Raw genomic sequence first — 60,948 nt, forward strand, 5'->3', positions numbered from 1 at the left:
TGAATTATTATCATCATCATTATAATATTATAAATTATTATTATTATTATTATTAAATAAATTTATTATTGTTGTTGTTATTAGATACACATTGGATCACATGTCGGACACTTCCCAAGCATCTAGGACTGTGTGATGTTTCAGCTATCTGTGAATTATCATCATCATCATCATCATCATCATCATCATCATATTATAAATTATTATTATTATTAAATAAATTTATTGTTGTTATTATTATTAGATACACATCGGATCACACGTCGGACACTTCCCAAGCGTCTAGGACTGTGTGATGTTTCGGCTATCGGTGTATTATTATCATCACCATTATAATATTATAAATTATTATTATTATTATTAAATAAATTTATTATTTTTGTTGTTGTTGTTATTAGATACACATTGGATCACACGTCGGACACTTCCCAAGCATCTAGGACTGTGTGATGTTCCGGCTATCTGTGAATTATTATTATTATTATTATTATTATTATTATTATTATTAGATACACAACAAGATTATTAGATACACAACAAGATTAGCAAACAAGATCACTATGCTGGCTTGTTGTATTGGATCACACGTCGGACATTTCCCAAGCGTCTAGGACTGTGTGATGTTTCGGCTATCTGTGAATTATTTTTATATTATTATTATTATTATTATTATTATTATTATTATTATCATCATCATCACCATCATCATAATATTATACATTATAATTATTAAATAAATTTATTATTATTGTTATTATCATTATTAGATACACATTGGATCACACGTCGGACACTTCCCAAGCATCTAGGACTATGTGATGCATCGGCTATCGGTGAATTATTATTATTATTATTATTATTATTATTATTATTAGATACACAACAAGATTAGTACACAGCAAACAAGATCACTATGCTGGCTTGTTGTATTGGATCACATGTCTAGGACTGTGTGATGTTTCGGCTAGCTGTGAATTATTTTTATATTATTATTATCATCATCATGATCATAATATTGTAAATTATAATTATTAAATAAATTTATTATTATTGTTATTATCATTATTAGATACGCATTGGATCACTCGTCGGACACTTCCCAAGCATCTAGGACTGTGTGATGCATCAGCTATCAGTGAATTATTATTATCATCAGTATTTGTATTGTCGAAGGCTTTCATAGCTGGAATCACTGGTTGTTGTAGGTTTTTTCGGGCTGGATGGCCATGGTCTAGAGGCATTCTCTCCTGACGTTTCGCCTGCATCTATGGCAAGCATCCTCAGAGGTAGTAAGGTCTGTTGGAACTAGGGTTGTACGGCCATGGTCTAGAGGCATTCCCTCCTGACGTTTCGCCTGCATCTATGGCAAGCATCCTCAGAGGTAGTGAGGTCTGTTGGAACTGGGGTTGTTTGTCCATGGTCTAGAGGCATTCTCTCCTGACGTTTCGCCTGCATCTATGGCAAGCATCCTCAGAGGTAGTGAGGTCTGTTGGAACTAGGGCTGTATGGCCACGGTCTAGAGGCATTCTCTCCTGACGTTTCGCCTGCATCTATGGCAAGCATCCTCAGAGCTAGTGAGGTCTGTTGGAACTAGGGTTGTACGGCCATGTTCTAGAGGCATTCTCTCCTGAAGTTTCGCCTGCATCTATGGCAAGCATCCTCAGAGCTAGTGTGGTCTGTTGGAACTAGTGCTGTATGGCCATGGTCTAGAGGCATTCTCTCCTGACATTTCGCCTGCATCTATGGCAAGCATCCTCAGAGGTAGTGAGGTCTGTTGGAACTAGTGCTGTACGGCCATGGTCTAGAGGCATTCTCTCCTGACGTTTCGCCTGCATCTATGGCAAGCATCCTCAGAGGTAGTGAGGTCTGTTGGAACTAGGGCTGTACGGCCATGGTCTAGAGGCATTCTCTCCTGACGTTTCGCCTGCATCTATGGCAAGCAACCTCAACACCTCTGAGGATGCTTGCCACAGATGCAGGCGAAACGTCAGGAGAGAATGCCTCTAGACCATGGCCATACAGCCCGAAAAAACCTACAACAACCAATCATCAGTATTATTATTTTATGACCTCTCTCCCATAGCCATCCCCATCTTTCAATGTGGCTTAGTGTCTATGTGCCATAATGACACAAAAGGAGGCAGGTGCCGGATGTGGGAAGACGATGGGACACGGCGGTGGGACCGCACCGCAACCAGAGCCCTCTCCAAAGCCTTCCTCCTCTTCTTCCTCCCCCACATTATACAATTAAGCAGCAGTCTGTCTCTCCGTCTGACGCATAGGTTTCCCCACCGCAAGCAGCTCTGGATCCTTTGGCATCACCACTGCGCTTCACTGCCACACTGAGGATGGGAAGCGCAGAGGAAGGCGCCAAGGCGGCAGTGGCAGAGGCAGAGGATTCCCTCGCAGCATGCATCATGCGCACCCCAAAGTCCCCCTCTTTCCCCATCCATCTCTCCCTCCATCCTTTCCCCCTGGATCCCTGCATCCCTCTCACCTTGCTCATGGCGACTGCCGGGGTTGGTACCCAAGGGATGCTCTGAGAAAGATGCTCTGTGGTCTTCTCCTTCTCATATGCGCTCACGCACACACGCTCCACGGCTTCCCTCTCCTTTCTCCAGCTCACTGGCACTGAGAGAGAGAGAGCTCTATCTGTCTCTCTATCCCTATAGCACACTGCTGGACTCAAAAGATGCCCGGCACTTTGAATGGCACTTGCAGGCAGCCAATGGGAGAGATGCAAAGCTTCTGCTGCATTTGCAAATTGGGTTAATACGGTCGGTTTGGCGGTAGTAAACAGATGCTTTTCGGAGCTGGAGGAAGAGATGCCACTTGGTTGGTTTCTTAAGAATATTTCCAACTGGAAATATTGAAAAAAAATTCAGTCCTCCAGGGACAGAATAAATAAATAAGTAAGTAAATAAATAGGTTGTTGTAGGTTTTTTCGGGCTGTATGGCCATGGTCTAGAGGCATTCTCTCCTGACGTTTCGCCTGCATCTATGGCAAGCATCCTCAGAGGTAATGAGTTCGGTTGGAACTAGGAAAAAGGTTTTTTTCCGGGCTGTATGACCATGGTCTAGAGGCATTCTCTCCTGACGTTTCGCCTGCATCTATGGCAAGCATACTCAGAGGTAATGAGTTCGGTTGGAACTAGGAAAAAGGGTTTTTTTCGAGCTGTATGGCCATGGTCTAGAGGCATTCTCTCCTGACGTTTCGCCTGCATCTATGGCAAGCATACTCAGAGGTAATGAGTTCGGTTGGAACTAGGAAAAAGGGTTTTTTTCGAGCTGTATGGCCATGTTCTAGAGGCATTCTCTCCTGACGTTTCTCCTGCATCTATGGCAAGCATCCTCAGAGGTAGTGAGGTCTGTTGGAACTAGGAAAAAGGGTTTTTTCCGGGCTGTATGGCCATGTTCTAGAGGCATTCTCTCCTGACGTTTCGCCTGCATCTATGGCAAGCATCCTCAGAGGTAGTGAGGTCTGTTGGAACTAGGAAAAAGGGTTTTTTCCGGGCTGTATGGCCATGTTCTAGAGGCATTCTCTCCTGACGTTTCTCCTGCATCTATGGCAAGCATCCTCAGAGGTAGTGAGGTCGGTTGGAACTAGGAAAAAGGTTTTTTTCCGGGCTGTATGGCCATGTTCTAGAGGCATTCTCTCCTGACGTTTCGCCTGCATCTATGGCAAGCATCCTCAGAAGTAGTGAGGTCTGTTGGAACTAGGGCTGTTTGGCCATGTTCTAGAGGCATTCTCTCCTGACGTTTCGCCTGCATCTATGGCAAGCATCCTCAGAGGCAGTGAGGTCTGTTGGAACTAGGGCTGTATGGCCATGGTCTAGAGGCATTCTCTCCTGACGTTTCGCCTGCATCTATGGCAAGCATCCTCAGAGGTAGTAAGGTCTGTTGGAAGTAGTGCTGCATGGCCATGGTCTAGAGGCATTCTCTCCTGACGGTTGGTCGGTTGGAACGAGGAAAATGGGTTTTTTTCCGGGCTGTATGACCATGTTCTAGAGGCATTCTCTCCTGACGTTTCGCCTGCATCTATGGCAAGCATCCTCAGAGGTAGTGAGGTCTGTTGGAGGTAGGAAAAAGGTTTTTTTTCCGGGCTGTATGACCATGTTCTAGAGCCGTGATGGTGAACCTATGACACGTGTGTCAGCACTGACACACATGGCTATTTTTCATCATCATCATCATCATCACTTTATTTCTTAATTAGTCGCTCTCCACCAAGGTGCTCCGAGCGACTTACAATTTAAAACAGTTTATACACAATATAAAACATTCAATATAAAAACATTCAACATAAAACATTCAACATAAAAACATTCAGCAGTGACTATGGCAAAATTTGATCCGGTTACTTAAATGCACAGGAGCCCCCGGTGGCGCAGTGGGTTAAAGCACTGAGCTGCTGAGCTTGTTGATCGAAAGGTCGCAGGTTCGATTCTGGGGAGCGGTGTGAGCTTCCGCTGTCAGCCCTAGCTTCTGCCAACCTAGCAGTTCGAAAATATGCAAATGTGAGTAGATCAATAGGTACCGTTCTGGCGGGAAGGTAACAGCGCTCCATGCAGTCATGCCGGCCACATGACGTTGGAGGTGTCTACGGACAACGCTGGCTCTTCGGCTTAGAAATGGAGATGAGCACCACACCCCAGAGTCAGACATGACTGGACTTAATGTCAGGGGACTACCTTTACCTTTTTTTACTTAAATGCACAGCCAAACAGCCAAGTCTTGAGCGCTTTTGCAAAAGGTTGCAACTCCGACATTACTCTAATGTATGGAGGCAATGAGTTCCACAGAATTGGAGCATAGATCGAAAAAGATCTACGCCTTGTAGCTTCCAAATGTGCCTCCCTAGGACCCGGTATGTATAGGAGATTTTCCTGGGTGGATCGAGGTAACCACTGATGGGGAAAAGGAATGAGGCGGTCCCTAAGATATAAAGGTCCTTGGCCATTTTGAGCTCTAAATGTCAGGATCAGAATCTTGTAAGAGATCCAATGTTCTATTGGTAGCCAATGCAGTTGTTGCAGAATCGGTGTGATATGGGATCTTATAGATGATCCTGCTAGCAGCCTGGCTGCCGCATTTTGGACCATCCTAATCTTCTGGGTTGTTGACTTTGGAAGGCCGGCATATAAGGCGTTGCAATAGTCCAACCTCGTGGATTACTGTTGCCAATGCTTCTACCGAAAGGTAGGATGCCAATTTCCTTGCCTGGCGAAGATGAGAAAAGGCCTGCTTCCTTATGGCAGTGACCTGGGCCTCCATCATCAGCAATGAGTCCAACACAACCCCAAGGCTTTGAACAGTGGCAGACGGAACCAGAGCTTCCCCATCAAAATCAGGCAGAGACTGGGTTAATTCTGGTGGCTGGCCGGGCCAGAGTATCTCAGTTTTTGCAGGATTGACTTTTAGTCTGCTCACTCGCAGCCAACTCATCACTGCTTCCAAACACAGCTTAAAGTTCTCAGGAATCACGGTTGTCCCAGGTTCGAGACACAAGAGTAGCTGGGTATCATCTGCATACTGGTAGCACTCTATGTCAAAGCTCCGCACCAGTCCAGCAAGTGGTCGGACGTAGATGTTAAATAACAGGGGCGAGAGGATAGCACCCTGGGGAACTTCACAGCAAAGGCAGGAGCTCTCAGAGCTTTGACCTCACCACTCCACCCTCTGTCTCCGGTCCCGGAGGAATGAACTGAACCATTTGAGGGCTAAACCTCGTACACCAGACAGAACCAATCGATGAATCAGCAAGTCATGGTCCACGGTGTCGAATGCAGCTGTGAGGTCCAAGAGTACCAATAGCGCTGATCTGCCTTTTTGATGACACGCAGACACATGCGACCACATACAGAGAAATACACCTTATAAGAGCCAATCTAATTCCATCCTTAAATTTGTAAAAGGCTCTACAAATTTAACATCCGCATGTTTGAGCATAGTTCACTTCTTCTTCTTCTTCTTCTTCTTAGGCGATCCCTCGTTGGACGAGTAAGATGGTCTTCCATCATGGGTTTCCTTGTGGGTCCGCATGTGGCTGTGGAGCCCTATTCTTGCTCTGCATCTTCTTCCGCAGTGAGGGCATTGGTTTCCAGGTGGAAGGCGGTCCCGGTCGGGGTTGGCTTGATGCGCCTTCCTCCTGGCACGTTTCTCTCTTTCACCCTCCACTCGTGCCTCCTCAAATTCTGCAGCACTGCTGGTCACAGCTGACCTCCAGCTGGAGCGCTCAAGGGCCAGGGCCTCCCAGTTCTCAGTGTCTATGCCAGAGTTTTTAAGGTTGGCTTTGAGCCCATCTTTAAATCTCTTTTCCTGTCCACCAACATTCCGTTTTCCGTTCTTGAGTTCGGAGTAGAGCAACTGCTTTGGGAGACGGTGGTCAGGCATCCGGACAACGTGGCCTGTCCAGCGGAGTTGATGTTGGAGGACCATCGCTTCAATGCTGGTGGTCTTTGCTTCCTCCAGCACGCTGACGTTTGTCCGCTTGTCTTCCCAGGAGATTTGCAGGATTTTCCGGAGGCAGCGCTGATGGAAACGTTCCAGGAGCTGCATGTGACGTCTGTAGACAGTCCACGTCTCACAGGCGTATAACAGGGTTGGGAGGACAATAGCTTTATAGACAAGCACCTTAGTATCCCTACGGATGTCCCGGTCCTCAAACACTCTCTGCTTCATTCGGGAAAATGCTGCACTTGCAGAGCTCAGGCGGTGTTGTATTTCGGCGTCGATGTTGACTTTGGTGGAGAGGTGGCTGCCAAGGTAGCGGAAATGGTCGACATTTTCTAATGTTATACCATTAAGCTGTATCTCTGGCATTGGAGAGGGGACGGCTGGTGACTGCTGGAACAGCACTTTGGTTTTCTCGATGTTCAGTGACAGGCCAAGCTTTGTGTATGCTTCTGCAAAGGTGTTGAGAGTGGCTTGTAGATCTTCTTCTGTATGCGCACAGACGACATTGTCATCAGCATACTGGAGTTCTATAACAGATGTTGTTGTGACCTTGGTTTTGGCTTTCAGTCTGCTGAGGTTAAATAGCTTGCCGTCTGTCCGATAGATGATTTCCACTCCGGTGGGAAGCTTCCCATCAACAAGGTGAAGTATCATGGCGATGAAGATGGAGAATAAAGTTGGGGCAATAACACATCCCTGTTTGACACCCGATTCCACCTTAAATGGGTCACTTTGGGAGCCATTGCTGTCCAAGACTGTTGCCATCATGTCATCGTGGAGGAGCCGCAGGATGTTCACAAATTTGCTTGGGCACCCGATTTTTTGGAGGATGGTCCAGAGAGCACTGCGATTCACTGTGTCGAATGCCTTCATAACTCCGCATGGATTATACATTTTTCTTATTTAAACTATAAATATTGCAAAATTATGTTTGTTTGTTTTTTCAAAGTGACACTCCACCCAAATTATGCTCAGGTTTTTGGCAAATTTTGACACACCAAGCTCAAAAGGTTGCCCATCACTGTTCTAGAGGCATTCTCTCCTGACGTTTCACCTGCATCTATGGCAAGCATCCTCAGAGGTAGTGAGGTCTGTTGGAACTAGGAAAAAGGGTTTATATATCTGTGGAATGACCAGGGTGGGACAAAGGACTCTTGTCTGCTGGAGCTAGGTGTGAATGTTTCAACTGACCACCTTGATTAGCATACAATGGGCTGACTATGGCTGGAGCAAACTTTTCTTGAGATCAACAACAAAACTTTTGTTGTATGCTAATCAAGGTGATTTTTTCTCCCACAGTTACATAAACCTCACTTACCTCGTTTCCAAGAGACCTCACCACCTCTGAGGATGCCTGCCATAGATGTGGGTGAAATGTCAGGAGGGAATGCTTCTGGAACATGGCCATACAGCCTGGAAAACTCACAGCAACCCAGTGATTCCGGCCATGAAAGCCTTTGACAATACATGGAAATATTGTATTTTTTTTTCAGTCTTCTAGTGACTGAAAATGATTAAATAAATAGATAAATAGGAATAAATAATGAAATAAATAATCTATTTATCTATGTATATAATAAAAGTCAGTGTTTGTATGAGGAGGGAGGACAGGAGGTGTAAGTGGCAGCTTTCTGATTGGGTGCCACTGTGGTACAATTTGCATAAGGTTTTTGATTGGCCAACCTCAACATTCTAAGATTCCGATTGGCTGCCACTGTGGTACAATTTGCATATGGTCTCTGATTGGCCAACCTCAACATTCCGAGGTAGCAGAGGGAATAGGAAAGGGGCCTGAAGCTGTCAGGAATGGTTGGAGTTGAAGTCATAGAATCATAGAATCAAAGAGTTGGAAGAGACCTCATGGGCCATCCAGTCCAACCCTCTGCCCAGACTCAGGAATATTGCATTCAAATCTACCCTGACAGATGGCCATCCAGCCTCTGTTTAAAAGCGCTCTGAAACACCTTGTGGCCCCCAACAATGACAGAACAAGACCAAACCTGGCAAACAAACACCCACCCACACTCAACATTCTGGTGCAGTTTAGCGAGGATGGACCATGGATGATGGGACTTGCAGTACTTGAACTTACTACCTTAGAGCACTGTGGCCCACATCAATGACGGATCAGGAGCAAACTTGGTACACAGAGGGATTAACAGAACTCAAAAACCACTGGACGAATTGACACCAAATTTGGACACAAGACACCTCTCAGGCCAACGAGTGACCATCACTCATAAAAGCACAGCAGAAGGAAACCACATATATATACACAGGCACGCACATATACACACATATATGCATATACACACACAAAACATACACAGGATGGATGGAAGGAAGGAAGGAAGGAAGGAAGGAAGGAAGGAAGGGTAGAGAAGGAAGGAAAGAGGGAGAGAAGGGAAAGGAGGAGGGAAGGAGAGAAAGAAGGAAACAAGAAAGGGAGAGAAGGAGGGAGAGAAGGAGGAGGGAAGGATAGAAGGAAGGAAAAAAGGATAGAGAAGGAAGGAGAGAAGGAGGGAGAGAAAGAGAGAAGGGTAGAGAAGGAAGGCGAGAAGGGAAAGGAGGAGGGAAGGAGAGAAAGAAGGAAAGAAAGAAAGGGAGAGAAGGAAGGAGGGAGAGAAGGAGGAGGGAAGGAGAGAAGGAAGGAGAAAAAGGACAGAGAAGGAAGGAGAGAAGGAGGGAGAGAAAGGGAGAAGGAAGGAAAGAAGGGTAGAGAAGGAAGGAAGGAGAGAAGGGAAAGGAAGAGGGAAGGAGAGAAAGAAGGAAAGAAAGAAAGGGAGAGAAGGAAGGAGGGAGAGAAAGAGGAGGGAAGGAGAGAAGGAAGGGAAAAAAGGATAGAGAAGGAAGGAGAGAAAGAGAGGAGAGAAGGAAGGAAAGAAAGAAAGAAGGGTAGAGAAGGAAGGAAGGAGAGAAGGAGGGAGATAATGAAATAAAAAAGTGAAAGAAGGAAGTAAGGAGAGAAGGAACAAAAGAGAGAAAGAGGGAGGAAAGGAAGGAAAGAGACAAGGAAGGATGGAACCAAAGAGCAAAGAAAGCGAGAAAAGAAACAGGTAGAGAAGGAAGGAAGAAGAAGGGAAAGAAAAAGAGGGAAGGAAGGAAAGAGGGAGGGAAGGAAGGAAGGAGAGAAAGAAAAAAGAAAGAAAGAAAGAAAGAAGGAGGGAGGGAGGGAAGGAGGGAAGGAAGGAAGAAAGGAAGGAAGGAAGGAAGGAAGGAAGGAAGAAAAGAGACAAGGAAGGATGGAACCAAAGAGCAAAGGAAGCAAGAAAAGAAACAGGTGGAGAAGGAAGAAAGAAGAAGGGAAAGAAAAAGAAGGATGGAACCAAAGAGCAAAGGAAGCAAGAAAAGAAACAGGTGGAGAAGGAAGAAAGAAGAAGGGAAAGAAAAAGAAGGAAGGAAGGAAAGAGGGAGGGAAGGAGAGAAAGAAAGAAGGAAGAAAAGAAAGAAAGAAAGAAAGAAAGAAAGAAAGAAAGAAAGAAAAAAAGAGGGAGGGAGGGAGGGAGGGAGGGAGGGAGGGAAGGAAGGAAGGAAGGAAGGAAGGAAGGAAGGAAGGAAGGAAGGAAGAAAACAAACAAGGAAGGAAGGAAGGAAGGATGGAACCAAAGAGCAAAGGAAGCAAGAAAAGAAACAGTTAGAGAAGGAAGAAAGAAGAAGGGAAAGAAAAAGAAGGAAGGAAGGAAGGAAAGAAAGAAAGAAAGAAAGAAAGAAAGAAAGAGGGAGGGAGGGAGGGATGGAAGGAAGGAAGAAAAGAGACAAGGAAGGATGGAACCAAAGAGCAAAGGAAGCAAGAAAAGAAACGGGTAGAGAAGGAAGAAAGAAGAAGGGAAAGAAAAAGAGGGAAGGAAGGAGAGAAAGAAAGAGAGAGAGAGAGAGAGAGAGAAAGAGGGAGGGAGGGAAGGTTGGCCACAGCAACGCGTAGAGGGTACAGCTAATAATAATAATAATAATAATAATAATAATAATAATAATAATATAATAGAGATCTCGTTTGCTGTGACATACTGTGCTTTTGTGTTAGTGAAATTATTATTATTATTATTAATAATAATAATAATAATAATAATGTCTCCTTGTTACCATTTTACACCGAAATCACCATGGTTTTGCAGAAGCAAATATTTTTTAAAATGGGGAAAATCACAACCAAGAAAGCAAAACAAAGGTTTGGGGAAATAAACAAATGAATTAAGGAAAATATACTTAACCAGTCTGAACTTTATATTAATTTCCTTCGCCACTTTTAGACCCATTTTAGATCAGGCATGGGCCAACTTGGGCCCCCCAGGCATAAGTGGCTGTTAGGAGTTGTGGGAGTTGAAGTCCAAAACACCTGGAGGACCAACGTGGTCCCGAGCCTGCTTTAGATGTTGCAAAGCGACAGCCTGCGACAGCCTGCGTCAGCTGCCATTGCCGAGAGTTGGCCCATTTCTAGCTGATGAAAGGTTTTCATTTTTTGGGTGGCGTTTTTTTTTCTACCCCTATTTTCTCCTCATGTTTAATTCAAAGTCTGAAGAAGCAGGTGATAAAAAATTCATGCTGGCTGGGAAGAGAGAAGGCGCAGCCAGGAGCAGAAAAACTCCGGTTCCACTAAGGCTTTTCTCTGCAAAACCAGTAGAGGAGTATGGGCTGTCCAGTAAGGCCGCTGGGAATTGCAGTTCAACCATCTCCAGGGGTCGTGAGTTGCCTATCATAGGATCCTAGAGTTGGAAGAGACCCCCAGGGACACCCAGTCCAACCCCCTTCTATTCTTCATGAAAGACACCATCAAAGCCCTCCTGACAGATGGCCATCCAACCTCTGAATCATAGAATCCTAGTTGGAAGAGACCCCAGAGCCACCCAATGTAACCCCCTTCTATTCTTCAGGAAAGACACCATCAAAGCCCTCTATTCTTCATGAAAGACACCATCAAAGCCCTCCTGGCAGATGGCCATCCAACCTCTGAATCATAGAATCCTAGAGTTGGAAGAGACCCCCAGGGACACCCAGTCCAACTCCCTTCTATTATTCAGGAAAGACACCATCAAAGCTCTCCTGGCAGATGGCCATCCAATCTTCAGATCATAGAATCAAAGAGTTGGAAGAGACTCCCAAAGGCCATCCAGACCAACCCCCTTGTTCCAGGCAGGAAGACGACATTAAAGTCCTACTGACAGATGGCCATCCAGCCTCTGAATTATAGACTCCTAGAGTTGGAAGAGACCCTGGGGCCACCCAGTCCTATTCTTCAGGAAAGACACCATCAAAGCCCTCCTGACAGATGGCCATCCAACCTCTGAATCATAGAATCCTAGAGTTGGAAGAGACCCCAGAGCCACCCAGTCTAACCCCCTTCTCTTCTTCAGGAAAGACACCATCAAAGCCCTCCTGACAGATGGCCATCCAACCTCTGAATCATAGAATCCTAGAGTTGGAAACAGGGGTGGCTCAACCCATTACGCAAAGTAAGCATTGATTTTGCCCAGGGGTGCTCTTGAGGCGCTCTTGGGGGAAAATAGACCTTGACATATGCGAGTTGTAGTTACTGGGATGTATAGTTCACCTACAATCAAAGAGCATTCTGAACTCCACCAATGATGGAATTGAACCCAATATGGCACACAGAACTCCCATGACAAACAGAAAATATATATCAGTGACTGAGTGGGGGGAGGCGTCAAAATACTGTTTGGTTACCACTGAAAATTACCTAGGGCCACCTCTGGTTGGAAGAGACCCCCAGGGCCGTCCAGTCCAACCCCTTTCTATTATTCCGGAAAGACACCATCAAAACCCTCCTGACAGACGGCCATCCAACCTCTGAATCATAGAATCGTAGAGTTGGAAGAGACCCCAGGGGCAGTCAGTCCAACCCCTTCTATTATTCACCATCAAAGCCCTCCTTACAGATGGCCATCCAACCTCTGAATCATAGAATCCTAGAGTTGGAAGAGACTCCCAAAGGCCATCCAGACCAACTCCCTTCTTCCAGGCAGGAAGACACCATCAAAGCCCTCCCAACAGATGCCCATCCATCCTTCGAATCATAGAAGCCTGGAGTTGGAAAAGACCCCCAAAGGCCATCCAGACCAACCCCCTTGTTCCAGGCAAGAAGACAACATTAAAGTCTTACTGACAGATGGCCATCCAGCCTCTGAATTATAGACTCCTAGGGTTGGAAGAGACCCCGGGGCCAGCCAGTCCAACCCCTTCTATTATTCAGGAAAGACACCATCAAAGCCCTCCTTACAGATGGCCATCCAACCTCTGAATCATAGAATCCTAGAGTTGGAAGAGACTCCCAAAGGTCATCCAGACCAACCCCCTTGTTCCAGGCAGGAAGACAACATTAAAGTCCTACTGACAGATGGCCATCCAGCCTCTGAATTATAGAATCCTAGAGTTGGAAGAGACCTCCAAAGGCCATCCAGACCAATCCCATTCTTCCAGGCAGGAAGACACCATCAAAGCCCTCTGACAGATGGCCATCCAACCTCTGAATCATAGAATGAGCTGTATGAGCTGTCTAATGAAGCTGCTGGGAATTGCAGCTCTTGGGGTCATTAGCTGCCTATCATAGAATCTGAGAGTTGGAAGAGACCATTCAGTCGAACCCCCTTCTACTATCACAATCAAAGCCCTCCCGACAGATGGCCATCTAGCCTCTACTTAGAAATCTCTAGAGAAGGCAACTCCATTGAGGTGGTCTAGTCTGTAACAGAACCCTGTGGCACCCCATTGGTCACTTCTCTCTGGGATGAACTATTGGAAGCACCCTTTGGATTCAGCCAGTCAACTAATTCCCGTTCCACTTAACAATCTAAATAAATAAAAATGTAATGTTCGTTTGTGGGATTAACAGAACTCAAAAACCACTAAACGAATTGACACCAAATTTGGACACTATACCTCTAACAGACCAACGAGTGACCATCACTCATACCCTCCCAAAAAAAAAAAAAACCAACAGAAAGGACTTAAAAATCCAAAAAAGATAAATGACAAAAAAAACTAAATGACGATACAGAAAAAAGGAAGGAAGGAAGGAAGAGGGAGGGAAGGAAGGGAAGAAAGAAAGAAAGAAAGAAAGAAAGAAAGAAAGAAAGAGGGAGGGAAAGAAGGTAAGAGAGAAGGAAGTATGGAAGCAAAGAGCGAAGGATGGAAGGAAAGAAGTAGAGAAGGAAGAAAGGAAAGGAGGAAAGAAAAAAGGGGAGGAAAGAGGGAGCAAAGGAAGAAGAGAAAGAAGGAGAGAAAGAGGGAGGGAAGGAAAGAAGGAAAGAGAAGGAAAGATGGAAGTAAAAAGCTAAGGAAGGAAGGAAAGAGGCAGAGAAGGAAGAAAGGAGAGAAGGAAAGAAGGAAAGAGAAGGAAAGATGGAAGTAAAAAGCTAAGGAAGGAAGGAAAGAGGCAGAGAAGGAAGAAAGGAGAGAAGGAAAGAAAAAAGGGGAGGAAAGAGGGAGCAAAGGAAGAAGAGAAAGAAGGAGAGAAAGCGAGAGGGAAGGAAAGAAGGAAAGAGAAGGAAAGATGGAAGTAAAAATGCTAAGGATGGAAGGAAAGAGGCAGAGAAGGAAGGAAGGAGAGAAGGAAAGAAAAAAGGGGGAAAGAGGGAGCAAAGGAAGGAGAGAAAGAAGGAGAGAAAGAGAGAGGGAAGGAAAGAAGGAAAGAGAAGGAAAGATGGAAGTAAAAAAGCTAAGGAAGGAAGGAAAGAGGCAGAGAAGGAAGGAAGGAGAGAAGGAAAGAAAAAAAGGAGGAAAGAGGGAGCAAAGGAAGGAGAGAAAGAAGGAGAGAAAGAGGGAGGGAAGGAAAGAAGGAAAGAGAAGGAAAGATCATAGTAAAAAGCTAAGGAAGGAAGGAAAGAGGTACAGAAGGAAGAAAGGAGAGAAAGGAAAGAAAAAAGGGGAGGAAAGAGGGAGCAAAGGAAGAAGAGAAGGAAGGAGAGAAAGAGGGAGGGAAGGAAAGAAGGAAAGAGAAGGAAAGATGGAAGTAAAAAGCTAAGGAAGGAAGGAAGGAAAGAGGCAGAGAAGGAAGAAAGGAGAGAAAGGAAAGGAAAGAAAAAGGGGGAGGGAAGGAAAGAGATAGAGAAGGAAGAAAGGAAAGAAGGAAAGGGAATGAAGGAAGGAAAGAGGGAATGAAAGAAGGAATGAAAGGAGAGAAAGAGGGAGGAAAGGCAACGCGTAGCGGGTACAGCTAGTAGAATCATAAAATCATAAAGTTGGAAGAGACTTCATGGGCCATCCAGTCCAACCCCATTCTGGCAAGAAACAGGAAAATTGCATTCAAAGCACCCCCGACTGATGTCCATCCAGCCTCTGTTTCAAAGCCTCCAAAGAAGGCGCCTCCACCACACTCTGGGGCAGAGAGTTCCACTGCTGAACAGCTCTGCTGAGTCGCTGAACAGTCTGCTCTATAAATGGGGGCCCAATCACAAATGCCTTCTGTCTTGTCAAATTAGGTTCTCAGCTTTGAGACGTCAGAGAGAACTCCTGGACCAAGATCACCGTTCTTCAGGCCTACCTTTTTCTTTGCTGGGTCCATGTTTTCGCCTGGCTTCTCCTTCTGAGCTGGTCTATGTCATGGTCAAGTAAAGGGCCATCTTAGGAACCGACCCAGAGATGGAGCAATGCCTGAATCAAAAGACTGAAGCCGATCCTGATGCTGGGGATAATGATGTCACGAGGCAAAGCACTGTGATGAGATGTGATGTCAAGTCGACATTCCATGGACCCAATGCTTTCCTAACTAGAGTGGATGATTGTCCTCACAAGCCTGTTATGCACCTGCAAAACATGGACTGTCTACAGACGTCACACTCAGCGTTGCCTCCGAAAAATCCTGCAAATCTCTTTGGAATCTGATCTCTTTTTGCGATAGAGTTACAAGCTGGGTAGATGCGGGGAATGCCGTGGATGGGGCGTACCTGGATTTCAGGGAGGCCTTCGACAAGGTCCCCCATGACCTTCTGGCAAGGAAACTAGTCCAATGTGGGCTAGGCAAAACTACGGTGAGGTGGAATAGTAATTGGCTGAATGGACGAACCCAGAGGGTGCTCACCAATGCTTCCTCTTCATCTTGGAAAGAAGTGACGAGTGGAGTGCCACAAGCAGGGTTCCGTCCTAGCCCGGTCCTGTTCAACATCTTTATTAATGACTTAGATGAAGGGTTAGAAGGCAAGATCATCAAGTTTGCAGACGACACCAAATTGGGAGGGAGAACCAATACTCCAGAGGACAGGAGCAGGATTCAAAACGATCTTGACAGATTAGAAAGATGGGCCAAAACTAACAAAATGAAGTTCAACAGTGGCAAATGCAAGATACTCCACTTAGGCAGGAAAAACGAAATGCAAAGATACAGAATAGGGGACGATGCCTGGCTTGAGAGCAGTACGTGTGAAAAAGATCTTGGAGTCCTTGTGGACAACAAGTTAAACATGAGCCAACAATGTGATGTGGCGGCAAAAAAAGCAAATGGGATTTTGGCCTGCATCAATAGGAGCATAGTGTCTAGATCTAGGGAAGTAATGCCACCCCTCTATTCCGCTTTGGTTAGACCACACCTGGAATATTGTGTCCATTTCTGGGCACCACAATTCAAGAGAGATATTGACAAGCTGGAATGTGTCCAGAGGAGGGCGACTAAAATGATCAAAGATCTGGAGAGCAAGCCCTATGAGGAGCGGCTTAAGGAGCTGGGCATGTTTAGCCTGAAGAAGAGAAGGCTGAGAGGGGATATGATAGCCATGTATAAATATGTGAAGACACAGGAAGGAGGGAGCAAGCTTGTTTTCTGCTTCCCTGGAGACTAGCACACGAAACAGTGGCTTCAAACTACAAGAAAGGAGATTCCATCTGAACATGAGGAAGAACTTCCTGACTGCGAGAGCCGTTCAGCAGTGGAACTCTCTGCCCCGGAGTGTGGTGGAGGCTCCTTCTTTGGAAGCTTTTAAACAGAGGCTGGATGGCCATCTGTCAGGGGTGATTTGAATGCAATATTCCTGCTTCTTGGCAGAATGGGGTTGGACTGGATGGCCCATGAGGTCTCTTCCAACTCTTTGATTCTATGACAAAGACCCATCCAGCCATAGATTTGATTCCATGATTCTATGATTCTATGATCTCATCGAATGTCTCCTTTGGTGTGCGGACTTTCAAGGAAAGGAACTTGGTGACTTCTCTGGATTCCACTGGGTCCATTCTCAAACCTCACTCCACTTCAGCACCTGTAACATCACGGCCGTAATCCATTCTGAGTTGCAAATTGGCACATCACCTATCGAGACTTCGATCATGGCTCATGTGCAGTTTCAGCGTCCTGTGATAAATAGAAGTGGGTCAGGGGAAAAATTTTAATGAACACCCCTCGTAGTACAAAGGTTATTTATTTGTCGTGTCAGAGCAACCAGTCCATTATATTACATTTCTAACAGAACAAAGCAAACAAACAGAAAAATACAAAACTTGTCAGTTTGATAGTTGGTTAAATGTCCTTTGACCAGTATCTGGCCACTTGGAGTGCTTCCGGTGTTGCTGCAAGAAGGTCCTCCATTGTGCATGTGGCAGGGCTCAGGTTGCATTGCAGCAGGTGGTCAGTGGTTTGCTCCTCTCCACACTCGCATGTCATGGATTCCACTTTGTGGTCCCATTTCTGAAGGTTGGCTCTGCATCTCGTGGTGCCAGAGCGCAGTCTGTTCAGTGCCTTCCAAGTCGCCCAGTCTTCTGTGTGCCCAGGAAGGAGTCTCTCATTTGGTATCAGCCATTGGTTGAGGTGCTGGGTTTGAGCCTGCCACTTTTGGACTCTCGCTTGCTGAGGTGTTCCAGGAAGTGTCTCTGTAGATCTTAGAAAACTATGTCTAGATTTAAGTCGTTGACATGCTGGCTGATACCCAAACAGGGAATGAGCTGGAGATGTCACTGCCTTGGTCCTTTCACTATTGGCTGCAACTTCCCGGTGGATGTCAGGTGGTGCAATACCGGCTAAGCAGTGTAATTTCTCCAGTGGTGTAGGGCGCAGACACCCCGTGATAATGCGGCATGTCTCATTAAGAGCCATATCCACTGTTTTAATGTGGTGAGATGTGTTCCACACTGGGCATGCGTACTCAGCAGCAGAGTAGCACAGCGCAAGGGCAGATGTCTTCACTGTGTCTGGTTGTGATCCCCAGGTTGTGCCAGTCAGCTTTCGTATGATATTGTTTCTGGCACCCACTTTTTGCTTGATGTTCAGGCAGTGCTTCTTGTAGGTAAGAGCACAGTCCAGAGTGACTCCCAGGTATTTGGGTGCGCTGCAATGCTCCAGTGGGATTCCTTCCCAGGTGATCTTCAGAGCTTGGGATGCTTCTCTGTTCTTGAGATGAAAGTCTCAAGACTTTCATGTCTGTGTTTTAGATGGGTTAGGGATCAGCTGGTTTTCCCTGTAGTAGGCAGTAAGAGCACCTAGAGCTTCGGAGAGCTTCTGCTCAACCATCTCAAAGCTCCCTGCTTGAGCGGTGATGGCACGATCATCAGCATAGATGAAACTCTCTGTCCCTTCTGGCAGTGGCTGATCATTTGTGTAGATGTTGAACATGGATGGAGCAAGCATGCTCCCCTGAGGCAGGCCGTTCTTCTGTTTTCACCATCTGCTTCTCTGGCCCTGGAACTCAACAAAAAAGCTCCTGTTTCGTAGCAGGTTTCCTATAAGGCGGGTGAGATGGTCGTCCTTTGTGATATTATACATTTTTCTCAGGAGGAGGCGGTGGTTCACAGTCTCATAAGCCGCTGACAGGTCTATGAAGACAGCTCCTGTGATCTGCTGCCTTTCAAAGCCATCTTCTATGTGCTGAGTCAGGTTCAGCACTTGCGATGTGCAGCTTTTGCCTTTCCTGAAGCCAGCTTGCTGTGGGATCAGACAGGGGTCTATTTGTTCCATAATTCTATGCAAAATAAGTCTCTCCAGAACTTTGTAGAGGTTGCACAACAGGGAGATTGGTCTTTTTGGGTCACTACGGTCTTTGCCTGGCTTCAAGATGGCGATGACTCTTGCTTTCCTCCAGATTTTGGGGATCTGACAGGATGCAGTGCAGTTGTTCATCAGCCTTCATTCTTCTGTACAAAGGTGAATTCAGGCCAGAGTGCAACCATTTGGATCTGCTGCAGCACGTTAAAGACTTTCCCACACTATCTTGAATGCACTGTATGCTCTTTAATGCGCGTTGCAGTGTGCACCGGCGACGTGCGGTTTGCGGCTGCCACAGTTTTCAGTCAGCTTTGAGCTGCATTCAGTGGTCAGCGCAAATGTGGCCCGTGTGGCTTTCCTTTTGGTCTGAATTTGCCCGGATCTGCAAAGATGCAGGAGGAGAAGATCGATGGGAGAGCGCCAAATAAGACATCCTATTCAAATATAATTATCATCTCTGCCTGAAACGCCACCAGAAAGATGGGGAACGGAGGAAGCCGGGCGCCTGGGGAGAATAGATGGGCTTGGCTCGGCAAAGATTAATCAAGCTTCTCAAAGTTTCATTAGAAGGAAATTGGTCTTCATTGCCGGGGGACCGGGATATTAATCACACTCGGGGGAAATGAAAGGATGGGTTGGAGGGGGAGGACGCTTCTCGTTGGCCGCGCTCCAGCCCCCTCTCCGGGTTGCCAACTCTTTAATTGGCCTTTCAAAGGCCTGTTTGTGCAGGTGAACCTTGATTAGTGTCATTGCCACGGAAAGGACACCAGAAGGAAAAATTAGCCTGAAAAATCGAAGTGTCTTTCAGGCCGCTTTCGAAAGACAGGTTCCCGAGGAAAGCAGAAATCCTGAAGAAACTGTGTCACACCCTAGACCAGCGTTTCTCAACTTGGGGGTCGGGACCCCTGGGGGGGGGTCACAACGGGGTTTCAGAGGGGTCACCAAGACCATCAGAAAATACATTATTTTCTATTGATCATGGGGGTTCTGTGCTGGTTTTGACCTACAAAACCCTGTACGGTTCCAGTCCAGTGTATCTGTCCGAACGTATATCTCCCTCTACGTCCCATCATCTGGGGAGACCCTGCTCTCGACCCCACCACTGTCACAAGTGAGGCTGGTGGGGATGAGGAGCAGGGCTTTCTCAGTGGTGGCCCCTCACCTGTGGAACTCACTCCCGGGGGAAATCAGGGCATCATCATCCCTCCTCGCCTTCAGGAGGAGGGTGAAGACGTGGTTATGGGTCCAGGCCTTTGGGCACGCTGGCAATTAAATTAGACAATCAGGCGAGTAAGACCAACAGGATTGATGAAGTGGAACGTAAAACTATATCTATGAGTGAGCGAACGCTGACCTTGTAAGAGGAGAAACTGGGTTTGTATAGGTTTTATTGATTTTATTGATTTTATGGTTATAATGCATGAACTAAGCCGCTCCTCATAGGGCTATCATATCTCCTCTCAGCCTTCTTCAGGCTAAACATGCCCAGTTCCCTAAGCCGCTCCTCATAGGGCTTGTTCTCCAGACCCTTGATCATTTTAGTCGCCCTCCTCTGGACACATTCCAGCTTGTCAAGAGGAGGGCGACTAAAATGATCAAGGGTCTGGAGAACAAGCCCTATGAGGAGCGGCTTAGGGAACTGGGCATGTTTAGCCTGAAGAAGAGAAGGCTGAGAGGAGATATGATAGCCATGTATAAATATGTGAGAGGAAGTCACAGGGAGGAGGGAGCAAGCTTGTTTTCTGCTTCCTTGGAGACTAGGACGCGGAACAATGGCTTCAAACTACAAGAGAGGAGATTCCATCTGAACATTAGGAAGAACTTCCTGACTGTGAGAGCCGTTCAGCAGTGGAACTCTCTGCCCCGGAGTGTGGTGGAGGCTCCTTCTTTGGAAGCTTTTAAGCAGAGGCTGGATGGCCATTTGTCAGGGGTGATTTGAATGCAATATTCCTGCTTCTTGGCAGAATGGGGTTGGACTGGATGGCCCATGAGGTCTCTTCCAACTCTTTGATTCTATGATTCTATGATTCTATGAACTGTTGTTAATTGTGAATTGATGTAATTTTGTGTATGATTGTTTTATGATGCGGGCATCGAATTGTGCCTTTGCCTTTGTAAGCCGCCCTGAGTCCCCTTCGGGGTGAGAAGGACGGGGTAGAAGAACCCCAAATAAATAAATTCTGTGTGGGAAGTTTGGCCGAATTTTATCGTTGGTGAGGTTTTCAGAATGCTCTTTGATTGCAGTTGAACTATAAATCCCAGCAACTACAACTCCCAAATGTCAAGGTATATTTTCCCCAAACTCCACCAGTGTTCACAATTCGGCCTATCGAATATTCGTGCCAAGTTTGCCAATTTTGGTCCACATCCATCATTGTTTGAATCCACCGTGCTCTCTGGATGTAGGTGAACTACAACTCCCAAACTCAAGGCCAATGCCCACCAAACTCTTCTCGTATTTTCTGTTGGTCTTGGAAGTTCTGTGTGCCAAGTTTGGTTCAATTCCATCGTTGGTGGAGTTCAGAATGCTCTTTGATTATAGGTGAACTATAAATCCCAGCAACTACAGCTCCCAAAGGACAAAATCAATCCCTCCCCCAACTCCACCAGTATTCAAATTGGGGTGTATTGGGTATTTGTGTCCAGTGAATGAAAATACATCCTGTATATTAGATATTTACATTACAATTTATAACAGTCGCAAAATTACAGTTATGAAGTAGGAATGAAAATAATGTTATGGTTGGGGGTCACCACAACATGAGGAACTGTATTAAGGGGTCACGGCATTAGGAAGGTTGAGAACCAGTGCCCTAGACCATTTAATGGCATTTCAAACTGGTATTGAAAAAAACGGTTTCAATGTGCCCACCTGCTTCCTACCTTTTCCAGCCCTAATTCTAAACATTTACACTCTTTCTTTCTTTCTTTCTTTCTTTTTCTTTCGCTTTCTTTCTTTTTTCTTTCTTTCTCTTTCTCCCTTTCTCTTTCTTTCTTCTTTCTCTTTCTTTCTTTCTTTCTTTCTTTTTTCTTCCTTTCTTTCTCTCTCTTTCTCCCTCTTTCTTTCTTTCTTTCTTTCTTTCTTTCTTCCTTTTTCTTTCTCTCTCTCTTTCTTTCTCTTTCTTTTTCTTTTTCTCTTTCTCCCTTTCTCCTTCTTTCTTTCTCTTTCGTTCTTTCTTTCTTTTTTCTTCCTTTCTTTCCCTCTCTTTCTTCCCCTTTCTTTCTTTCTTTCTTCCTTTCTTTCTCTTTCTAGCTTTCTTTCTCTTTCAACTTTCTTTCTTTCCATCTTTCTACCTCTTTCTTTCTCTTTTCTTCTTTCTCTCTTTCTCCTTTTTCTTTTTTCTTTCTTTCTTTTTTTTTCTTTCCTTCTTTCTTTCTCTTTTCTTCCTCTCTTCCTCTCTCTTTCTCCCTCTTTCTTTCTTTCTTTCTTTCTTTCTCTCTTTTTCTTCCTCTTTCTTTCTTTCTTGCTTTCTTTCTCTTTCATTCTTTCTCTTTCTAGTTTTCTTTCTCTTTCTTTCTTTCCTACTTTTTACCTCTTTCTTTCCCTTTCCTTCTTTCTCCCTTTCTCCCTCTTTCTCTCTCTCTCTCTTTCTTTTCTCTTTCTCTTTGTTTTTTCTTTCATTCTTTCTCTTTGTTTCTTTCTCTCTCTCTCTTTCTCCCTCTTCCTTCCTTCCTTCCTTCCTTCCTTCCTCTCTCTCTCTTCTTCCTTTCTTTCTTTCTCTTCCTTCCTTCCTTCCTTCCTTCCTTCCTTTATTTCCTTCTTTTCTTTATTTCCTTCTTTTCCTTCTTTCCTTTTCTTCCCTCCCCCATAGAAAGAGACTTGGAAGAGACTTCATAGAATCATAGAATCATAGAATCATAGAATCAAAGAGTTGGAAGAGACCTCGTGGGCCATCCAGTCCAACCCCATTCTGCCAAGAAGCATTCAAATCACCCCTGACAGATGCCCATCCAGCCCCTGTTTAAAAGCTTCCAAAGAAAGAGCCTCCACCACACTCCGGGACAGAGAGTTCCACTGCTGAACGGCTCTCACAGTCAGGAAGTTCTTCCTAATGTTCAGATGGAATCTCCTCTCTTGTAGTTTGAAGCCATTGTTCCGCGTCCTAGTCTCCAAGGAAGCAGAAAACAAGCTTGCTCCCTCCTCCCTGTGACTTCCTCTCACATATTTATACATGGCTATCATATCATGGCTATCATATAGCTTGTTGATCAAAAGGTCGCATGTTCGATTCCAGGGAGCGGCGTGAGCTTCCGCTGTCAGCCCTAGCTTCTGCCAACCTAGCAGTTCGAAAACATGCAAATGTGAGTAGATCAATAGGTACCGCTCCGGTAGGAAGGTAATGGCGCTCCATGAAGTCATGCCAGCCACATGACCTTGGAGGTGTCTACGGACAACGCTGGCTCTTCGGCTTAGAAATGGAGATGAGCACCACACCCCAGACATGACTGGACTTAATGTCAGGGGACTACCTTTTCCTTTACCTATCATACCTTTACCTTTACCTATCTCATCCTTCTCTTCTTCAGGCTAAACATGCCCAGCTCCTTAAGCCGCTCCTCATAGGGCTTGTTCTCCAGACCCTTGATCATTTGAGTCACCCTCCTCTGGACACATTCCAGCTTGTCAATATCTCTCTTGAATTGTGGTGCCCAGAATTGGACACAATATTCCAGGTGTGGTCTAACCAAAGTGGAATAGAGCATGGGGAGCATGACTTCCCTAGATCTAGACACTAGGCTCCTATTGAGAAGGCTGAGAGGGGATATGATAGCCATGTATAAATATGTGAGAGGAAGCCACAGGGAGGAGGGAGCAAGCTTGTTTTCTGCTTCCTTGGAGACTAGGACGCGGAGCAATGGCTTCAAACTACAAGAGAGGAGATTCCATCTGAACACGAGGAAGAACTTCCTGACTGTGAGAGCCGTTCAGCAGTGGAACTCTCTGCCCCGGAGTGTGGTGGAGGCTCTTTCTTTGGAAGCTTTTAAGCAGAGGCTGGGTGGCCATCTGCAATTTTCCTGCTTCTTGGCAGAATGGGGTTGGACTGGATGGCCCAGGAGGTCTCTTCCAACTCTTTGATTCTATGATTCTATGATGCAGGCCAAAATCCCATTGGCTTTTTTTGCCGCCTTAGTAAAGATAAAGGCTTTCTCCTGACATGAAATCCAGTCGTATCCCACTATAGGGGATAGTGCTCATCTCCATTTCTAAGCCAAAGAGCCGGAGTTGTCCATAGACACCTCCAATGTCATGTGGCCAGCATGACTGCATGAAGTGCCGTGCCGGAGCAGTACCTATTGATCTACTCACATTTGCATGTTTTTGAACTGCTAGGTTGGCAAGAGCTGGGGCTGACAGCGGGACAACCGGATTCGACCCTGCAAACTTTGGTTCAGCAAGTTCAGCAGCTCAGCGCTTGAACCCTCTGTGCCACCGGAGGCTCCATGGGGTGTAACTATCTACACTGTGGAAATAATGCCGTTTGGCACCATACATCCCCGCGTATACCTTTGGCTTCGTTGGCTTCTGCCCTGGGCTGCCAAGCACGAGGCAACGTTGCGCCTATCCACTCCTTTTTGATCTCGAGGACAAAGTACAGATTTCGCCACATCAAGTGAAATCAAGCTGGATTATTTTCCTTCTTTTTCTCCTGGAGGACAAGCACTGCTGGGGAGGAAAACAAGGCGCCTCATGAGACCTCAGCTCACTCCGCTTTGCGACTAATCTGGTTTGTGCTTTGACACACAACTGGTAAGCAAGCCTAAGAGAGAGAGACACGGGGTTGGGGAAGGAAGGAAGGAAGGAAGGAAGGAAGGAAGGAAGGAAGGAAGACATATTGGGGGGCAACTCAAGAGTTTAAAAAAAATGGAAATATCAAAGGTCAGAAGTAATGTATAAACCGAGAAAGTCTGCATTGGGTTGTTGTGAGTTTTCTGTCCCAGAAGCACTCTCTCCTGACATTTCGCCCACATCTATGGCAGGCGTCCTCACAGGTTGTGAGGTCTGTTGGAAACTAGGCAAGTGGGATTTATACACCTGTGGAATAATGTCCAGGGTGGGAGAAAGAACTCTTGTCTGAATGTTGTCATTGGCCACCTTGATTACCACCGAATAGCCTTGCAGATTCAAAGCATGGCTGCTTCCTGCCTGGGAGAATCCTTTATTAGGAGGTGTTAGTTGACCCTTCCAATGAAGGATTCTCCCAGACAGTAAGCCAGGCTTTGAAGCTGCCCCTTGATTACCACTGAATAGCCTTGCAGCTTCGAAGCCTGGCTGCTTCCTGACTGGGAGAATCCTTTGTTGGGAGGTGTTAGTTGACCCTTCCAATGACGGATTCTCCCAGGCAGTAAGAAGCCAGGCTTTGAAGCTGCCACCTTGATTACCACTGAATAGCCTTACAGATTCAAAGCCTGGCTGCTTCCTGCCTGGGAGAATCCTTTGTTAGGAGGTGTTAGTTGACCCTTCCAAGGAAGGAATCTCCCAGGCAGTTAGCAGCCAGGCTTTGAAGCTGCCACCTTGATTACCACTGAATAGCCTTGTAGATTCAAAGCCTGGCTGCTTCCTGCCTGGGAGAATCCTTTGTTGGGAGGTGTTAGTTGACCCTTCCAATGAAGGATTCTCCCAGGTAGTAAGAAGCCAGGCTTTGAAGCTGCCACCTTGATTACCACTGAATAGCCTTGCAGATTCAAAGCCTGGCTGCTTCCTGCCCGGGAGAATCCTTTGTTGGGAAGTGTTAGTTGGCCCTTCCAATGAAGGATTCTCCCAGGCAGTAAGAAGCCAGGCTTTGAAGCTGCCACCTTGATTACCACTGAATAGCCTTGCAGCTTCAAAGGCTGGCTGCTTCCTGCCTGGGAGAATCCTTTGTTGGGAGGTGTTAGTTGACCCTTCCAATGAAGGAATCTCCCAGGCAGTTAGCAGCCAGGCTTTGAAGCTGCCACCTTGATTACCACTGAATAGCCTTGCAGATTCAAAGCCTGGCTGCTTCCTGCCTGGGAGAATCCTTTGTTGGGAGGTGTTAGTTGACCCATCCAATGAAGGAATCTCCCAGGCAGGAAGCAGCCAGGCTTTGAAGCTGCCACCTTGATTACCACTGAATAGCCTTGCAGATTCAAAGCATGGCTGCTTCCTGCCTGGGAGAATCCTTTGTTGGGAGGTGTTAGTTGACCCTTCCAATGAAGGATTCTCCCAGGCAGTAAGCAGCCAGGCTTTGAAGCTGCACAGAAATGCCACTGAAATCCACAAGCAGGTAGACAATTTCCAACAGACCTCGCAGCCATAGATGTGGGCGAAATGTCAGGAGAGAATGCTTCTGGAACATGGCCAGACAGCCTGGAAAACTCACAGCTACCCAATGATTCAGGTCATGAAAGCCTTCGACAACAGACCTCACAACCTCTGAGGATGCCTGTCATAGATGTGGGCGAAATGTCAGGAGAGAATGCTTCTGGGACATGGCCAGACAGCCCGGAAAACTCACAACAACCCAGTGATTCAGGCCATGAAAGCCTTCGACAACAGACCAAACAATCTCTGAGGATGCCTGCCATAGATGCGGGTGAAACGTCAGGAGGGAGTGCTTCTGGAACATGTCCATACAGCCCAGAAAACTCACAGCAAGCCAGTAATTCCAGCCATGAAAGCCTTCGACAACAGACCTCACAACCTCTGAGGATGCCTGTCATAGATGTGGGTGAAATGTCAGGAGGGAGTGCTGCTGGAACATGGCCAGACAGCCCGGAAAACTCACAGCAACCCAGTGGTTCAGGCTACAAAAGCCTTCAACAACAGACCTCACAATATATTCGGGTCGGCTTATACTCGAGTATATACGGTAAGTCCGGTTTTTGTCCCTTGACTTGTTGCATAACACTGCCCTTTGCTAACATGCACAGCACAGGGAAGGAGCTGGCATAGCACACACTTATATATACTGACTAGCCATCCCCTGCCATGCAATGCTGTGGCTCAGTCTGTGTATATGTGTTTTGTGTGCGTATATTTGTGTATATATGTGTGTGTATATATGTGTGTGTACTAGCTGTACCCACCACGTGTTACTGTGTCCAACCTTCCCTCCCTCTTTCTCTCCTTCTTTCTCTCCTTCCTTCCTTCCCTCCTTCTTTCCTTCCTTCCCTCTTTTTCTTTCCCTTCTTCTTCCTTCCTTCTCTACCTGTTTCTTTTCTCGCTTCCTTTGCTCTTTGGTTCCATCCTTCCTTGTCTCTTTCTTTCCTTCCTTCCCTCCTTCCTTCCCTCTTTCGTTCCTTCTCTCCTTCCTTCCCTCTTTCACTTTTTTATTTCATTCTCTCCCTTCTTCTCTCCTTCCTTCCTTCTCTACCCTTCTTTCTTTCTTACTTTATCTCCTTCCCTCATTTCCTTCTTTCAATCCCTCCTTCTCTCCTTCCTTCCTTCACTACCCTTTACTTCCTTCTTTATCTCCTTCCCTCCTCCTCTCCCTCCTTCTCTCCTTCCTTCCTTCTCTACCTTTCTTTCTTTCCTTCTCTCCTTCCCTCTTTCCCCCTCCTTCTCTCCTTCCTTCCTTCTCTACCCTTTTCTTTCCTTCCTTATCTCCTTTCCTCTTTCTCCCTCCTTCTCTCATTCCTTCCTTCACTACCCTTTACTTCCTTCTTTATCTCCTTCCCTCCTCCTCTCCCTCCTTCTCTCCTTCCTTCCTTCTCTACCTTTCTTTCTTTCCTTCTCTCCTTACCTCTTTCTCCCTCCTTCTCTCCTTCCTTCCTTCTCTACCCTTTTCTTTCCTTCTTTATCTCCTCTCCCTCCTTCTCTCCTTCCTCTCCTTCCTTCCTTCTCTACCTTTCTTTCTCTCCTTCCCTCCTTCTTCCCCTCTTTCTCTCCCTCCTTCTCTCCTTCCTTCCTTCTCTACCCTTCTTTCTTTCTCTCCTTCCCTCCTTCTTTCCCTCTTTCTCTCCCTCCTCTCCTTCCTTCCTTCTCTACCTTTCTTTCTCTCCTTCCCTCCTTCTTCCCCTCATTCTCTCCCTCCTTCTCTCCTTCCTTCCTTCTCTACCCTTCTTTCTTTCTTTCTCTCCTTCCCTCCTTCTTCCTCTTTCTCTCCCTCCTTCTCTCCTTCCTCCCTTCTCTGCCTTTCTTTCTTTCCTTCTCTCCTTCCCTCTTTCTCCCTTCTTCTCTCCTTCTCTCCTTCCTTCTCTACCCTTTTCTTTCCTTCTTTATCTCCCCTCCTTCTCTCCCTCCTTCTCTACACTTCTTTCTTTCTCTCCTTCCCTCCTTCTCTCCCTCCTTATCTCCTTCCTTCCTTCTCTATCTTTATTTTTTCCTTCCTTCTCTGCTTCCCTCCTTCTTTCTCTTCTTCTCTCCCGCTTTCTCTCCCTCCTTCCTTCTCTACCTTTCTTTCTTTCCTTCTTTCTCTCCTTTCAACCTTCTTTCCTTTCTTCTCTCCCTCCTTCTCTCCTTCCTTCCTCCTTTCTGTGTATGTGTTTTGTGTGTGTATATGCATGTGTGTATATATGTGTATATATATGTGGGTTTGCGTGTGCGTTGTAATGAGTTTGGTTTTTTTGTTTTTAAAGTCTCTTCCGTTGCGTTTTTCAGTGGTTTTTTTGAGTGATGGTCACTCATTGGCCTGATTGGTGTCTTGTGTCCATATTGAGTGACAATTCCCCCAGTGGTTTTTGAGTTATGTTAATCCCACAAGCGAACATTACATTTTTATTTATATAGACTAGAATAATACACTTCTTAGGCAATGCAGCAGGGTCACTTCAAATGTACATAACTTAAGACCTTCGAGCAGGCATGGGCAAACTTTGGCTTTCCTACGGGCTGCTAGGAGTTGTGGGAGTTGAAGTCCAATACACCTGGAGGCCTGAACCTTGCCCGTGCCTGCCTTGGAGTGTCTTGGAGGTGAAGAAAGAAAGAAAGAGAAAAAGAAGGGAAGAAAGAAATGGAGAAGAAGATAGGGAGGTGGGAAGAAAAAAAGATGGGAAGGAAGGAAGAGAAAGGAAAGGGGTAAAAGTATGAGGGAAGAAAGGATAGGAAAGAAGGAAAAAGAAGGGAAGAATGAGGGGAGGGGAGGGAAGAAAGGGTATGGGGGAGGAGATGAAAGAAGGAAAAAGAAGGGAAGAAAGAAATAATGAAATAAGAGAGAGAAGGAAGAGAAGAAAGGGTATGAGGGGAGAGAAGAGAGGGAAGAAGGGAAGAAAGAAGGGATGATGGAAGAGAGGGAGGGAAGGGATGGAAGAAGGAAGAGTATGAGGAGAGGAGAGGAAAGAAGGAAAAAGAAAGGGATGAAGGAAGGGAGGGAGGGGAGGGAGGGAGGAAGAGAAGAAAGGGTATGAGGGGGGAGAGAGGAAAGAAGGGAAAAATGAAGGGATGAAGAAAGAGAGGGAAGGAAGAAAGGAAGAGAGGAAAGGGTATGGGGAAGGAGAGGAGAGAAAAGAAGGGAAGAAAGAAGGGATGAAGGAAGAGAGGGAGGGAAGGAAGAGGAGAAAAGATATGAGGGAAGGAGAGGAAAGAATGAAAAAGAAAGAAAGAAAGAAAGGATGAAGGAAGAGAGGGAAGGAATGAAAAGAAAGGGTATGAGAGGAGGGAAGAGAGGAAAGAAGGGAAGAAAGAATAAAGAGAGGGAGGGAAGGGAGGAAGGAAGGAAGGAAGGAAGGAAGGAAGGAAGGAAGGAAGGAAGAAAGGAAGTGAGGAAAGGGTATGAAGGAAGGAGAGGAAAGAAGGAAAAAGAAGGGAAGACTGAAGGGATGAAGAAAGAGAGGGAAGGAAGAAAGGAAGAGAGGAAAGGGTATGAGGGGACGAGAGGAGAGAAAAGAAGGAAAGAAAGAAGGGATGAAGGAAGAGAGTTAGGGAAGGAAGGAAGAGGAGAAAAGGTATGAGGGGAGGGGAGGAAAGAAGGAAAAAGAAAGAGAGAAAAAAGAAAGAAAGAAAAAAGGATGAAGAAAGAGAGGGAAGGAATGAAAAGAAAGGGTATGAGAGGAGAGAAGAGAGGAAAGAAGGGAAGAAAGAAGAGAGGGAGGGAAGGGAGGAAGGGAGGAAGTGAGGAAAGGGTATGAGAGGAGAGGAAAGAAGGAAAAGAATGGAAGAAAGAGGGAATGAAATAAGAGAGAAGAAAGGAAGGAAGGGTATGAGGGAGGAGAAAAGAGGAAAGAAGGGAAGAAAGAAGGGATGAAGGAAAGAGGGAGGGAAGGAAGGAAGGAAGGAAGAGAAGAAAAGGTATGAGGGGAGGAGAGGAAAGAAGGAAAAAGAAAGAAGGAAAGAAAGAAAGAAAGAAAGAAAGGATGAAGCAAGAGAGGGAAGGAAGGAATAGAAGAAAGGGTATGAGGGGAGAGAAGAGAGGAAAGAAGGGAAGAAAGAAGGAAGAGAGGGAGGGAAGGGAGGGAGAAAGGAAGTGAGGAGAGGAGAGGAAAGAAGGAAAAAGAAGGGAAGAAAGAAGGAATGAAATAAGAGAGAAGGAAGGAAGGAAGGAAGGAAGGGTATGAGGGGAGGAGAGGAGAGGAAAGAAGGGAAGAAAGAAGAGATGAAGGAAGAGAGGGAGGGAAGGAAGAAAGAGAAGAAAAGATATGAGGAGAGGACAGGAAAGAAGGAAAAAGAAAGGTAAGTGTATGAAGGAAAGCAAGAATGGAAAGCGGGAGGGAGGAGGTGTATGAGGGAGATGGAGGAAAGAAAAAGAGTCGCAAAAAGAGCCATGTTGCCAAGAAGACATTGTGAGACAGGCCCTCTCAGAGCTGGAGAAAGGAGACGGGAAGGAAAGAAAGAAAAGAGAAAAAGAAGGGCAAGAAAAGAAAGGAGGAGAGGAAGGAAGGGGGAAAAAAGGAGGGCTGAAGCAGCCCAATCCTGAGGAATGTCAAGACAGAAGTGATGGGAAGGCACTAGGGTCAATCTCAGGCATGGGCAAACTTGGGCCCTCCAGGTGTTTTGGACTTCAACTCCCACAATTCCTAGCAGCCTACCGGCTGCTAGGAATTGTGGGAGTTGAAGTCCAAAACACCTGGAGGGCCCAAGTTTGCCCATGCCTGGTCTATCCGGTATCTCCCCAACAGAGGATGCTCACCACCAAATCTCAACTAGGCGACCACTGATTCTGACCCCTGTCGCATTTAGTGGGGCTCCACGATGGCCGGTCTCACCACGTTGTGCCTTTCCGAAAGCGAGAGCTGCAGCGACAGCCCCAGCTCGACCTCCACGGTTTTGTCTCATGGCGACGCAGATCTCAACGGCGAGGAGAAAACGTGCGCCGTATGCGGGGATCGGGCCACCGGGTACCACTTCCACGCCATGACCTGCGAAGGCTGCAAGGGATTTTTCCGGTAAACGTCCCCTCGACTCCTTCCACAGCGAGCATAGACAAAGCAGTGGGAAACTACCAAATATCAAAATAGATCCCAATAGGAAATAGCAGTGTTTACTTTATTGCAGTGCTTCTCAACCTTCCCAACCATAACATTATTTTCATTGATACTTCCTAACTGTAATTTTGCTACTGTTAGGAATCGTCATGTAAATATCTGATATCGAGGATGTGTTTTCATTCACTGGACCAAATTTGGCACAAATACCCCATACGTCTAAATTTGAATACTGGCGGGGATTGATTTTGTTATTTGGGGGTTGTAGTTGCAGGGATTTATAGTTCACCTACAATCGAAGAGTGTTCTGAACTCCACCAATGATGGAATTGAACCAAACTTGGCACACAGAACTCCCATGACCAACAGGAAATACTGGAAGGGTTTGCTGAGCATTGACCTTGAGTTTGGGACTTGTAGTTCACCTACTTCCAGAGAGCACTGTGGACTCAAACAATGATGGTTCTGGATCGAACTTGGCCTGAATACTCAATATGCCCAAATGTGAACACTGGTGGAGTTTGGGGAAAATAGATCTTGACATTTGGGAGTTGTAGTTGCTGGGATTTATAGTTTACCTACAATCAAAGAGCATCCTGAACTCCACCAATGGTAGAACTGAACCAAACTTGGCATACAGAATTCCCATAACTAACAGAAAATACTGGCATTGACCTTGAGTTTGGGAATTGTAGTTCACCTACATCCAGAGAACACTGTGGACTCAAAAAATGATGGTTCTGGACTGTTGCAACTCACCTTGCTTCACCTTAGAATCATAGAATCAAAGAGTTGGAAGAGACCTCATGGGCCATCCAGTCCAACCCCCTGCCAAGAAGCAGGAATATTGCATTCAAATCACTCCTGACAAATGGCCATCCAGCCTCTGCTTAAAAGCTTCCAAAGAAGGAGCCTCCACCACACTCCGGGGCAGAGAGTTCCACTGCTGAACGGCTCTCACAGTCAGGAAGTTCTTCCTCGTGTTCAGATGGAATCTCCTCTCTTTTAGTTTGAAGCCATTGTTCCGCGTCCTAGTCTCCAAGGAAGCAGAAAACAAGCTTGCTCCCTCCTCCCTGTGGCTTCCTCTCACATATTTATACATGGCTATCATATCTCCTCTCAACCTTGCTTCACCTTGCTTCCAAACACCACCACACAAGAGCTGTAGTTTTATAGTTTATTGAGGAAAAAATCCAAGTCAAAATAAAGAATAAGCATTGCAAAGTTCCAAAGGTTTAGGTTAAATGCAGAATATTATTCCAAAGATCTTCAGGTAAAAACAAGAGGCACAATCCTACTGGCAAAATTCAAACCAGAGTCCAAGGTACAAGCAATGAAACAATTGCCCCATGAATCACAATGCAAGAAATCCCAAGCGTACTGCTTTCCAGGCTAAGGTTATTCCATGAAGCTTTCAAGCTAATAAGCTACGTTGAACTGACGCTTTCCCTTAGTTTGAAAGAAGCCTAAATACCTTTTTAACATGAAAGCATTGCGTTGACCTTTCCCTGAGCTGGCTTCTCATCTGCTGGCCAGGCGAGAAATCAAGACAAGCTTGCCAGGTCAGGTCACTATCAAGGCTTTCAGTACTTTCAGTATCAGCGTGGGAAGGAGGCAAATGCCTCCAAACCTGTTTGCTATCTCCTTTGTTAAAATTCTTTTTTTCTGAGAACTGCTATGTTGACTGTCTGTGGGAGCCGCAGGCCCAGAGATCTGAGGCACAGAAAAAGAGCCAGGAATCTGAATCCCATCATCCTCATCATCAGAGAACATCTCAGCCACAACACGGACCAAACTTGGCATGAATACTCAATTTGCCCAAATGTGAACACTGGTTGAGTTTGGGGAAATTAGACCTTGACATTTGGGAGTTGTAGTTGCTGGGAGATTTATAGTTCACCTACAATCAGAGACCATTCTGAACCCCACCAACGATAGAATTGGGCCAGACTTCCCACACAGAACCCACATGCCTTGAAAGGACTCACTGGCACAAACCTTCTTCCAGACTTGCACGCTCTCCCTTGCCCCCAACATGCGCACCACACTGCCATGCGCTGAGCACGCCTGCTCTCCCCTCCCCTGCTTTGGAGTCTCAGAAACAGCCCTCCCCTTGGCTGAGAGCCAGCCAATCACAGCAGGCCAATCACAGCAGAGGAGGGCTTTTGGTGAGAGGATTCCCTATCTGTTTCCAAAAAAGGAAGAGAAGGACAAGTGGTGAGATCTTCCGACTCTCTCCATTGGAGTGGAATTTGCATGACCCCGCCCGCCGTCTCTCCCATCACCCTTTTCTATTCTTTTCCATGGCACACAGCAAACAGAGAAATGGATCAGCCACTGAACACACTGGAGAGATTTATTTATTTATTTATTTATTTATTTATTTATTTATTTATTATTTATTTATTTACTTGTATACCGCCTTTCTCAGCCAATCAGTGACTATGGCGGGGGGGGGGGGGGGGAGAACTTACCATGATTTATAGGTACTGACTGAGAACTGCACTCTGAACTCCACCAAAGTTGGAATTGGACCAAACTTGGCACACAGAAGCCCCATGCCCAAGAAAAAATACTGGAGGTCTGTGGGGGGAATTTATAGGAGTTGTAGTTCACCCACGTCCAGAGCGCACGATGAACCCAAACAATGATGGATTTGGACCAAACTTGGCATGCATACCTGATATGCCCACATTTGAATACTGGTGGGTATTGAGGGGAATTGGCGTGGACATTTTGGAGTTGTAATTACTGGGATTTATAGTTAACCTACAATTAATGAGCTCCACCAAAGATGGAATTAATTAATTAATGAGCTCCACTGCTGTCCTAGCCTTCATCAAGGAGGCAGTCTCATTGTGTTTTTCCCTTTGTGTCTCGCAGGCGATCGGTCATCAAGGGGGTTCAGTTTACGTGCCCCTTTACCAGCAGTTGTACCATCACCAAAGCCAAGAGACGGCAGTGTCAGGCCTGCCGCTACCAGAAATGCCTGGCTGCAGGGATGAGGAAGGACAGTAAGTAGCACAAGATGCGGCATCAACATGGAGGCTGAATCTGATGGGAGCAAAGGTCTGGGAACCTGTCGGGAAAATAATCATAGAATCATAGAATCAAAGAGTTGGAAGAGACCTCCTGGGCCATCCAGTCCAACCCCATTCTGCCAAGAAGCAGGAATATTGCATTCAAATCACCCCTGACAAATGGCCATCCAGCCTCTGCTTAAAAGCTTCCAAAGAAGGAGCCTCCACCACACTCCGGGGCAGAGAGTTCCACTGCTGAACGGCTCTCACAGTCAGGAAGTTCTTCCTAATGTTCAGATGGAATCTCCTCTCTTGTAGTTTGAAGCCATTGTTCCGCGTCCTAGTCTCCAAGGAAGCAGAAAACAAGCTTGCTCCCTCCTCCCTGTGGCTTCCTCTCACATATTTATACATGGCTCTCATATCTCCTCTCAGCCTTCTCTTCTTCAGGCTAAACATGCCCAGTTCCCTAAGCCGCTCCTCATAGGGCTTGTTCTCCAGACCCTTGATCATTTTAGTCGCCCTCCTCTGGACACATTCCAGCTTCTCAATATCTCTCTTGAATTGTGGTGCCCAGAATTGGACACAATATTCCAGATGTGGTCTAACCAAAGCGGAATAGAGGGGTAGCATTACTTCCCTAGATCTAGACACTATGCTCCTTTTGATGAAGGCCAAAATCCCATTGGCTTTTTTTGCCGCCACATCACATTGTTGGCTCATGTTTAACTTGTTGTCCACGAGGACTCCAAGATCTTTTTCACACGTACTGCTCTCGAGCCAGGCATTGTCCCCCATTCTGTATCTTTGCATTTCATTTTTTCTGCCAAAGTGGAGTATCTTGCATTTGTCCCTCTTGAACTTCATTTTGTTAGTTTTGGCCCATCTCTCTAATCTGTCAAGATCGTTTTGAATCCTGCTCCTGTCCTCTGGACTATTGGCTATCCCTCCCAATTTGGTGTCGTCTGCAAACTTGATGATCATGCCTTCTAGCCCTTCATCTAAGTCATTAATAAAGATGTTGAACAGGACCGGGCCCAGGACGGAACCCTGCGGCACTCCACTTGTCACTTCTTTCCAAGATGAAGAGGAAGCATTAGTGAGCACTCTCTGTGTTCGTCCACTTAACCAATTCCAGATCCACCTCACCGTAGTTTTGCCTAGCTCACATTGGACTAGTTTCCTTGCCAGAAGGTCATGGGGGACCTTGTCAAAGAAGGCCTTCCTGAAATCCAGGTACGCTACATCCACCTGGATTTCAGTAAGGCCTTCGACAAGGTCCCCCATGACCTTCTGGCAAGGAAACTCATGTTGAGGAGGTGGCATATTTGCTTTGGAGACTAGGACACAATGGATTCAAAGGAGAAGAGATGCCATCAAAACATTAGGAAGAACCTCCTGATGATGAGAGCTCTTCGGCAGAGTAATATGCTGCCTGGGAGTCCACGGGAGTCTGCTTCTCTGGAGGTTTTTAAGCAGAGGATGAATGGCCATCTGTCAGGAGGACTTGGATTGTATATTCCTGCCTGTCAAATACGGAGTTGGACCGGATGTCCCTTGAAGGTCTCTTTCAACTCTTCTAATATTGGGCCGCTGTGAGTTTTCCAGGCTGTCTGGCCATGTTCCAGAAGCATTCTCTCCTGACATTTCGCCCACATCTATGGCAGGCACCCTCACAGGTTGGGAGGTCCGTTGGAATCTAGGCAAGTGGGGTTTATATATCTTTGGAATGATGTCCAGGGTGGGAGAAAGAACTCTTGTCTGTTTGAGGCAGGTGTGAATGTTGCATTTGGCAACCTTGATTAGCATTGGATGGCCTTGCAGCTTGAAAGCCTGGCTGCTTCCTGTCTGGGAGAATCCTTTGTTGGGAGGTGTTAGCTGGCCCTGATTGTTTCCTGTCTAGAATTCCCATTTCTGAGTGTTACTCTTTATTTACTGTCCTGATCCCTCCTTTCGGTTGAAATTCTCCACATACTTGTGGATTTCAACGGCTTCTCTATGTAGCATGAAAGCGTGGCTGCTTACTGCCTGGGAGAATCCTTTGTTGGGAGGAGTTAGTTGGCCCTGATTGTTTCCTGTCTGGAATTCCCCTGTTTCTGAGCGTTTCTATTTATTTACTGTCCTGATTCCTCCTTTCTGTGGAAATTCTCCACATGCTTGTGGATTTCAACGGCTTCCCTGTGGAGCTTCAAAGCCCGGCTGCTTACTGCCTGAGGGAATACTTTGTTGGAAGGCGTTAGCTGGCCCTGATTGTTTCCTGTCTGGAATTCCCCTGAGCGTTTCTATTTATTTACTGTCCGGATTCCTCCTTTCTGTGGAAATTCTCCACATGCTTGTGGATTTCAACGGCTTCCCTGTGGAGCTTCAAAGCCTGGCTGCTTACTGCCTGGGGGAATTCTTTGTTGGGAGGACCAACTAACCCCTATCAATCAGGGCCAATGGCAACATTCACACTTGCATCCAACAGACAAGAGTTCTTTCTCCCACCCTGGACATTATTCCACAGATATATATAGAGTCCACTTGCCTCATTTCCAACAGACCTCTATGCAGATACCCTCAATCATTGGCTTTGCAGCTGCAAGGCTATTCAATGCTATTCAAAGTGGCCAATTGCAACATTCACATTTGCCTCCAACAGACAAGAGTTCTTTCTCCCACCTTGGACAGATATAGGTAAGGTAAACATTTTCCCTGACATTAAGTCTAGTTGTGTCCAACTCGGGGGGTTGGTGCTCATAGAATCATAGAATCAAAGAGTTGAAAGAGACCTCATGGGCCATCCAGTCCAACCCCATTCTGCCAAGAAGCAGGAATATTGCATTCAAATCACCCCTGACAGATGGCCATCCAGCCTCTGTTTAAAAGCTTCCAAAGAAGGAGCCTCCACCACACTTCGGGGCAGAGAGTTCCACTGCTGAACGGCTCTCACAGTCAGGAAGTTCTTCCTCGTGTTCAGATGGAATCTCCTCTCTTGTAGTTTGAAGCCATTGTTCCGCGTCCTAGTCTCCAAGGAATCAGAAAACAAGCTTGCTCCCTCCTCCTTGTGGCTTCCTCTCACATATTTATACATGGCTATCATATCCCCTCTCAGCCTTCTCTTCTTCAGGCTAAACATGTCCAGCTCCTTAAGCCGCTCCTCATAGGGCTTGTTCTCCAGACCCTTGATCCCCTCCTCTGGACACATTCCAGCTTGTCAATATCTCTCTTGAATTGTGGTGCCCAGAATTGGACACAATATTCCAGGTGTGGTCTAACCAAGGCAGAATAGAGCATGGGGAGGATGACTTCCCTAGATCTAGACACTATGCTCCTATTAATGCAGGCCAAAATCCCATTGGATTTTTTTGCCGCCACTTCACATTGTTTGCTCATCTCCATTCCCAAGCCGAAGAGCCGATGTTGTCTGTAGACACCTCCAAGGTCAAGTGACCGGCATGACTGCACGGAGTGCCATTACATTCCCACCTATCAATCTACTCATATTTTTATATTTTCTTAATTGCCCGGTTGGCAGAAGCTGGGGCTAACAGCGGGAGCTCACCTCGCTCCCTGGATTCAAACCTGAGCAATGACCTTGAGTCCCCCTAGGGGTGAGAAAAGCGGTATATAAATACTGTAAATAAATGAAATAAATGAACCTGCAACCTGTCTATCAGCAAGTTCAGCACCTCAGCGATTTAACCCGCTGCACCACGGCTGCTCCACACATATATAAATCCCTCTTGCCTAGCTTCCAACGCACCTCAAAACCTCTGCCATAGATGCAGGTGAAATGTCATGAGAGAATGCTACTGGAACATGGCCATACCACCTGGAAAACTCAGAGCAACCGAATTCAAAAATTGTTACGAGTCCCTTGGGGAGATGGTAGCGGGGTATAAATAAAGTTTATTATTATTATTATTATTATTATTATTATTATTAGCCGTCCCCTGCCACGCATTTCTGTGGCCCAATCTGGTGATCTGGAAAATAAAGTAATGAGAAAGTGCTGGTTTCTAATATACATAATGGCTTTTTACTTGTGGGTAAACAGTATATCTTGTTTCTTTGTCAGTGTTGATGTGGAGAGTGTCTGGTTTGCCTACTCTGGAACATGTAACATATCATTGTCCTTCTTTAGGGGTCCCTTTCAAATCTATGATACTATTTGTGTGTGTGAATCATATCTATCTAACTATAAATCCCAGTAACTACAACTCCCAAATGTCAAGGTCTATTTTCCCCAAACTCCATCTATGTTCATATTTGGGCATATGGAATATCAGTGCCAAGTTTGGTTTCAGTCCATCATTGTTTCAGTCCACAGTGCCCTCTGGATGTAGGTGAACTACAACTCCCAAACTCAAGGTCAATGCGCACCAAACCCTTCTAGTGTTTTCTGTTGGTCATGGGAGTCCTGTGTGCCACATTTGGTTCTATTCCATCGTTGATGGTGTTCAGAATGCTCTTTGATTGTAGATGAAATATAAATCCCAGCAACTACAACTCCCAAATGACAAAATCATTTTTTTTAGTGAAGGACATACATTGGATTGTTAGGTGTCTTGTGTCCAAATTTGGTGTCAATTCCTCCAGTGGTTTTTGAGTTCTGTTAATCCCACAAACGAACATTACATTTTTATTTATATATAGATTAACAAATATAAACTTGTATTGTCGAAGGCTTTCATGGCTGGAATCACTAAGTTCTTGTGGGTTTTTTCGGGCTATATGGCCATGTTCACGTCAGGAGAAATGCCTCTAGAACATGGCCATATAGCCCGAAAAAACCCACAAGAACTTAAATATATACTTATTAGTATTTCAATGGGAAGTGTGGGTCTGCTTTTGGCTGATGAGATAGGATTATTTTGTTGTTGTTGTTGTTGTGTGCTTTCAAGTCGTTTCAGATTTAGAATCATAGAATCATAGAATCAAAGAGTTGGAAGAGACCTCATGGGCCATCCAGTCCAACCCCATTCTGCCAAGAAGCAGGAATGTTGCATTCAAATCACCCCTGACAGATGGCCATCCAGCCTCTGCTTAAAAGCTTCCAAAGAAGGAGCCTCCACCACACTCCGGGGCAGAGAGTTCCACTACTGAACGGCTCTCACAGTCAGGAAGTTCTTCCTCGTGTTCAGATGGAATCTCCTCTCTTGTAGTTTGAAGCCATTGTTCCATTGCGTCCTAGTCTCCAAGGAAGCAGTAAACAAGCTGGCTCCCTCCTCCCTGTGGCTTCCTCTCACATATTTATACATGGCTATCATATCCCCTCTCAGCCTTCTCTTCTTCAGGCTAAACATGCCCAGCTCCTTAAACCGCTCCTCATAGGGCTTGTTCTCCAGACCCTTGATCATTTTAGTCGCCCTCCTCTGGACACATTCTAGCTTGTCAATATCTCTCTTGAATTGTGGTGCCCAGAAATGGACACAATATTCCAGGTGTGGTCTAACCAAAGCAGAATATAGGGGTAGCATTACTTCCCTGGACCTAGACACTATGCTCCTATTGATGCTTTAGCCTCCCTACAAGAGCTGGCTAATTGTTTGAATTCTTCTTTGGTGATTTCTCCCTTTTTCCACTTCTTGTGCATGTCTCTTTGGAGTCTCAGCCCAGTTAGAAGTTTTTCAAACATCCATTCTGGCTTCTGGCTACAAGAAAAGAGATTTCACCTGAACATTATGAAGAACTTCCTGACTGTGAGAGCCGTTTAGCAGTGGAACTCTCTGCCCCGGAGTGTGGTGGAGGCGCCTTCTTTGGAAGCCTTTAAACAGAGGCTGGATGGCCATCTGTCAGGGGTGATTTGAATGCAATATTCCTGCTTCTTGGCAGGGGGTTGGACTGGATGGCCCATGAGGTCTCTTCCAACTCTTTGATTCTATGATTCTAAGGTCTATTTTCCTCCAAGAGCGCCTCAAGAGCACCCCTGGGCAAAATCAACTCTACTGCAAATGCTTACTTTGCGTAATGGGTTGACCGCCCCTGGACTTAGGTTAACCCTGAGCGAGGGCCGGGTAAATTATCTAAGAGGGCCGTATCCGGCCCCTGGGCCGTAGTTTGAGGACCCCTGGCATAGTAAGTACCCCCAACGCAGGTGAAACAGTGCTTGGAGTGGTGGAGTTCTGCCTTCTGCCTTTTTGTGCTTTTCCAAAGCCATCCTTTGGTATTGAGAGGTGGCAGCAGCTGCAGAGAAGGAGGAGGGAAGAGGAGGAGGAGGAAGAGAAGACTCTCAACACAGCGGAATCCACTCCCCAGGGATCCCCACTTGGCACCGAGAGAAAGCAGTATGGATGCAAAGGGCCCGGCCAGCTGGCATTTCACCGGCATCCACTGGCCCAAAATACAGATCAGATTCCTGTAAAAAGATAAGGAATTAAAAGACAGAAGGCAGATCAAAAGGGATTGATTCCTAATCCGGTTGCAAAGATGCTGAAGCCTGGCCTTCCCCTTTCCTCGGCTCCCTCTGCCCCATAGAATAATAACCTAATGGAGGTGAAATGCAGGACACAAGATCTCCTGAGTGTCCCCCGAGGCAGCAAAGAGAAGAGAGATGGAGGAGGGAGGAGAAGCAGAGCCATGAAAGATGATGCATTGCAGCTTTCCGAGACGAGTACAGTGCGGCAGTCAGTTTATGATTTAGACACAGGAGGGAGGAGGAGGAGGAGGAGGAGGAGGAGGAGGAGGAAAGCAGGCGGTGCGGATGTGTGCCACGCACAAGACTTGCACCCAATCCTCAGTATTCCTTGGTAAGCAGGAAGGAATCTATATAAATAAAAATGTAATGTTCGTTTGTAGGATTAACAGAACTCAAAAACCACTGGACGAATTGACACCAAATTTGGATACAATACACCTATCAGGCCAACGAGTGTCCGTCACCCCTAAACACACGCACGCACACACACGCACGCACACACACAAAACCAATGGAACAGACTTAAAAACCCGAAAAATACACCATATATACATATACACATATGCACATATACATATACACATGGCACCACATTCATACACACACACAAGTATGTATATACCGTATATACTCAAGTCTCTATACTCGAGTATATATATATATATATATATATATATATATATATATATACCGTATATACTCGAGTATAAGCCGACCCGAATATAAGCCTCCGGTCTGCCACACTTTTTGGATTGTAATAAGGTCTTTTATATAGCGATATTTCTTTCTGATGTTGTTCCAAAGTTGTAAATTAATGATAAGTGTTTTTCCAGCCAGAAACATCCTAGCTTCATCTCAGTTCCCGGCAGATGTTGACTCTTCTTAATTGGTGCTGGTAAACATAAGGAGCCTTGTGTTGACTTCCTTCTTAACATAAGGAACCTTGTAAACATCTCCTTAACTTAAAGAGCCATTATCTCTGATAATGCAAAGTTCAAGAGTTGATCATCGTCACAACTCTCATCAGCAACTTTTAATTACAGTAGGTGAGCCAGACTCCTCCGGTCTGCCACACTTTTTGGTTTGTAATAAGGTCTCTTATATAGCGATATTTCTTGCTGATGTTGTTCCAAAGTTGTGAATTAATGATAGGTGTTTTTCCAGCCAGCAACATCCTGGCTTCATCTCAGTTCCTGGCAGATGTTGACTCTTCTTCATTGGTGTTGGTAAACATAAGGATCCTTGTGTTGACTTTATTCTTAACATAAAGAACCTTGTAAACATTTCCTTAATCTAAAGAGCCATTGTCTCTGATAATGTAAAGTTCAAGTTCAGCAACTTTTAATTACAGTGGGTGAGCCAGACTCCTCCGGTCTGCCACACTTTTTGGTTTGTAATAAGGTCTCTTATATAGCGATATTCTCCTTAACTTAAAGAGCCATTGTCTCTGATAAGGTAAAGTTCAAGAGTTAATCATTATCACAGTTCTCATCCGCAACTTTTAATTACAGTCCATGAGTTTAGTTGTTTTCCAGGCCTCGATATTTTAGAATTGTCTTCAGCCCAATTAGGCCACTATCATACATCTTTCATGCAATTCCATTCAAGCCATGTATCATATTTCGTGACAGTGATTATGTCCGACGAAGCCTTGCGTCTCCGCCGGAAGCTGCGGGATCGAAAGCAGAAACAGGAGCAGAGTCCCAAAGAGGAACCAGACAAGGGTGCCGGCCTCACGATGGAACAGGAGCAGCTGATTGAGATCCTCTCCGAAGCACATCAGAAAAACTTTGACTCCAGCTTCTCCCAGTTCACCCACTACCAAGTGAGCTCAATCTCATTCCAATGGTAGCCCAGTACCAGACATACTTAGTCCCGAAAGGGAAAGAATTGCAATTTTCCAGGATGTTCTGTTTTTACTTTATCAGAGAACAGTCTTAAGAGTCTCCAAAGATTTCCAGGGGAACAACCCTAAAGACCAAAGAACTCCAGCTGGAGAATCTACTAGCTTTACTGGTAGGTCCACTCGGCGTTCGAGACGCAATTCGACCCGGTAGCAGAGCCCACATCAGTAAGAATTAGATTACAGTCAGCCTGGGAGAAGTTAAAAAAGGGGATTTTCCTTTAAAGCAAAGAATTGGTGATTGAAGACAATTGCCTGTCCTCCGTGGACAAGATTAGGAAGCCACCAGTTGCATAAAAGCCTGGAATTATTTGTTTAACTTTCTGAAGACAAGAGAAGTTTCTGTTGGATTGTTCATTAATAAAGGACTTTGTTATACTTCACAAGCCATCTAAAGACTGTTTGTGGTGGAAACCTCTGAGAACTTCTCTTCAGGGGGCCCTGGCTTCCCGCTGGGCTCAAGTCGCACGTCCTATTTAATTATTTACAGGCCCAGCGCGTGACAAAATATTAATATTAAAATATAGTAATTAAAAGCAAATACATACAAACTTAATATAACAATATAGATCAAACCTTTTAAGCAAAGGGCCAGGTCACAGTCCCTCAAACTGTTGGAGGGTTGAATTATATATATATTTTTAAAGTGAATGAATTCCTATGCACACTGCACATATCTTATTTGTAGTGCAAAAAAAAATACTTTAAAACAATACAATAATTAAAATGAAGAACAATTTTAACAAATATAAACTTATTAGTATTTCAATGGGAAGTGTGGACCCGCTTTGGGCTGATGAGATAGGATTGTTGTTGTTGTTGTTGTTGTTGTTGTTGTTGTTGTTGTGTGCTTCCAAGTCATTTCTGACTTATGTTGACCCGGAGTGAGGGCTGGGTATCTGGCCCTCGGGCCTTAGTTTGAGGGCCCCTGATATAGATGGATGAGGCTGAGTTAGACTTGGCCCAAAGAAGTATGGGCTTTGGTTCCTTACAACCAGGGCCGTAGCCAGAAAAAAATTTCGGGAGGGGTTTAAATTTTCGGGGGGGGGGGTTGAAATTTTCATGGGGGGGGGGTTGAAACCTGCCTCCTAGCTCACGCTGAAGCAAAGAGCACAGCAGGGGGCAGAGCAGTCTTCAATAGCCTGCAGCTCTGCCCTTGTCAACCACCTCCACCAAGTCTGGCCTCCTTAATGAGAGCATTCAACATCCCCCCCAACTTGGTTGCTTCACTACTGTTCTGTCGTGCGCTGGGCCTGTAAATAATTGTCTTTAGAACAGGATGTGCAACTTTTGCCCAGCGGGAAGCCAGGGGGCCTAAAGAGAAGTTCTCAGAGGTTTCCACCACAAACAGTCTTTAGATGGCTTGAGAAGTACAACAAAGTCTTTTATTAATAAACAATCAAACAGAAACTTCTCTTGTCTTCAGTAAATTTAAGCAAATGATTCCAAGCTTTTAGGCAACTGGTGAATTCCTAATCTTGCCCACGAAGAACAGGCAACTGTCTTCAATAACTTCTTCTTTAAAGGAAAATCCCCATTTTAACTTCTCCCAGGCTGACTGTAATCTAACCCTTACTGATGTGGGCTCCGCTACCGGGTTGACCTGCGTCTCGAATCATAGAATCATAGAATCAAAGAGTTGGAAGAGACCTCATGGGCCATCCAGTCCAACCCCATTCTGCCAAGAAGCAGGAATATTGCATTCAAATCACCCCTGACAAATGGCCATCCAGCCTCTGCTTAAAAGCTTCCAAAGAAGGAGCCTCCACCACACTCCGGGGCAGAGAGTTCCACTGCTGAACGGCTCTCACAGTCAGGAAGTTCTTCCTAATGTTCAGATGGAATCTCCTCTCTTGTAGTTCGAACGTCGAGTTGACCTACCAGCGAGGCAGTAGATGTTCTCCAGCTGGAGTTCTTTGGTCTTTAGGGCTGTTTTCCTGGAAATTCTTTGGAGACTCTTAAGACCTTTCTCCCCCGGAAGGTCTTAAGGGTTGAAGCTTTTGTACAGGGGAAGCTTGCACACATCCTATATATAAGTTTACCTTGCTGAGACTAACTAAAAATGGCTCCCTTCCCAATTGCCCTGAGCAAGGGGCGGGACCAAAACAATGATGGACAGGTGACTTGCCCTATGACTGCAACCAAAGAAGCCACCTATCTGCAGAGTCCCTGAAACCTAGGACTGCAAGCAAACATTTAATATAAAGCAAATAAAGTTGGAGCTCCTGGTACAGCTGCACCAGAACAACTACATCGGCTATTGCTGCAAGTAATGACAGTGTGAATAAATTGCCAATATTTGCTTGCAGTTCTGGAGGGACTCTTGATTTTTTGCATCTCATAGACTTAGCAGGGGGATTTGGTTAACCAGTTAAAATTCATGAGTAAACCAGTTTTTTTTAAAAAAAAATCTGAAACATTTTGGGGGGGGTTGAACCCCTAAACACCCCCCCTCGCTACAGGCCTGCTTACAACCCTCCCTCTGTCAGCCCCCAGTGCGCCTGTACATCCATAGCGTGAGGCCTTGGGGGGCCCAGAACGGGGCCTGTTCGCTCAGCCCCGAAGACTACCTGGAAAGCTACCCAGAGGAGGTCTTGCCGGACGTCTTCTCCATGCTGCCAATCTTTGCCGATTTGAGCACTTTCATGATCCAGCAAGTGATCCAGTTTGCCAAGGCCATCCCGGCTTTCAGGTACGTTGGGGCAGCAGCATGGCTACTGAGGGATACAAGATCTAGTAAGAGATGTAGTGGTTTCAGATCGGGAGACGAGGGCACAGTAGTAAAGGTAAAGGTTTCCCCCGACATTAAGTCTAGTCGTGTCCATGCTCATCTCCATTTCTAAGTTGAAGAGTCAGCATTGTTCATAGACACTCCAATGTCATGTGGCCAGAACGACTGCATGGAGCGCCATTACCTTCCCGCAGAAGCGGTACCTATTTGTTGCATCCCAGTTCAAGAAACGAGACCATAAGATTAAATCCACCACACTGGACTGTAGGAAAAGCAATCCTTGTTTATTGATGAAAAATTGGTTACAAAAGAAAGGTAAATGCAAAGTCAAAAAGCCACAGAAAAACACAGCAGTCAGTAGAATCTCTGAACTTGAGCAAAATTTCAAAAGCCACAATACAAGAACCAGGAACCTGTTAGCCTTTTACTAACCATGAACTTGATAACTAGAAGCCTCTGGGATTACCGGCCATGAAACACAGAACTTCTGCCAAGGCACAGCCACAGTCCCAAACGTTGCTTGATCTAACGAGGCACCCAGCAGGAGGCCTCTTAAACCAAAGAAGCTATTCTTTGAAACACCCCTTAACTTTGAAGCCTGGGCCTGTCTCTCCTGTAAACGATGTGACCTTCATAGAAACTGGGAAACATTTCTGTCTCTAACTATCTGTTCTCTTCGGTCCTCATTAAAAACCCCAGGTGGAGAGATATCACGGCTAGCGATATCACGGCTAGCTTCCAAAACATTTTCCTCCAGTTGTTGAGTTTCATTTTCATCGCCGCTGACCTCAGCATCAATAACAGATTCCACACTGTCAGGGTCAGGGAGAGCTTGCCCAGTTGGAAAAACTATCAGAGAATCCGGTTCACACAGATCAGGATCAGGCTGAAACCCAACACTATTGATCTACTCCCATTTGCATGTTTTTGAACTGCTAGGTTGGCAGAAGCTGGGGCTAACAGTGAGAGATCACCCCGCTCCCTGGATTCAAACCGCTGAGCTTTTGGTCAGCAAGTTCAGCAGCTCAGCGGTTTAATCTGCTGCACCACCAGAGGGCCCAAGGAGGGCACAGTAAGACTGATGTGGCTCAGTCTGAGTCTGAAACTGAACTGTTTGGGCCTTTTGGGCCTGCTGGGCCTTCTGAGCCTGACTTTCTGCAGGATGACGAGGAGGCTGATGGGTTATGTATTCCTGTACATGTTCCAGAAGGGGCTGATAGTCTGGCTTCTGAAGGAGAAAGAGAAAGCCTGTTCCCCGGGGAAAGGAATGTGCCTTTAGACAGAGATAGTGAAATCCCACAAGTGCAGGTGGAGACTCCTTTCGGTTCCCAGAGTGATCCGGCCCAGCTGGGCCAAGATAAGGAGTTGTATAGCCTTGAAGATAATGGTGAATTAATGAGCAGACAGGATCGTTTGCAATTAAGGCTTCACAGAAGCACACGCCTTGCCAGCAAGAAGCCAAAGGTCAACGCAATGCTTTCATGTCAGGGAAACTTATTTAATGATGTAGCTGACAGGCATTTCTTGTCAGTCCAATGTTGCTTCTTACCCGTTAACTTCTGTGGAATTACCTTGGTTTCGCGCAACACTTCTGGCTTCTTTGAGACTTGATTCTGATCCTGATTTTACCTGTCTACCACGGACTCTTGTTTGACCATTGCTAAGGGATTATGCTTTGTGTTATTTGCCTGTGGATCTTGGGAACCTTGCCTTTGCATTTAAGACTCTGTTTTGCCTATTGAACTTTTGCATCTTTATTTCTCTGTTTTGATTTTGCTTTTTCTCAATAAACTTCAAATCCTACAGTTTTTGTGTGTTGTGGTGTCTTGAGCAAGGTGAATACTACCCTGAGTTGCGACAAGGACTGGCTGAAGTAAAACCCTACTTTTCCCATCTCATGTTGGTTTATGATTGCATTGTTTACTACTACCAAACATTAAAAGTCGGCATCTCTCCAACCCTCCTTTACCGTCTTCCCCGCAGCAATGCAGGCATTGTAAACAGAAGCTTCACCGTTGGGGGCTTTGCTAATTGAGATACGCCTATTGTCATCCCAGTCGCTTTGTATTCATTGGATCCGGCGAGATGAGTTTTGTTGTTTGTGAGCAATTGCGTAGAAAATTATCGGCCCGACTTCATAAAAAAGGGGACACCAACTAGAGCTTGTGTTGTCGAAGGCTTTCATGTCCGGAATCACTAGGTTGCTGTGAGTTTTCCAGGCTGTCTGGCCATGTTCCAGAAGCATTATCTCCTGATGTTTCACCCACATCTATAGCAGGCACCCTCAGAGGTTGTAAGGCCTGTTTTCCAACAGACCTTACAACCTCTGAGGGTGCCTGCCATAGATGTGGGTGAAACGTCAGGAGAGAATGCTTCTGGAACATGGTCAGACAGATATATCAAGTGAGGTTGATATATCTGTGGAATGATGCCCAGGGTGGAAGAAAGAGCTCTTGTTTGTTTGAGGCAAGTGTGAACGTTGCAATTGGCCACCTTGATTAGCATTGAAGCTTCAAAGACTAGCTGCTTCCTGCCTGGGGGAATCCTTTGTTGGGAGGGTGTTAGCTTGCCCTAGAATCATAGAATCATAGAATCAAAGAGTTGGAAGAGACCTCATGGGCCATCCAGTCCAACCCCCTGCCAAGAAGCAGGAATATTGCATTCAAATCACCCCTGACAGATGGCCATCCAGCCTCTGTTTAAAAGCTTCCAAAGAAGGAGCCTCCACCCTGATTGTTTCCTGTCTGGAATCCATGTTTTCTGAGTGTTGCTCTTCATTTACTGTCCTGATTTTAGATGGTTTTTTAATACTGACAGAACTCCCATGACCAAAAGAAAATACTGGAAGGGCTTGATTGGAATTGACCTTGAGTTTGGGAGTTGTAGTTCACCTACATCCAGAGAGAACTGTGGACTCAAACAGTGATAGATCTGTACCAAACTTGGCATGAATACTGAATATGCCCAAATGTGAACACTGGTGGATTTTGGGGAAAATATACCTTGACATTTGGGAGTTGTAGATGCTGGGATTTATAGTTCACCTACAATCAAAGAGCATTCTGAACCCCACCAACGATAGAATTGGGCCAAACTTCCCACACAGAACCTCTTTGACCAACAGAAAATACTGTGTTTTCTGGTGGTCTTTGGTGACCCCTCTGACACCTACTCGCAACCCCCCCCCCCAGTGGTCCCGACCCCCAGGTTGAGAAACACTGCTCTAGATGATTCACAATGTCACATTCCTGGGAGAGGCCCTCGCAGTCTTTCTCAGAGCAACTGTCTGAAGATGTTCTTGTGGGTTTTTTCGGTCTATAGGGCCATGTTCTAGAGGCATTTTTTCCTGACGTTTCGCCTGCATCTATGGCAAGCATCCTCAGAGATAGTGAGGTCTGTTGGAATTAGGACAATGGGTTTATATATCTGTGGAATGGCTGGGGTGGGGCATAGAGCTCTTCTCTGCTGGAGCTAGGTGTGAATGTTTCAACTGACCACCTTCATTAGCATTTGAAAGCCTGGCTGAGCCTGGGAAAATGTTTTGTTGAGAGGTGTTAAGATGTGCCTGGTTGTATTGTCGAAGGCTTTCATGGCTGGAATCACTAGGTTCTTATGGGTTTTTTCGGGCTATAGGGCCATGTTCTAGAGGCATTTTTTCCTGACGTTTCGCCTGCATCTATGGCAAGCATCCTCAGAGGTAGTGAGGTCTGTTGGAATTAAGACAATGGGTTTATATATCTGTGGAATGGCTGGGGTGGGGCAAAGAGCTCTTCTCTGCTGGAGCTAGGTGTGAATGTTTCAACTGAGCACCTTCATTAGCATTTGAAGGCCTGGCTGAGCCTGGGAAAATCTTTTGTTGAGAGGTGTTAAGATGTGCCTGGTTGTTTCCTCTCTGCTGTTTTGCTGTTGTAATTTTAGAGTTTTTTTAATACTGGTAGCCAGATTTTGTTCATTTTCATGGTCTCTTCCTTTCTGTTGAAATTGTCCACATGTTTATGGATTTCAATGGCTTCTCTGTGTAGTCTGACATGGTGGTTGTTGGAGTGGTCCAGCATTTCTGTGTTCTCAAGATGATTTGTCAAGTGCCGAAGTCAATGAGAGTCAAGTTAATGAGAGTGTAGCAAAGCTTTTGTAAACAGCGACCGAGTGCTCAGGTGCAAAGAAGATCGGTTTGTTTACAGGAAAAAACAGATAAGAAACCTTTATCTGATGGTAAAATCAAGAGAAATACTTTCCTTTGGTTTTGGGATCTGGAAAAGCCTTATATTGATTCATGGGAAAGAGTTGCCTCAGTTGGGTCAACGTTGGAATTTCATGACAGTCTTGCTTTCAAGTTGAGATATTGACAAGCTGGAATGTGTCCAGAGGAGGGCGACTAAAATGATCAAGGGTCTGGAGAACAAGCCCTATGAGGAGCGGCTCAGGGAACTGGGCATGTTTAGCCTGAAGAAGAGAAGGCTGAGAGGAGATATGATAGCCATGTATAAATATGTGAGAGGAAGCCACAGGGAGGAGGGAGCCAGCTTGTTTTCTGCTTCCTTGGAGACTAGGATGTGGAACAATGGCTTCAAACTACAAGAGAGGAGATTCCATCTGAACATGAGGAAGAACTTCCTGACTGTGAGAGCCGTTCAGCAGTGGAACTCTCTGCCCCGGAGTGTGGTGGAGGCTCCTTCTTTGGAAGCTTTTAAGCAGAGGCTGGATGGCCATCTGTCAGGGGTGATTTGAATGCAATATTCCTGCTTCTTGGCAGAATGGGGTTGGACTGGATGGCCCATGAGGTCTCTTCCAACTCTATGTTTCTATGATTCTATGATTCTAAGTGTTCTAAGTTTCATGCACCAAGTTTTTGCCAAGCTCCTGATTTGTGTATTGGATTTTTCATGCTGCTCTGTTTCATGGTTTCTTTTATGTGTTTCATGGATCGTTATACTTATGGATCTTGTTTTGCCTAACCCTATGTTTTGTTTTTGCTAACTTTACTTTGCCAACTATATACTTCAATAAACTGCTTGCCTGGTCAATGTTGCTCCGTTTGGTGGTCCCTATGTAGACTTGTCCACAGCTGCATGGTATGCGATAGACTCCTGAAGAGGTGAGAGGATCCCTCTTGTCCTTTGCTAAATGTAGCATTTGTTGGATTTTCTTCTTAGTGGGTCCGACAGGGCACAGGTTTGAATCCGGGGAGCGTGCAGATGAGTTCCCTCTGTCAGCTCCAGCTTCCCATGCGGGGGCATGAGAAAATCATAGAATCATAGAATCAAAGAATCAAAGAGTTGGAAGAGACCTCATGGGCCATCCAGTCCAACCCCATTCTGCCAAGAAGCAGGAATATTGCATTCATATCACCCCTGACAGATGGCCATCCAGCCTCTGCTTAAAAGCTTCCAAAGAAGGAGCCTCCACCACACTCCGGGGCAGAGAGTTCCACTGCTGAACGGCTCTCACAGTCAGGAAGTTCTTCCTCATGTTCAGATGGAATCTCCTTTCTTGTAGTTTGAAGTCATTGTTCCACATCCTAGTCTCCAGAAAACAAGGATGGTAAAACATTAAAAAAAATTGGGCGTCCTCTGGGCAACGTTCTTGTAGACGACCAATTCACTCACACCCAAGGCAACTTGCAGTTTCTCAAGTTGCTCCTGACATGAAAAAAGTGTGTCTGTAGACAATTGTATGTTGCTTTCTCGCAACCACTTATAATCCTCTTTTGTGTGTTTCTGTCCCTCCTTCAACTAGAATTCTGCCGATCGATGATCAGATCTCACTCCTCAAAGGGACAACCCTCGAAATCTGTCAGATCCAGTTCAACACAATCTTTAATGAGGAAACCAAAGTTTGGGAATGTGGCCAACACTGCTACACCGTACAAGACGGTGCCCTGGGTAAGTCACAGGAGGGGCAGAGAATCCTAGACTTGGAAGAGACCCCAAGAGCCAGTCCAACCCCCTTCTGCCATAAAGAACGACACCATCGAAGCCTTTCCAACAGATGGCCATCCAGCCTCTGCTTAGAGCTGAGAACCAGGTATGAATGGGAGCCATCATATGACTGGGAGTAAGACACACTCCTATGTCTTTCTTTATTTAAGTCGTAGAATCATAGAATCAAAGAGTTGGAAGAGACCTCATGGGCCATCCAGTCCAACCCCATTCTGCCAAGAAGCAGGAATATTGCATTCAAAGCACCCCTGACAGATGGCCATCCAGCCTCTGTTTAAAAGCTTCCAAAGAAGGAGCCTCCACCACACTCGGGGGCAGAGAGTTCCACTGCTGAACGGCTGGATGGCTCTTTGTCAGGAGGGCTTTGATTACGTTTTCTTGTCCTGGTGAAGAGAGTTGGACTGGATGGCCTTAAGTATTTTCTGTTGGTCTTGGGGGTTCTGTGTGGGAAGTTTGCCCCAATTCTGTCATTGGTGGGATTCAGAATGCTCTTTGATTCTAGGTGAACTATAAATCGCAGCAACTACAACACCTAACTGTCAAGGTCTATTTCCCCAAACTCCGTCTGTGTTCATATTTGGGCATATAGAGTATTTGTGGCAAGTTTGGTCCAGATCCTGGATGTAGGTGAACTACAACTCCCAAACTCAAGGTCAATGCCCACCAAACCCTTGTGTTTTCTGTTGGTCATGGGAGCTCTGTGTGCCACATTTGGTTCAATTCCATCATTGGTGGAGTTCAGAGTGCTCTTTGATTGTAGAGGTACTATGAATCCCAGCAACTACAATTCCCAAATGACAAAATCAATTTTTTTTAGTGGAGGACATACATTGGGATGTTAGGTGTATGCTATCTAGATTTGGTGTCAATTCGTTCAGTGGGTTTTGAGTTCTGTTAATCCCACAAACGAACATTACATATATAGGTTCTTGTGGGTTTTTTCGGGCTATAGAGCCATGTTCTAGAGGCATTTCTCCTGACGTTTCGCCTGCATCTATGGCAAGCATCCTCAGAGGTGTGAGGTCTGTTGGAAGTAGGAAAAATGGGTTTATATATCTGTGGAATGGCTGGGGTGGGGCAAGGAGCTCTTCCCTGCTGCAGTTAGGTGTGAATGTTTAGCTGATCACCTTCATTAGCATTTAAAATTATAACAGCTAAACAACAGAGAGGAAAAAACCAGGCACAGATTAACACCTCCCAGCAACAGATTTTCCCAGGCTCAGGCAGGCCTTCAAATGCTAATGAAGGTGATCAGCTAAACATTCACACCTAACTGCAGCAGGGAAGAGCTCTTTGCCCCACCCCAGCCATTCCACAGATATATAAACCCATTTTTCCTACTTCCAACAGACCTCACAACCTCTAAGGATGCTTGCCATAGATGCAGGCGAAACGTCAGGAGAAATGCCTCTAGAACATGGCCCTATAGCCCGAAAAAACCCACAAGAACCTAGTGATTCCAGCCATGAAAGTCTTCGACAATACATTACATATATATATATATATATATACACACACACACACGTATAGACACATATACACATATACACAAATATATACACACACAAAGCACATATACACCACCTGGGCCACAGCAACGTGTGGCAGGGGACAGCTAGTATTAGATAATCCTCCCATTATGAAGGCCTGACTTATATCAAGGCAAAAGCTTTCCAACTCTCACACAGGAGATGTCCTTTCTAATAAGGGACTCTTACCCAACATACAAGCATACTGTGTCACCTCGCCTTCTCTTTCCTCTTCCAGCGGGTTTGCAGCAAATCTACCTGGAGCCGCTGCTGAAGTTTCATGTCAGTTTGCGGAAACTCAAGCTTCACGAAGCCGAGTACGTTCTACTCCAGGCCTTGGTACTCTTCTCCCCAGGTGAGTCTTAATACAGAGAATGTCAAGCTTTCCTTAAATGCAGCTCTCAAAATCCTTTACGTTCACAATACAAAGTGTAGCAGAAGTGAGGAGCCCTGTGGCCAAGTCCCTTTCCCTAGAATCATAGAATCCTAGAGATGGAAGAGACCTCGTGGGCCATCCAGTCCAACCCCATTCTGCCAAGAAGCAGGAAAATCACATTCAAAGCACCCCCGACAGATGTCCATCCAGCCTGTTTCAAAGCCTCCAAAGAAGGACCCTCCACCACACTCCAGGGCAGAGAATTCCACTGCCAAACAGCTCTCACAGTCAGGAAGTTCTTCCTAATGTTCAGGTGGAATCTCTTTTCTTGTAGCCAGAAGCCAGAATGGATGTCCAAAGAAATTCTAACTGGGCTGAGACTCCAAATAGACATGCACAAGAAGTGGAAAAAGGGAGAAATCACCAAAGAAGAATTCAAACAAATAGCCAACTCTTGTAGGAAGAAGGTTCCCTTGATTCTTATCCAGATGCTTTCAAGCTGGTTTCAAAGCCTCCAAAGAAGGACCCTCCTCCACACTCCGGGGCAGAGAGTTCATAGAATCATAGAATCCTAAAGATGGAAGAGACCTCGCGGGCCGTCCAGTCCAACCCCATTCTGCCAAGAAGCAGGAAAATCACATTCAAAGCACCCCCGACAGATATCCATCCAGCCTCTGTTTCAAAGCCTCCAAAGAAGGACCCTCCACCACACTCCGGGGCAGAGAATTCCACTGCCAAACAGCTCTCACAGTCCGGAAGTTCTTCCTAATGTTCAGGTGGAATCTCTTTTCTTGTAGCCAGAAGCCAGAATGGATGTCCAAAGAAATTCTAACTGGGCTAAGACTCCAAATAGACATGAACAAGAAGTGGAAAAAGGGAGAAATCACCAAAGAAGAATTCAAACAAATAGCCAACTCTTGTAGGGAGAAAGTTTGCAAGGCTAAAGTACACAATGAGCTCAGGCTTGCCAGGGACATTAAAGATGGGGATGTAGTAGTCATAGACATATTTGTTTGGTCAACTGTTGGCAGAAGGCTTCATCAAGTTCTTCATCCTGGCTTGGAGATCTGTAACAGACGCCTACAACAAGATCTTTTTGAGTCCCAGTTCCCTTGATTCTTATCCAGATGCTTTCAAGCTGGTTTCAAAGCCTCCAAAGAAGGACCCTCCGCAGAGAGTTCATAGAATCATAGAATCCTAGAGATGGAAGATACCTCGCGGGCCATCCAGTCCAACCCCATTCTGCCAAGAAGCAGGAAAATCACATTCAAAGCACCCCCGACAGATGTCCATCCAGCCTCTGTTTCAAAGCCTCCAAAGAAGGACCCTCCGCCACACTCCAGGGCAGGATGTTCCACTGCTGAATGGCTCTCACAGTCAGGAAGTTCTTCCTAATGTTCAGGTGGAATCTCCTTTCTTGTAGTTTGAAGCCATTGTTCCATTGTGTCCTCGTCTTCAGGGCAGCAGAAAACAAGTTCGCTCCCTCCTCCCTATGACTTTTTCTCACATATTTATACAGCAGTTCCACTGCTGAACAGCTCTCATGGTCAGGAAGTTCTTCCTCATGGTCAGTGGGATACATTCCAGCTTAGAGTCAACACCTCTGTTCAATTGCTGCACTCAGAACTGGACACAGTGGGATTTTTGTGTGTGTGTGTGTTGATCATTAATGCATCATTGGAGCAGGGGACATTTCCATCTGGTTTGAAACAGGCTGTGGTGAGACCACTCCTGAAAAAGGCCTCCCTTGACTCCACGGTCTTGAGCAACAACAGGCCAATCTCCAACCTCCCTTTTTTGGGCAAGGTGTTGGAGTGGGTGGTCGCCTCTCAGCTCCAGGGTTTCCTTGATGACATCAATTACCTGGACCAGTCACAGTCTGGTTTCAGGCGTGGTCACGGCACTGAGACGGCTTTGGTTGCCTTGGAGGATGACCTCCGTAGGGAGCTGGACAGGGGGAGTGTGACCCTGCTGATTCTCTTGGGCATCTCAGCGGCATTCAATACCATTGACCATGTTATCCTTCTGGGGCAACTCTCCGGGATGGGCCTTGGGGACACGGCTTTGTCGTGGCTCCGGTCCTTCCTGGAGGGTCTCTCCCAGATGGTGAAGCTGGGAGACACCTCCTCGGACCCCTGGCCTTTGACCTGTGGGGTACCGCAAGGTTCCATTCTGTCCCCCATACTTTTCAACATCTACATGAAACCGCTGGGAGAGGTCATCCGGAGTTTTGGAGTTGGATGCCATCTCTACGCAGAATTCCAGAATTCTCCACCTAATTCCAAGGAAGCCCCTCGGGTGCTGGACGAGACCCTGGCCACTGTGGATGTCTGGATGAGGATGAATAAGCTGAAGATCAGTCCTGACAAGACAGAGGTCCTCCTGGTCGATTGTAAGCCAGATCGGGGTATAGGGTGGCAACCTGTGCTGGATGGGGTTGCAATCCCCCTGAAGTCACAGGTCCGCAGCTTGGGTGTCCTCCTGGATTCATCATTTATGTTTGAAGCTCAGGCGTCGGCGGTGGCCGGGAGGGCCTTTGCACAATAAGACTCGTGCGCCAGCTGCGACCGTACCTCGTGAAGTCGGATCTGGCCAGGGTGGTCCATGCCTTAGTCACCTCCAGATTGGATTACTGTAATGCACTCTACCTGGGGCTGCCCTTGAAGAGAGTCCGGAAATTCCAATTGGTACAACGGGCGGCAGCCAGGTTACTAACTGGAGCGACTTACAGGGAGCGGTTAACCCCCCTGTTTAAGGAGCTCCACTGGCTGCCGTTCATTTTCTGGTCCCAATTCAAGGTGCAGGTTCTTACCTACAAAGCCATGAATGGTTTGGGACCCACCTACCTGCTTGACTGCATTGACTGCTTGACTCCCTACAAGAGTTGGCTATTTGTTTGAATTCTTCTTTGGTGATTTCTCCCTTTTTCAACTTCTTGTGCATGTTTATTTGGAGTCTCAGCCCAGTTAGAATTTCTTTGGACATCCATTCTGGCATCTGGCTACAAGAAAAGAGATTCCACCTGAACATTAGGAAGAACTTCCTGACTGTGAGAGCCATTCAGCATTGGAACTCCCTGCCCCGGAGTGTGGTGGAGGGTCCTTCTTTGGAGGCTTTGAAACAGAGGCTGGATGGACACGATCTCTTCGTTCCTCTGGAGAGGCCCTGCTCTCGCTCCCGCCTCCCTCGCAGGCGCAATTGGTGGGGATGAGGGAGAGGGCCTTCTCGGTGGTGGCCCCCCCGACTCTGGAACTCACTTCCCAGGAATATCAGGCATGCCCCAACATTGGCAGTCTTTAGGAGGGGCCTGAAAACGTGGCTGTTCCATTTTTTCCCGGAATAAGGAAATAATACCCAGCAAAATGTCCTCAGAATGCACTTTAATTATTCGTTAGATTGCGCTCCCATCACTTCTTTTAAAACCCTCCTACCAGATATACCCTACCTTGTTCATGCCCAATGTTTATTTTTTAATTTTAAACTATTACATTTGGCCCGGCCATAGATTTTTAAATCCTTGTGTGTTAATGGTTATATGTGACTTATATTAATTCTAGGGAAGTCATGCTACCCCTCTATTCTGCTTTGGTTAGACCACATCTGGAATATTGTGTCCAATTCTGGGCACCACAATTCAAGAGAGATATTGACAAGCTGGAATGTGTCCAGAGGAGGGCGACTAAAATGATCAAGGGTCTGGAGAACAAGCCCTATGAGGAGCGGCTTAAAGAGCTGGGCATGTTTAGCCAGAAGAAGAGAAGGTTGAGAGGAGATATGATAGCCATGTATAAATAAGTGAGAGGAAGCCACAGGGAGGGGGGAGCAAGCTTGTTTTCTGCTTCCCTGGAGACTAAGAACAATGGCTTCAAACTACAAGGAGGTGATTCCATCTGAACATGAGGAATAACTTCCTGACTGCGAGAGCCGTTCAGCAGTGGAACTCTCTGCCCCGGAGTGTGGTGGAGACTCCTTCTTTGGAAGCTTTTAAACAGAGGCTGGATGGCCATCTGTCAAGGGTGATTTGAATGCAATATTCGTGCTTCTTGGCAGAATGGGGTTGGACTGGATGGCCCGTGAGGTCTCTTCCAACTCTTTGATTCTATGATTCTATGATTCTATGTGTTGTTGGGCTTGGCCTCATGTAAGCCTCTCCAGAAGCTGGATGGACATCTGTTGGAGGTGCTTTGAATGTGACTTTCCTGCTTCTTGGCAGAATGGGGTTGGACTGGACAGCCCACAAGGTCTCTTCCACAGGCCCGTAGCAAGGGGGGGGGGGTTAGGGGTTCAACCCCCCCCCCCCCGAAATGTTTCAGATTTTTTTAAAAAAACCTGGTTTACTCATGAATTTTAACTGGTGAACCCAATCCGCCTGCTGCTAAGTCTATGAGATGCAAAAAATCAAGAGTTCCTCCAGAACTGCAAGCACTATCTCAAGCAAATACTGGCAATTTATTCACACTGTCATTACTTGCAGCAATAGCCGATGTAGTTGTTCTGGTGCAGCTGTACCAGGAGCTCCAACTTTATTTGCTTTGTATTAAATGTTTGCTTGCAGTCCTCGGTTTCAGGGTTCTGCAGATAGGTGGCTTCTTTGGTTGCAGTCATAGGGCAAGTCACCTGTCCATCATTGTTAAGTTTTGATCCCGCCCCTTGCTCAGGGCAATTGGGAAGGGAAGGGAGCCATTTTTAGTTAGTCTCAGCAAGGTAAACTTATGTATAGGATGTGTGCAAGCTTCCCCTGTACAAAAGCTTCAACCCTTAAGACCTTCCGGGGGAGAAAGGTCTGTCTCCAAAGAATTTCCAGGAAAACAGCCCTAAAGACCAAAGAACTCCAGCTGGAGAACATCTACTGCCTTGCTGGTAGGTCCACTCGGCGTTCGAGACGCAGTTCAACCCGGTAGCGGAGCCCACATCAGTAAGGGTTAGATTACAGTCAGCCTGGGAGAAGTTAAAACGGGGATTTTCCTTTAAAGAAGAAGTTATTGAAGACAGTTGCCTGTCCTTCGTGGGCAAGATTAGGAATCCACCAGTTGCCTAAAAGCTTGGAATCATTTGCTTCACTTTACTGAAGACAAGAGAAGTTTCTGTTTGATTGTTCATTAATGAAAGACTTTGTTGTACTTCTCAAGCCATCTAAAGACTGTTTGTGGTGGAAACCTCTGAGAACTTCTCTTTAGGCCCCCTGGCTTCCCGCTGAGCAAAGGTTGCACATCCTGTTCTAAAGACAATTATTTACAGGCCCAGCGCGTGACAGAACAGTAGTGAAGCCACCAAGTTTGGGGGGGGGGGGGGATGTTGAATGCTCTCATTAAGGAGGCCAGACTTGGTGGAGGTGGTTGACAAGGGTGGAGCTGCAGGCTATTGAAGGCTGCTCTGCCCCCTGCTGTGCTCTTTGCTTCAGCGTGAGCTAGGAGGCAGGTTTCAACCCCCCCCCCGTGAAATTTTCAACCCCCCCCCCCTCCCCGGAAAATTTCAACCCCTCCTGAAAAATTTTTTCTGGCTACGGCCCTGCTCTTCCAACTTTAGGATTCAATGCGGAGCCATCTTTGCCTTTCCCACCATGTTTCTGTCTGCCTTGTCTGATCAAGCCTCCTGCTTTTGCAGATCAGGTGGACGTCGTGCAGCGAGAGGAAATTGACCAGACTCAAGAGAAAATTGCACTGACTCTCAAGAGCTACATCGACCAGCGGCACCCGCTTCCCGAAGGGAGGTGAGTGGGGTATTATTAGGAAGCAAGGGGGGTCCACCAGGTGTCTGCAGGGCTGATGGCACCTGCCATTTGACAAAACATGGACCAGAGAAATGGACAATGGCCCATGGAAAGGGGGGAAGGAAACCACAAAAGCAGCCACGCTTTCCTCGCCCTCCCTTTTCTCTAGGTCCCTGTATGCCAAGCTGCTTTTGCTGTTGACGGAGCTGCGGACGCTGAAAGTCGAGAACACCCGGCAGATCCTCCACATCCAGGACTTACGCTCCATGACGCCACTGCTTTCAGAAATCATCAGCTGAAAGCTTGGGACGCCGTCATTTGGTGGTTTGGCTGTGCAAGATAACATGATCTTGATCGGGGCCATCTGTTGCCCTCCGCTGCCTTTTGGACTGCGTGTTCCATTAGCACTATCCAACAGTCAAGAGGAATGGTCATTTCATGTGTTGTTGAAGGCTTTCATGGCCAGAATCACTGGGTTGCTGTGAGTTTTCCGGGCTGTATGGTCTTGTCCCAGAAGCATTCTCTCCTGATGTTTCGCCCACATCCACAGAGGTTGTGAGGTCTGTTGTTGAAGGCTTTCATGGCCAGAATCACTGGGATGCTGTGAGTTTTCTGGGATGCCTGGCCATGTTCCAGAAGCATTCTCTCCTGACATTTCACCCACATCTATGGCAAGCATCCTCAGAAATTGAGGAGACTGCTGGAAACTAGGCCAGTGAGGTTTATAGATCTATGGAATGTCTGAGCAGTCTGACATGTTCCAGAAGCATTCTCTCTTGACATTCCGCCCACATTTATGGCAAGCATCCTCAGAAATTGAGGAGTCTGCTGGAAACTAGGCCAGTGAGGTTTATAGATCTAGGGAATGTCTGAGCAGTCTGACATGTTCCAGAAGCATTCTCTCTTGACATTTCACCCACATCTATGGCAGGCATCCTCAGAGGTTGAGGGGTCTGTTGGAAACTAGGCAAGTGAGGTTTATAGATCTAGGGAATGTCCGGGCTGCCTGGACATGTTCCAGAAGCATTCTCTCCTGACATTTCACCCACATTTATGGCAGGCATCCTCAGAGGTTGAGGGGTCTGCTGGAAACTAGGCAAGTGAGATTTATAGATCTATGGAATGTCTGGGCTGTCTGGCCATGTTCCAGAAGCATTCTCTCCTGACATTTCGCCCACATCTATGGCAGGCATCCTCAGAGGTTGAGGGGTCTGTTGGAAACTAGTCAAATGAGGTTTACAGATCTATGGAATGTCCGGGCTGTCTGGCCATGTTCCAGAAGCATTCTCTCCTGACATTTCACCCACATCTATAGGGCTTGTTCTCCAGACCCTTGATCATTTTAGTCGCCCTCCTCTGGACACATTCCAGCTTGTCAATATCTCTCTTGAATTGTGGTGCCCAGAATTGGACACAATATTCCAGGTGTGGTCTAATCAAAGCGGAATAGAGGGGTAGCATGACTTCCCTAGATCTAGACACTATGCTCCTATTGATGCAGGCCAAAATCCCATTGGTTTTTTTTTGCCGCCACATCACATTGTTGGCTCATGTTTAACTTGTTGTCCACGAAGATCTTTTTCACACGTACTGCTTTCGAGCCAGGCGTCCCCATTTTGTATCTTTGCATTTCGTTTTTCCTGCCAAAGTGGAGTATCTTGCATTTGTCCCTGTTGAACTTCATTTTGTTAGTTTTGGCCATTCATCTCTCTAATCTGTCAAGATCGTTTTGAATCCTGTTCCTGTCTTCTGGAGTATTGGCTATCCTTCCCAATTTGGTGTCGTCTGCAAACTTGATGATCATGTCTTCTAGCCCTTCATCTAAGTCATTAATAAAAATGTTGAACAGGACCGGGCCCAGGGGGGAACCCTGCTTGTGGCACTCCGCTCGTCACTTCTTTCCAGGATGAAGAGGAAGCATTGGGGAGAATCACCCTCTGGGTTCGTCCATTTAACCAATTACAGATCCACCTCACCGTAGTTTTGCCTAGCCCACATTGGACTAGTTTCCTTGCCAGAAGGTCATGGGGGACCTTGTCGAAGGCCTTACTGAAATCCAGGTACGCTCCATCCACGGCATTCCCCGCATCTATCCAGCTTGTAACTCTATCGAAGAAAGAGATCAGATTAGTCTGGCATGACTTGTTTTTGATAAATCCATGTTGACTCTTAGCGATGACCGCATTTGTTTCTAAGTGTTTGCAGACCGCTTCCTTAACAATCTTTTCCAGAATCTTGCCTGGTATCGACGTGAGGCTGACCGGACGGTAATTGTTTGGGTCATCCTTTTTTCCCTTCTTGAAGATTGGGACCACATTGGCCCTCCTCCAATCTGCTGGGACTTTTCCCGTTCTCCAAGAACTCTCAAAGACGATTGCCATGGTTCCGAAATGACTTCCGCTAAGAGAAAGAAAGAAAGAAAGAGAGAGAGAGGGAAGCATGGAAGCAAAGAGTGAAGGAAGGAAGAAAAGAGAGAAAGCAGAAGGAAAAGAAACAGGGAAGGAAAAGGAAGGAGAGAAGGAAGGAAAACAGGAAAACAGGAAAGGAAGGAAGGAGGGAAAGAAGGAGAGAAAGTGAGGGAAGGAAAGAGAAGGAAGGATGGAAACAAAAAGCAAAGGAAGGAAAGAAAGGAAGCAGAATGAAAAGAAAAAGGGG

At 46.1% G+C, this 60,948-nt stretch overlaps 2 protein-coding genes across 3 annotated transcripts in view; one reads left to right on the plus strand and one right to left on the minus strand.

Moving 5' to 3' along the window:
- PCP4L1 (Purkinje cell protein 4 like 1) overlaps positions 1–2,699 on the minus strand; it is a 48,785-nt gene extending 46,086 nt beyond the window's left edge. The window contains exon 1 of the mRNA XM_060758642.2: positions 2,498–2,699. Within this exon, the coding sequence (XP_060614625.2) occupies positions 2,498–2,506 (9 nt within the window). The 5' untranslated portion in view covers positions 2,507–2,699. The remainder of the gene's footprint in view (positions 1–2,497) is intronic.
- A 21,290-nt stretch (positions 2,700–23,989) lies between these two features.
- Positions 23,990–59,016, plus strand: NR1I3 (nuclear receptor subfamily 1 group I member 3). Of its 2 annotated transcripts, none has more exons than XR_010910389.1 (9): positions 23,990–24,119; positions 30,444–30,649; positions 33,572–33,702; positions 41,737–41,930; positions 44,498–44,700; positions 50,476–50,621; positions 52,446–52,562; positions 58,193–58,293; positions 58,463–58,595. XR_010910389.1 is itself a non-coding variant. In XM_067472447.1 (9 exons), the coding sequence occupies exons 2-9, from the start codon at positions 30,456–30,458 to the stop codon at positions 58,590–58,592; spliced, it is 1,221 nt and encodes a 406-aa protein (XP_067328548.1). In that variant the 5' UTR covers positions 23,993–24,119; positions 30,444–30,455; the 3' UTR covers positions 58,593–59,016. The 2 variants fall into 2 exon arrangements, 1 of the variants encoding a protein (XP_067328548.1); XM_067472447.1 differs by having other exon boundaries at positions 23,993–24,119; positions 58,188–58,293; positions 58,463–59,016.
- The last annotated feature ends 1,932 nt before the right edge of the window (positions 59,017–60,948 follow it).

Source organism: Anolis sagrei, chromosome 12 (assembly GCF_037176765.1).
Source record: "Anolis sagrei isolate rAnoSag1 chromosome 12, rAnoSag1.mat, whole genome shotgun sequence".
Lineage (NCBI taxonomy): Eukaryota > Metazoa > Chordata > Lepidosauria > Squamata > Dactyloidae > Anolis > Anolis sagrei.

What these genes read in the sequence shown, in the direction of transcription:
- NR1I3 (XM_067472447.1), top strand. Translation starts at nt 30,456, where the DNA reads ATGGCCGGTCTCACCACGTTGTGCCTTTCCGAAAGCGAGAGCTGCAGC. An exon ending in TGCAGGGATGAGGAAGGACA is followed by an intron (nt 33,703 to 41,736) that starts GTAAGTAGCACA and finishes ATTTCGTGACAG; the next exon opens with TGATTATGTCCGACGAAGCC. An exon ending in AAGGCCATCCCGGCTTTCAG is followed by an intron (nt 44,701 to 50,475) that starts GTACGTTGGGGC and finishes TCCTTCAACTAG; the next exon opens with AATTCTGCCGATCGATGATC.